Source organism: Triticum aestivum, chromosome 4B, assembly GCF_018294505.1.
Source record: "Triticum aestivum cultivar Chinese Spring chromosome 4B, IWGSC CS RefSeq v2.1, whole genome shotgun sequence".
Taxonomy (NCBI): domain Eukaryota; kingdom Viridiplantae; phylum Streptophyta; class Magnoliopsida; order Poales; family Poaceae; genus Triticum; species Triticum aestivum.
The window spans coordinates 409,121,146-409,193,234 of record NC_057804.1 but is presented as its reverse complement, the minus strand read 5'-3'; positions in this window follow the sequence as shown (position 1 = coordinate 409,193,234).

Here is a 72,089-nt window from a genome sequence, read left to right as displayed (position 1 = left end):
GAAAATATACTGTATCAGACGTAGTACCTATGGTTCGACCTCGGGACCCAGCCAGTCGGTCGAAAACACCCCACTAGCCACACAGCTTCATCATGCAAACGTGGCACGGTTAGCTCCGTCTTGACCAGCTACAATGTCTCTTGTTCTAGGCGATTCTTCTATTTTCCAAGCTCTTTTTTAGTTGTAATAACACCACGGCAAGCTAGTGTCGCTCTTCGTGTGTGCCCGTGCAAAGGTTAGACGATGGAGAGAAGAGAGATTGAGATCGCAGACCTGGGACCCACCAGTAAGTTAGACAACGGTCATGCACGTGTTGACGAACACTTTGCGCGGTTAGACAAGTAACAACACGAGTTACACGTATTTTGCAAGTTTACGAACAAGAATGATAGCGGCATAGAATATCACATCCACCCCGCAGCTTAGATACTATGGTGATACGAGTTTTTACACCGTTGGAAGTGAGATCCAATGGCTTGGGAGTAGTCTTTGTGATTATGCGCAATTTCAAAACTCTCCAAAGGTTTTTTTTGCAAATAAAACATTCAAGCCTCGTGTGTGCCGCTGCATCTTCGATCCAACGGCTCCCCAGTGCTCATATTAGGTGCTCCCCGTAGCTTAATTACCCGCTACGGTGATATGAGCATCTAGGTTGTATGATCAGTGATCAGATGGCACATGCATAGTACTTGTGCTTTCTGTGCATTTCCCAAACTCTATCAGTCGTATATTGCAAAAACATTCAAACCTCCTACTGTGGGCCGTTAGATCTTAGTGAACTCGTATCACCATAGAATCTACGGTGCGGGAGCACCTCATACTCTCTTGTGCGAGAAAACATAAGGTGCTATCGCGGCTTGGATGCTACAGTGATACGAGCTTGGAGGTCGTTTGATCTGAGATCCAATGGCATCTGAGCAGTGTTTGTGCTTGTAAGCAGTGGCCGAACTCTTTTGGGGCTTTTCTGCAAAAAACCATTCGAACCACCGAGGAGGTGTTGGGTCACAAATCCAACGCCTCCGAAGAGCTTGTATCACCAAAGCATCTAAGGAGTGGTAGCACATGATATTCTTACATACAGGAGAATATGATGTCCTCCTTCATCTTAGATGCTACGGTGATACGAGTTTTGAGGTTGTTCGATATGGGATCAAAGGGCATCTAAATAGTTTTTGTACAAATTGTGTGTAATTCTCAAACTCATCAAGGTTTCCTGCAAAAAAATTAAGACACATCATGTGAGCTGCTATATCTCAGATCTACAAGCTCTAAGCAACTCATATCGGCATATAGCATCTAAGGTATGGGGCACATGATATTCTCCCGGGGAGGAGGGGCGGGGCGTGCACAACCAATTGGTGGTTGGGAGGGTGGGGACAAATATAATCTAAACAACCCTAAACAGAGCTCCACAATTTTATCTAAGGTCGAGGGGTTGACCCCCGACAATCATAGCTCCGCCTAAACACAACATTTGCATGTACTATAGTACTAGACTTAATATTCATGTTTCAGTTTCATGTTCATTTTAAATATTGAACTGAGGACCATGGATGTCTTACATTTTACTCCCTTCGTTCCTAAATATTAGTCTTTTAGGGGCTTCAAATGGACTGGCACATACGGATGTATATAGACATATTTTAGAGTCTAGATTCACTCATTTTGCTCCGTATGTAGTCACTTGTTGAACTCTCTAAAAGACTAATATTTAGGAATAGAAGGAGTATTTTTGAATTCGTGTCATATATACATGCATGGGTTGGAAAAATAGATGCACTATTCTTATCGGATTGTTGTTGTGTTCGTGCGTGTGTGTCTCTGTGCGTGCGTGTGTGTGTGTGGTCATATGCTTGATACATACAAAGTTTTCTCACCTCCATATTGTTCATCTTTTAAATTTGAATTTGCATTGGAAAACTTACTAGGGATACCATGAAATGTGAAATCCATGTTGAGATCACTATATCACAAACTCACTCTAATTCAACAACTCATCATAAATCAATTATCACGTTGAGATTAGTATTTGCAAGGAAAATACGGGTATTGTAATACACATAGATTCGTTCGGCAATTTAAAAGGTTCCTTTCATATTCTCGAATGGTAGGACCCAACGGCGTACCAGCCAGACCTTGGCTCGTGTTGATCCTAAAAAAATGGGCTCGTGTCCTTCGGTGGCGTGCGTGGTACGCACATTAGGCAACCCCAACCTGTCGAGCCTTAGCGTTTCATGTCGAAATATCTGGCGGCCAGAATTCTAGCCCTAGGAAATTCCCCTCATGTCCCCGGTCCATAATGACTACCGATGAACAACAAAGGGATGCTGTAGTAACTAGACAACGTTACCTACTGTGCCGAGGACGGTTCATTTCCCTCGGTCGCCGCTCGTCAAGGTCACCCGTCAACTGCATTGCCTAGTACTACTACTACTACACCAGGATGAGCACAGAATTGAGCCCGTTTGTTCGTGCCTAGTACTTGAGTTAATATATCAGGCAATGCACTGGTACGCATGGATTATCCTTTTACGGTTTATAGGGCTTATCTCGAAATTGTAGTTTTCCCATTTTATAAGTCTCAATTTGGTTGTTCCCCATCACATGTTCAGATTTCAAGGTGCAATAAATCATTACATGCAAGAATTAAGTGAAAATTGACCAATGCATGTACTTTATGCATGCATGCATTGCAATTAATGCATTCGTAAACACATTTTTTGAGGAAAACAAGCGCATTAATTGAGTGGTTTTGCAAACTACAACAATTGTTCCACCACTCACCATCTACCTTGGTTGGTGAGATTTTTGAATTGAGCCCTATAAACCGGAAAGGAGGTTTAACTAAGCAAAATGTTTGACCAAATCCATTCTTAAGAAATACAACAGGACATGTATGGCTTGAAAATTTATTGCATGATGCAGGTTATGATATTGTTTCGAATCCTGGATCTTAAATTTCAGAAAATCCAAAAGTGAGCATAAATTCTTGAAACTGAGCATGGTCACGTTATATGGCACAAATATTACTTCGTAAGTTTTTTCTTCAATTCGAGACAAGATGCTTATGACAAGTTGCACAAATGAAGAGCCAAGGTATTTTGGAACAAAGACCTGTCAGGTTAAGGCGAACACTTTCACTATTGAAACCATGGGCGTTTACGTGCTGCCACGAGTCCCCGCTTCTCATCGGTAGGTGTCGTCCCAGCAAGCATGTGAGTCGACGGGAGGCGTGCGAGCAGACCGTTGCATCGGCTGTCAGGGAGGCGTGCGAGCAGACCGCTCTGCAGACTCACCGGGAGGCGAGCCCTTTGACCAGGCTCCGCCACCCACCGTCGTCCCAACTGCTCCCACTTTTAATGTCACCGGCGCCGCAGTTTAAAATCAACCCCGCACTACCCAGTATCACTACAATACTCTCTCTTCCTCTCTGATTCTCCTGTCATCTACCTCCAACTAGCCTGACCTAAACGTACGCCATGCCGCATCATGATGGTCTGCCCTTAGTGTTCCAGTTTCATGAGGAAGACACCCAGCCGGAGTCTCAAGAACATAAGGCGCTTTGGGACGAGCTTGAACTGGCCTTGTCGGAAGACGCCGTGCCTGTCCCCACTCCCGTTCCGGCTCCTGTCGCCCCGACTGCGCCAGCGCCCATCCCCGTGGCATTGATGGGCTGGGAGCCGCACATTGTCGCCGAGCTTGATGCCACGGGGTTCCACGAGGCCCCGCCGAATTTCACGCGCCCGTGCACCTACCAGCGTAGGCGCCTGCACGTGCACTAATGCGCACGCCCGTGCCGGTGCCCGTGCACCTGCCAGCGCATGCGCCTGCGCGTGCACTGACGTGCGCGCCTGTGCCGGTGCCCGTGCACATGAATGTCTCCGCCGCGCCGTTGACAGCGCCTGTCCCCGCGCGGGTGCCAGTGCCCCCTCAGTGGCATGGATGGCCGCCGTCGACCGCTTCCTTGCACCAACGCCAGTCGCCTCCTTCCGCCAGTTGACTCGCTCCGAAGTCCAGAACATTTTGGCCTTCCTTGAAGCTAGGCCAACGTCCAGGAGTACGCCAACAACGGCGCAAGACACGGCTGTCGCCATCGGTCAGTGGCCCGACGACACACAGAGCACGGCAAAGGAGCCGCTTCCCACCGCGAGACGCCCCCGCCGCCGCCGTGTAATCTAAATTTGCCATGAAAAACGTTCAGATTGCCATGCTTAAAATCTGAACGTTTATCATTTCCGTTTATTTTATATCGATCGTCGTATAATTTAAAGTCGGACTCAGACTGAACGAAATGTATGGTTTGATTGATTGAACGTTCTGCTAGAGCCGTATCAAATTAAATATAAAACGTCATGAAGCCACATGTATTCCTTGTCATCCATCGACCTAGACTGCTTCAATGTCGAGTGCTCAACACGTTTAGCGTGCAGTTAATTTCATGCCAAAAATAGTGCTAATCACATGAAATAATATCCTGGTAGTTAATATCTGCATGAACTTAATATACTTGTAAATTAACGTGCATTGCACGTACACACTGACTAGTGCTGCTCGTACGTGAAACTGGTGCCGTGACTTGTGAACGCGTCCAGATATGGTCAACAGCAACATCGCCCGCGAGTTCTTCCTGTTTGCCGTGCGTCTAAACACAGAAGGGGAGGAGAGAGAGAGAGCACACATGGAACCCACCAGTAAGTGAAGGCGAATAGTACTAAAAATAATATTACATGTTATCCATTAATTAGGCTGTGGTAATATAAAAACATTATGTAAACAAAGGGGGTACAACAAACATTGCTATTCTACGTATGTTGCCTATTGACGTGCGCCTTGAAGGCCCGGTCGCATGTTCGATCCTTGTCCTTTATTTTTTAATTTGTATATGGGTCCAAATTTGTTTCATGACATGTGGGCCCCTCGGTGTGTAGTTTCTAGCACTTTAATTTGTGGGTCGAAATTTGTTCCATTCCAAGTGGACTATCGGTGTGTAGTTTTGTAGCTTATTTATAATAATTAAAGAGAACAACATAGTTTTTTCAATAATACCATGGTGCGACGTTGAAGGCAAGAAAGGACGTGCGAGAGAGCGATGACCGAGCCAGATGGAAATCAACTAGGGTAGTTGCGTGGGTTGCGACGGTGTTTGGAGTAGTTGTGGGCCGAATGCTACGAAAATATAATCTAAACCGACCGGAATAAATGCCTACACAAATTAATCCAAGGTTGGAGTGCCCCTCGCAATGTAAATAGCTCCGGCTTTGTGAGGGATGGAGAGGTAGTAGCTTCAACACGTGGAAGATACGGTGTGAGAAAGCGAGGTCAATCGAGAGACATATAGATGGAGAGACAAAGTAAGTGTGGTCCGTCATTCATTGAACAAATATATATGCTCCAGAGAGATATTGTCCGATTGAGCTTTTGGCAAGGGTGAGGGCTGTAAGATAGAGCTTGAGAGATGATCCAGTCACAGACGTGTAGGTATATTTTGTGCGTGGGAGGAAGCAAGGTCAACCGGTCACATAGGGGCCGTGCGATCGAAAGAGTGAGACGGGTTGGAGAGAGTGACCTAGATAGACGATGTGCATGAGAGAGTATACAATGTGAATAGGTCGAATTGGGCTCAAACATGGTGATATATCGTTTTTGTCCAAGAAAGAGCAAGGTCAATCGAGACATACAGATATATATATATATATATATATAGAGAGAGAGAGAGAGAGAGATTGAGTGAGCGTGGCCCACCATGAGGTCGAAAGAGTGGCGGCGGCTTGGATGGACTGACCTAGATAGACAATCTGCGTTAGAGAGTATAGAGTGTGTCGATCGAGGCCCGAACAGGGAGATATATCATTTGTGTGTGGAAGAAAACGAGGTTAAATGAGACTCAGATAAAGAGAGCGAGATTGAGCGAGTGTGGCCCGCCGTGCGGAAGAAAGAGTGAGACAGTCTCGAGGGAGTGACCTAGATATACAACGTGCGTGCGTGCGCACAAGAGGTTGGGGGGCTAGATAGGCAATGCATGTATTTAGCACGAGAGGGTGAGAGGTAGTGGGAGAGAGAGAGAGAGCTCGGCATGGGGTGCAATGGCGGGTGTGTGAGGTAAATACATTTGGTAACAGGAGTGGAAAAAGGGGTTGTGTAGTTGAGAGACTTAGAGATCAAAACATGGAGAGAAAGAATGAACGTGTGTTGGAAACCAATAGCTTGCTAAGGTGGTTAGGAGAGGAAGATTGACCGATACAAGAAGTATGTAGCGTTTGTGCGCAGGGGGGGCTAAAAACAACATTTGAATGTACATAGTACGAGACTTAATATCAATGTTTCAATTCGGTGTACATTGTAATATTTGAACCGAGGACCAGGCATACGGGTAATAATTTCGAATCCGTGCCATACTAAGTTTCGAAAAGTTGACATTGACTCAATTTGTTGTGCTACTTTGTAGGTCATATGTTTGAATCCGTCCAAAAGTTTTCTCACTACCATGGTGTTCATCATATACATATGAATTTGTATTAAAAAAGTAGCATGGATACAGTGAAATGCGAAATCCATGTTAGAATTGGAGATCACTACGTGACCCACACTCTAATTCAAATAACTAACTACATGACACACACTCTAATTCAAATAACTAATTATGTGACACACTCTAATCCACGTTAGCGTGGGTACCGTTTCGATTTTTTTCAAATAACTCCTCATTAATTAATTTGTAGTACTCCCTCTGTTCACTTTTATAAAACCTTGAAGACATTTCAGACACTATGCAAAACAGTTCATTTTATGTTGTCTGAAACGACTTACAAAAGTGAACGGATGGAGTATCTCGTTTCGAATGACTAATTATTCCAAGGAAAACACGGGCATGGTAATACATACAGATTCGTTTGCAAATGAAAGAAGATTCGTTTCGTTTGCATTCTCAAATGTTGGCGCACCACACAGACCAGGGTCGTGTCGGGGTGGACGCTGCTTCGGTGCCTTAAAGGCAACTGCCCTTGGGTGACTGACATATGGGCCAACCACCTGTTGGGCCCACATGTCATGGACACAAAGGTAGGTGCCTTAAGGCACCAAAGCATAGTCCTTTCGGGGTGGTCGCGTGTGTCGGATGGATGCGTAGCACCCAGCCACCCACCCCCCTCCCCCCCAAAAAAAGGACGATGACAATATAAGTTCGCGCTTCCACGTTTCGGCTTGAAATATCTGGCGGCCCAATTCCAGCCCTACAAAATCTCTCTTCTCCACCGTCCCCTTCCGCGCCCAGATTACTCAAATCCCTAATTTGCCGCCATCCCTCGAATCTCCCCTCGTCTCGTCTCTTTCCCCACCGTTCCCCACCTCTGTGCCGGACGACGACGACGAAGACGACAGTCGCGCTTCACCACCGCACCGGAGCTACCTCATCTACGCCCTCGTCCACCACACCGGGTGGTCCACCGACAACGTCGGCCGCTGCAACCGACGTGCCTCACAAACACCGAGTTCCACCGCATCAGGTGTGCTTCACCGACGCCGTCTCCCAGCTCACCGGGGCTATTTCACCGAGCACATCATCGCACCTCCGCCCCACGAGGCCGTTGGGGCTTCACCAACGGTCTCGTCCACAGCATCATAGCGCTCTGCTGCCACTCAAGATCTGCATCCGTGCGCGGCCAGCCAATGCCAACGCATCACCCTCAACGGCTCTGAAGTGACCCGCACTCTAGCTAGGCGAGCATGCCCAAACGTCGGCTCGAAGTAGGTATCCACACATCACTCCCTTGTGCACTGTTCCGACGATGTTTGGATATCCTTTCACTGCTCTCTTAGCTTACACGCCTATGCAACTCTGACTTTAACTCTTATTTCTTCTGGATATATCATCTAAAACAAGCAAATCCATTTTTAGCGAAGCATGACGGTGCTACGGGATCTGGTACACATCCTGCACACCCGTATAACCTTGCAAGTATCTGTCCTCCGGTACAAAATCAAGGTCGATTCCTCTTATTTGATCAACCATTCACCATGTCAAAAATGCAGAGAGGGATGCAAGGAGCACAAGGCCTGCACATCCAAGCAAGTGGTAACATGGACATGTACATGGAACATCCCAAGTGCAAGCAGAGCTGTAGTGAGCCTGTACAACGAGCTAGCATAATTCCCTGCATTTCATTTAATTCGTACTGGCATTCGTGTATGATTTGTGTGCAGTGGCTGATCCACGAATTCAAGTTACCAGGGGAGAACATTTAACTTAAAAAATACGAAGGCACTTGCACTCCGGAAATCAACATAACTTGAGAAATGTGAAGCTACATGCACTTTCAAAACCAGCTAATGGTCCAAAGTAGTTCAGATTATAAACACTAAATGATGCAAGCACCAAAAAACACAAAAAATGCAACATGGTGTACAAGGACTACAAACATGGTCTGTACCTACTTGAATTATTCATACTCTAGATATCAAATGTAATTGCACGTATAACCAGTGCGCAAACTACATATCAATATATCTATCCTGCACAAGTATGCCAATAGTTCCAAACAAGAGATTAGAAAAGTATTTATGCTATGTTGTCATGATACGGGGACTTTCTGGTAGATGGCCTCGACGTTTCCTCAAGCTATGAAAATGCACTATAATTTGCTTGTCATCAGTGCCTGCAAATCTCTGTCTCTGTCTCAACATAGAAGATCATCATTAGACACTAAATCCTTCAATGAGCTTGCAAAATGCTTGCATTAGATCCCTCATTAGACACTATAGGTTCATCACCAGGAGCATGTAAAATGTTTGCATCAAATCCTTCATTAGCAGTCTGTTCATTAGACACTTCAGGCTCAAGAACAACATCAGCTTGTATGTTTGCACCGGAAACTTGATTAGATACATCAAATTCAGTCAGTTTAGTATTGATTGGGGGAGTTATAAAATAAGTAGAAATTGGTTTCATTTTCTCAAAGATTCCCTACATACAAGCAGTTTTACAACACCGTCAGGTTTAACTATTGGCCAGAAATTGAAGAGTTGAATTAGATATAATCAGGGATGTGATGTACCTGCTCATTGCGCATGCTACTCTTGCAAGCTGCGACTGTCCATTTCCGCAAGCTTGATGCCATGCCCGTGTTGTCGCTGATGCCTCCCACGCAGGCTACACCCAGGGTTGGATCTTCATCTTCTTGTCCTTCCGTTCGCTTGAAGCCCGGCGACCGCCCTCCAACGAGGGCGTGAGGAAGTGCTGTGTTGGTCTGTCCAACGGCGGCTAGGTTAGGAGCGAATCAGACTGGAGGCTAGAGCGAATGAATTGGGATTTTCCCTGCTATCGATCGATATGGGAGGCGCTCGTATGGGCCGCGAGCCTGCTATAGGGCCTACCTTGCACTTATGTTATTGGCCCATCCAAATTGAAACATTTTTCTTCATTTTTTACATTGCCTGCTCGTGTGTTGGGACGAACAAAACTAGTGTGGGCCAACCTGGACGACTCAAACTAGGTGCACACTTTCCAGCCACCTGAGGCGGCCGCCCATACCGGCCCCTATGGTGGCGTCGCCCCTTTTTGCGTGTCTGATTGGATAGTGAAAAATATTCTAGTGGCGCTTTTGATTTACCCATAGAATGGTTGAATTGCTTGTTTCTATGAACCGAGTTCGCCAATAATGTGAAGGATGCCAGTCTTTTCATCCTATTGTAGATTGCTTAGATGTCGATATGCCAAAAGTAATCGCATGAAATATACAGTAAAAGCTAGTGTGATGTGTTTGGCTACAACTAGTCTGACTACACGTCCTCATATAACATATCAAGGATGCACCATCTTAACATATTAACCATTCGACTTACCCATGCAGTGTGGGAAGAAAGAAGTATTGGGACTGCGTATCCAAGCAATTGATGCCATGGACTCCTTTGTACAACCTTGTAAGCAAAAAAGAAGTTGCAGTGTGCCTGTACAAAGAACTAGTGTAAGTTCAGTCACCTGCTTCTCGGAATTTTAGTTAGCCACTTATTGCAAAATTGTTCAATTACGTTGCTTGGATTAATTTAGTTTGCTACTGATTACATAATGGCATAGCCTGTTAATCATATTGTAGACTGCGCCAATCTATGTGTTTGATACTTACTGTTAAGAATTACATGTTTGCCTTAACTTAAATATCTACTTGTTTGTTTAACTGCTTTGCTGCTGCAACAGGGGTTACAATGATGTTAATAACTACTGTACTTTTTAGCATCCAATTGAAACTCTTTAATTCCTTATTTGTTTAACTGGTTTGCTGTTATAACTCCCAGTTGAGATGTTTTGCTAACTTTAGCTTTTCTGAATCCAACCGGAACTTTAATGGCAAAACAGGTTAGCCCAAGATCAAAGAGCGAGGTCCCCATGGACGTTGCATCATCCCACAGCAGTGGCACTGGCCCAATCATGCATTATGAATTGCCAACTGCTGATGCTCTAGAGGCTAAACTAGTGGTAGAAAGAGATTCTTCTTCTGCACTTAGAGATGAAGTTGACATGTTGAGGAAGCAAACAGCACAATCACAAGCAGTACTCAAGACAACCATTAAATATTTGGTGGATTTCAAAACGAAGCAAGCTGAGACTGACCAGATTGTTAAGGTCCTGAAGGAAAAAAGGAAATTAAATTCCTACTTGGTAAATCATAGGTGAAATGTTCTTTCCATAGTTGAATAACCTTTGTGATGTCTGTTCATGTAATCAATCAAACCATTTGTTTTATAGATCATGTAATAGTTGTTTTTTTTGTTTTTTGGTTTGTAATTTTATTTGACCACAAGTCTGTATTAATTGATAAGACTTGGAGATATTTCATTTGGATGGTTGTGCCAGACCTACAAATATGCCAATCGGGCTGAATGTGCATTCAACAATAGTAGTAGTATAGATGGACCATAAGTGGCACGCATCGGAAAGGGCCAAGATGCTGGCTAAAAAAAGGATGCTTTTGTAGCCAAAAAAAGTACAGCGGCCTAGCTTATGTATGTTAGTTGATATTATTGATCCATATACTCTATAAGTGTTTATATGTCTGTTAGTTCTGTACATTCTTGGTTGATTGACTCGGTATTTGAATCTTGATACATCACTTGTGTACATATCTAAATGGGAGTACACATTATGCTGCGTGTGACATTTGAGTTGGACATGAATTGTTCCAAATATTCGAATTCACCTTAAATTGGATTCTAGTTTCTGAATTTGAGTATCGGCATTTGTAAACCATATTCATATATGACAGTGGAATACATCTTTGTGGTCCTTTTGAAGATATATAAAAACACATAGAATGATTTATAAAGATTCATATGGGAATACAAAGTGGATTCGAATTTAGTTGCCAGGGTAAACGTGGATGCTTATTGTCCCAAAATTCGAAAGAAGCAGCAAAATTCCACTCCCACGTCGGCTGCCCAAAGCCAAGTGTTTGGGAGATGGAAATTACTGTCTACCCATTACACGGACAATCCATCGGCCCGATTTCCACTGCTGTAATAGGGGTAGGTTAGTAACTTCAATTAGACGTGACACGACCGCCTCTGAGCCCATTCCGACACGGTGGGCGTCAAACATGGGCAGCAAAACACATTTGATTCAAGCTCGTCCGAGAGACCTCTTTTTCTCCCTCCATTCCCCATTCATACACGGTGGGCAGCAAAACAAACTCGACTCGGCCGAAATCGATGTAGGCAAATATTTTCAATAGGGGTAGGTTTGTAACTTCACTCAGACATGACACAACCGCCCTACTTGTCAGCCCCGTTCATACACCGTGGGTGCCAACCATGGGCGCAAACCACCCTCTCCTCACCGAAAATCGCTCTAGGAAAATATTGGCGAGATGCGAGATTACCATCCTATCCCCAACCGACGAGACGTCCAAATTTTAAACGGGGGCTAAGTTCGTAACTTTCCCATATTTCAGACAGGCACGTCCCAAAAACATGGTTCCCCGTACCTCTCCCTCCATTTTCCCATTCATACACCATCCGCGCTAGAACACCCCATCCCCACACCAGCCTCCGTCCGCCACCCCATCCATCGCCACCGTCCTCCACCACATCCATCGCCACCGTCCTCCACCATGTCGGAGCACCTACCAAGACCGCGTCATCCACTGCTAGAGATGGACGTTTCTCATCCATGGCGACGGACCAATAGCCTTGCATCGCGTCCTCTCGCTTCATCGGCGTCGTCATCCTCTTTGTCGGGGCCGCTCACACGACCTTCTCTTCCACCGCAACGGGACTTATCCCCCGATGCACCCGTCTACCGTCGCAGATCTGCTTCAACGCCACCGACAGCCATCGCACCTCCGATGCCTACACGACACCGCAAGAGAGGTGGTACTTCATATCTCCTCAACTTTTTGATCTCAACCAGAAAATAGATCTTAACTTGGTTACTCTACTTTCTTTTCAGCTCTTAGAATTTAGTTCTTAGTTTGAAGCAAACAATGGATGCTAAATATCATTTCTCCGCTTTGCAGCTTCAAATCTGCCATGGCACAACCATAATACGGTTTAATTGATCATGCTTAGGGTTTAATTGATCATGTTGGTTCCGTGGTGGTTTCTTTAATAGAAATCGGACAAAAACCCTCTTTTCCTAAAAAAATATGCTTAGAGTCTCCCCCTTTTATGATCACTATATGATAAGAATACGTGCTTCGTGTCATAATAACACTGCTCCACCCATCAAGCTAAACAAGCTTAGATGTTCAAATACGAATCTGATATTATTAAAACAGAGTTGTTTAATTGGTCAGCAAATGTTCCTAAATTAGTTTCGAAAATGCATGTTCGCCGCTCGGGTGTGTATCTCTACAAGGTGCCCACGGTGGGCTGGCCCACCCTGGGATTTTGGGTCGTCCCAGGCCCCGATTCCCCTCTGTTCTGCTGTGCGCTTCCGATCTCTACTCGCCCCCAGCCACCTGCCTCGTCGGCGACTAGCCGTCCTCGGACGTCATGACTCTAGGAGAAGACGCCGGACTAACAGGAGGCCAGGAGCCGCTTGCCCAACAGCGTCATCGCTGCCCGGGCGCGCCGCCGTGCCTACCTTCCCAGTACGTTCAGGGCTCAGGCGTGCAGCACCCACCAAGCCAACCCGATTTATCCTGAGATACGTCCTCAACACTCAGCAGCCACTCCTCATCACCCATTTTCTAATTGATTCATTACTCATTAGGCAGGACTGTCATTAGGGTTTGTTGTGTGCTCAGTGCTACCTACACTTAATGGTTCAGATGTATTTCGGTAATCTTTAGTACCTCTAAAGTTCACAGGGTTTTCAAAATTCCGGCCCTCGGAACAAAAACTAGTCATTTTGGATTGTTGGTCGTAGTGACATTGACCCAGATAACTACTGCAAGCCAGGTTTGTTGACAATTTTACTTGTCTTTCTTACTCATTCGATATAATATCCAATTATTCACATCGATTAGTTTCAAACAATAAGTGCTAGACAAACTTCTTCATTCAGATTTTGGACGGTCTCTTACTGCAGTTACAATTCTGCATACTTCTCCTAATAAGCTCACAAGTAAATGATTGATTCACTACATCTATGCTTGCCTTGTCATAATTGTTGTCAATATTCTTTTAGGGTGGACCACCCTATTTCTAAATACTGGAACCGTAGACATGAGTGAATAGTATTTCTCTATGTGATCTCTTCCATCATGTGTGGGTAACGAACATTGCATTGAATAGAAAGAAAGTGTCATTTCCAGCTTTTACATAGGTTTCGATCTTTTACATGGAATACAATCTGCCTACTTGCTTTGTGTCGCACTACCAACACTCCACCCTTGAAGCTAAACATTATGCCACTCATAATTGCTTAGTTTATTTGTTCAAATACAAATTTCATATGATTCTAATGTTCCTACTTCAGTTTTGAAATGTGTGCCTGCCTGTTATAGAGACATAAGGGGTTTGTATTTATGTGTGTGGTCTGGTCAGCACGGTTGGGGAGGTGAACTTTGCATATGCACGGGTTTATAGGGAGACACTCTCTGAGTTGAATCTGCAATGCATTCCATAGATAATCTGACTACTTTTTATGTTTTCATGAATCTCAGATTCTGAACAGCATCATAATGATTATGAGCTTGCATGCATGAAAAGAATAAAGCAGAACAACGCCATGGCTGTCAAACTTGGCATTAAGGGACTGAAATCAAGTCTGGATGCAATACAATGCAAACGCTCTCCACCTACAGATTCATGCTCAGAATATGATCCTAATAGTGATTCTGAGCTAGAGGGAGACCTAAGTCAATGTAGCTCCCTAGTGGAGGACTCCGAGGAAGATGCCCTATCTTATTCACCCATCAAGGTACTTGCTCTAACTTTCCAAGGTTACATTGCTCACACATATCTTGCAACTGATGCTTTGCATTGCTTCTACTTTGTTGAACTGCCATTAGCTTAGTTTACACATCGTGTATGTGAATACACCCTGCCTATCTATTTTCAGTACATATTCCATCTGTCATCATACCATATTTATCCATTCAAATGTTGTTCTTGTGTATCAGATGTTCAAAATGAAGAGGGCGATTGCTGATCATGGAGGAGCACAAGCTAAGTATTTGGAAAAGGTAGTGGCACCTGATAAATCAAATAGCCCATTAGGTGTAGTTGCAATATCACCTGACCCACAAAATACCCCAACTCTAGCAGACTCTAGCCCTACTACACTGGTCATTTCTAATGCCCCAACTCAGCAGACCCCAACTGCAGCAAACAGTATGATTATGCCAGTTGACATAGCACCAGTTGTACGATGCAAAACCCCCATTCCAGCAAAGAGTACACCAAATCCAGTTGCCAAATCCCTTTCGAACCAGAGAGAGCCCCAATTTTAGCAAATAGGACCCCTGTTCCATTTCTTCCCAGTTTAGAAGACGAAGCTTATGTTGTTGTCAGGAACTTTGTGCGCATCTTTCCTTCATGGAAAGATTATACCGCAGACACAGAACAATTTCCAGTCTTCCTCCGCAACTTACGCGTAAGTAATGTACTAATGTTATTCATGGTCATTACTGCATATGTTTCTGCTGACAGAAGACACAAGATTTCATTCTTTTAAATAGGCGAGGAGCAAACTGGATTGTGATGACGAGCAAAAGTTGGTTGCGCTTTTCAAGCACTCGTTGATGAAGTATCGTTCCTAGCTGAGGCAAGCACACTTCGATGGCAAGCCTCTGAACAAAATTTTTGTAAAGTCTCCAGTGCTACATTTATCCGACGGTGACTGGAATAATCTTGTTACACATTGGTCTCGGCTGCAGCGTAAGGTACTGTCTATGATATCACATCACAATTTGAACTACATTTCTGCATTTGCCTTAATGTCTTACTTGTACGAAAACTGTTAGCAGAAGAACATTCGTTCTCAAGGGACCACGGAATCTCGCAACTATACTGCACACTGCATTGCTCTTGTGAGTACCTCTTGCCCTGTATGACCATACTTACTTCCATAGTTGTTTGATTATGTAGCATCACTACACATGTTAGCCTCATAATCGTCCATTTGGTGGACATTATAAGATCCGTATGGACTCTTACACAAATTTAGAATCAACCCAATGCTTTTGAAGAGGTTTAGCTCTGCAGTCCTCTTGTAAGGACTGAACATGGTCTATCACTGTACTTACATTAACAGCTACTCCCTCCGTCCCATAATATAAGAACGTTTTGTACAGTACACCAGTGTTCAAAACACTCTTGTATTATGGGAAGAGGGATTGGTTCATTTTGTAGCATTCTGCATCTTATCTCCCTGGCCCACCATTTACTAAAAAAGATCAGGTATATATTTAATCTTACCAACAAGTAGAATACACAAACAATGCCAGTGCAGAAGTGTAGCCCATTGCTCTTGTCAGTACATTTTATCCTGTAACGCTTGTACTTCCAGGGATTGGTAGTTGATTATGTAGCATCAATATGCATCTTATCTTCATTATCCTCTATCCCTTCCAGTATTATCATATCTATAATTACTCTCTACAAAATGTAGAGTACAGGCAATGCTTATGAAGAAGATTTTGTGCTAAAATTCTTGAGTTATCCTTCCCTTGACATGGAGAAGGGCATTATAAAGCCGGTGTTAACTGTTAATGTAAGTCAGTCCTTCTAAAGCCTTTATCCTCAACTGCTGTTTAATTTGCTCATACTCCCTATCGTTTACTTCTGTTTAGTTTGGTGTTTCTACCAAAATGCATGTTCGTAAGAACCGTAAGTTTTAAGTTTTACTTGTAAAACCAAATTTCTTATTCATACCATGCACATTACTTAATACTCCCTATATGTATGCTTGGTTTTGTGGATCTATAATCCAGTGTGTGGTGAAGCAGCCCACGTTTGCACCTTGTCATCTCCTGTTTTATCTTACTAATGTGGCTGATGATATGAACAACATGCCATGCACATTATCCAAAATAGATACAATGATTTTCTTTGCCCTTCATCTATGCTTGTTATGTTGACATGGTAATCCAGTAGTGTGGTGAAGCTCCCCGCATTATGAACAATGCCAAATTATGCTATTGATATTTTGAACTTACTCTTTATTTTCTAATTTGAAATTGGATAGAATTGACAGAATAGTCATCATCTTTGTTTATACACATGCAAAACCTGTCATCTCTCTGCTTTGTTTCAGGGTGATATGCATGATGGCATGCACAAGTCTGCTGAAGGCTGTGAGACAAACCCAACATATATTGCAGCAAAGAAGGCAAAACATCTTGAAGATAGCGAGACAACCCCAAAGTCTTGTCTTGATGCAGTGTTCAAGTTACTTGAGACTAACAGTGAGACAAGCTCACAGAATTCGTTGTCTGAATCAGTTCGACTTCTTCAATCCCAAGTTCTAGCAGAAAGGCATTCTGCAACTCAAGTTCGACTTGAAGTCCTATCTCTAAGAAAGATTGTGGAGAACACCAATGAGAACCTCATCGCTAAACAGCTACACCTGGAAGCTATGACCGACATGCTAGGCCGGTCTCATAGCCTTGCTCAGTAGCTTGCGCAGCAGTTCCCCCGCAAGGCTAACCTTTCTTGAACTGTCTTGGAAGTGGTCTCGGTTCAGTATTATTTTGTTACGCTGCAATGGTGCCCAGTTTTTGTAATCTGCTTCTTCGTTGCGCTTTATGATCACTGGTGGCGAACTTCGATGCCCAGTGGATGTAGTATACCTTAAATCCATTATTGTATAGTGTAGGTTTATTCTTAGTTACTATACCGTAATGTCTTTATTGTATAGTTCTTAATTCCTACTAGTTACTGCCATCATTCGCTATGTGAAAAAAAATCAGGTGTAGTCGACCGGGCCGAAACATTCGACTCTAATGGGCCAGGTTTTTAGCGGGCCACAATTGGGCTGCCTGCGTCTTTCTTGGGCCCGAATGATTGGGGCTTTCACACATTGCGCTAGGCCCAAACTTACACCGGCCTATATTTTAGTTGGGCCTTTTGTCGACCCAGCACTTAGTTTGGCCCAGGTAGCGTTGGGCCATTAACAGGCTGAATATTGTACTGGCCTGTTACGGCCGAGATGAAACAACGGGCCTTCAGCAGGCCAAAATGCATGTTGGGCCTCAATTTTCACTAGTCGTCGACGGGCCTCTAGCAGGCCGAAATGTAGACCGGGCCGTTATGGTCCCAGTTAGCTCATGGACCGTTACCAGGCCGAAACATATCCCGGGCCTTAGTTGGCCCACTGATATCATGGGCCTTTAAGAGGCTGAAAGCTTAGTACAGGCATCAACGGGCCGAATTACGCGACATGCCTTTAACAGGACCAAGGTCACATTGGGCTTAACTGTTGCCACCTTTAGCACGGGCCGTTAGTGGGCCCGATGTCCCGTCGGACCATATATGGCCCATGGGCAGCACGGGCCATTCCCAGGCCGAAAGTCACACCGGGCTGAAATGGGCCCATGTCTACATCAGGCCTCTAACAGGCAGAAAGTCACTGGGCTGTAGTTGGGCCCAAATATTCGGCGAACAATTAACAGGCCAAATCTAACTTCGGGCCGCAAATGGGCCCAAATATTGGGCAAACAATTAACGGGCCAGATCTGGCTTCAGGCCGTAAATGGGCCCAAATATTGGGCGAACAATTAAAGGGCCAAATCTGGTTTCGGGCCGTAAATGGGCCTTTATTAAGCAGGCCGTTATTGGGCTGGCCCACTAGTACCTGATTAAGTTCTATGGGCCTTTAACTGGGCTGGCCTTTTTAACCTATATGGGCCTTTGTTGGGCCCAACCACGTGTCGATGTACCATAGGCATGTCTCCTCCAATGGACGGGCGACATCTGGCCCACTGACAAGTTGACAGGTGTTCCCTTCGGCCAATCAGAATTTTATACGTGGAAATTTCCCATTGGTCGGGGCTGTTAACGGGTTATCGGATCCATAATCTGACCCGATAGCTTAACGGTGTTCCTTTACGGTGGATGCCACGTGTCGGTCACCCTTGACGAAAGCACTTCTGTGATGCGCGATTTATCGTCATCGAAGTGGACACTTCCGTGATGATAATTTTGGTAATGTCATGGAACACTTCTACGACAGCACATGTATGACTATCTTGATTCTGTCATAAATTTGTCATGGATGTACATGCATGACAAAAAACGCGACCTACTGTGACAAACACGTATCATCACGGAAGTATATTTTTTTGTAGTGCGAAGGTCTGTGGTAAACTACTCACAACTCATCGGAAGGGCTATGGTGTTGGTGTAGAAGCCCTCCATGGTCGATTCCCCCTCTGGCGAAGCGCCGGCGAAGGCTCCAAGATGGGATCTCGCGGATACAAAAGGTTATGGCGGTGGAAATTGTGTTTCGGTGGCTCCCTGGATGTTTTCGGGGTACGTAGGTATATATAGGAGGAAGAAGTACGTCAGTGGCAGCTCGAGGGGCCCAGGAGACAGGGGGCGCGCCCAGGAGGGGTGGGCGCGCCCTCCTATCTCCTGGCCGCCTCGATTGCTTCTTGACTTGCACTCCAAGTCCTCTGGATCACGTTCGTTCCAAAAATACGCTCCCGAAGGTTTCATTCCGTTTGGACTCCGTTTGATATTCCTTTTCTTCGAAATACTGAAATAGGCAAAAAAACAGCAATACGTGTTGGGCCTCCGGTTAGTAGGTTAGTCCCAAAAATGATATAAATGTGTAAAATAAAGCCCATAAACATCTAAAATAGGTAATATAATAGCATGGAACAATCAAAAATTATAGATACGTTGGAGACGTATCACTGCTCAAACTCTTTGTACTCCTTCTGTTCCTTTTTACTTTGCACATTGTGAAAGTGCATACTTTTTTCTATAAGATTGGTCAAAGTAGAGATACTTTGACTGCAGACAAAACTTGTATGCAGACTAGAAAGGACCGGAGGTACTACATGTGAAACTGCTGCAAACGAGGTGATCACCCTGGGAATAATGCTAGTACGTATTGTTTTGCATGTTCATCCAATGCCAGTGATACAGGAATTCGAACTAATTGAAAGAAATTCATTCATACACGGTCGGATTTCATATAAACATGCTGGATTTCAATACATTTCATACATTCTTCAACTTAAAAGGGGTGCGTTGGAGGTATAATTAATTAACAGAATCTACCCACCTGTGTCCCGCTGAGCCCAACAGAAGCTTCAGTGACTTAACTCCAGGTGCAGATGCGTAACTGACATGTGGCCTATTGGGCCCGCGTGTCAGTCAGCCAACTGCACTATCAGTTAAGTAGAAGCAGCGTTCTTCTCCAACACAGCTCTCCGACTCCACGTCGCCGCCAAGAAGCTAACCGGTCGTCAATGGTCAACCCGCCTAGCTTGGCTTCAACCGGAGGGTAGCAGCGATGGCCTTACTTGGACCCGAGTGGCGGCGACCTACCGTGTTCTACTCTTCCTCGTTTTCTGTGTGGCACGGCCTTGTTGGCAGCGGGGCAGGGCCTCGGTGGAGCCGGTGATGTCCTCTATCTCGTTGTCGGCGGGCGGCGCCTCGGTGAAGCGGTGGAAATCCACCCCCTCTTTGCCGGCAGGGTGGGGCCTCGGCTGAGCCGGCGATGTCCTCTGCCTCGTTGTTGGCGGGGTGGGTCCTCGGTGGAGCCGGCGGTGTCCTCTACCTCGTTGTTGGCGCCACGGGGCCTCGGCGGAGCAGGGCCTCGTTTACGCCAGCGGAGCGGGCACTCGTCGGAGCCGGCATTGTCCTCTGCCTCGCCCTCTTTGTAGGCAGTCGTAGCCTCCGTCACCCGCATGCGGTACCACCAGCGCTCGAGGCGGCGCTCGCGGGCGGAGCAGTACGAGTCGAGCATCGCCTCCTGCTCCGCCCGCTCCGTGGCGATCTGCTCCTACGCCTGCAGGTGCTCCTGGAGGAGATGGTGGTTGTTGGCGGCGGTGGCCTGCGCCTCCCGGAACTGCTCCTCACGCATCTGCCTCACTGTGTCCATATATTGGGCACGGGCCTCGTCGATGGTCATGGTGCAATGCACCGGCGAGGATGGCACGGAGGAGGGGGTTGGCGCCGGATCGTCAACTACCATGTTCTCCATTGGGATGTCGTCGTCCTCCGGTTGCCTGCCGGCCAGCCGGTCGGCAGCAATGGCTGCCATCTCCTTGTGGTCCGTCGTCCGCCCGTCCCGAAGAGCGCTGGAGCGCGAGGAAGCCATGGTGGGCAGTAGTGGTGTGGACAGGAGAAAGGGAACGGATGTGGATGACTACAGCTATGGCCGGCGCAGCAGTTTATATAGCAATGGTGGGCGGCGGAGGGACGGACGTGTGGCGCCGGAGTAGCCGCCTCGGCAACGGCGTATCATTAATGTGGGTTGCAGACGGATAGACGGATGGCACTTGTGTCATTTGAAGGCGGAGAAATCGCCTGCACCGGGAAGCGGGGCGGGCTGCGCTGACTGTTTCGGGCGGAAAGCACGTGCGGGCGAGGAGATGCCTTTACTTGGAGAGGATGACAATGGGGACCCACCAGGGCCATAGCCTCACGTACGCAAGTGCCTCCTTATTATTTCTCCTGGTTTCCTGACATCACGATCCCACACCATTGTCAACCTATGTAGTCAATAAACGAGACAATTGCACAAGAAGCGGCCGACAGCTGGGACCAAGCAGCTCGAGCACTATTTGTGTTTTTGAGGTGTGAGCACTGCAGAGTTTTTTGATGTTTAGCCCAGATATTAATTTTTCTCCTCTTAACAACAACGAAAACATCACTTCATGTATTAACTGGGTGGGCTGTGGCCCGTCTAGCCCAGGCCAGATATCCAGCCCAGCTACACTTTTTTTGGAATACCCAGACAAGGTCAAGTTGTTATTTTCCACCCCGCTGGGCTGCAAATCTTTCCTAGGAGGGATGCATTAGGCTTAACAAGAAAATGGGCTTTAAGAAATAATAAATGGGATGTAATTATAAAAACTGGACAGTAACTATAAAAAAATGTACCAAACACGTAATTTCTTTATAAATATTATTTTTGGATATTGAAAATTTTAATTTCATTAATTGTTGCGAGCGCAATGTTTCGCTAGATTTTTACATAGTATAAATTTATATTAAAATTGTATTAATTTGACTAGAAATTTCGGGATAAAAATATTTCGGATCCCATCAAAATGTGGGAAGTTTTATTGAATTCCGTTTTGAACGGTTGGTTGAAATAGGATGTACTTTTAACAAAGTGTAAATGGGCAGTAGTAAATTCCATTAGAATTCAAAAATGGGCTGCACATTCTTACAAATCTCAAATGGGCTATAAGTTCTCTCCCACACACTTGTGGCCTTACTAAGTTGACGCGTCCCCTAAAAAAAGAGACTTGACGCATATGCAAGGCTTTGTCAACTTATAGTCAACACACGATTCTAGCAGCAGCGGCCGTTGGATGTCCATCCAACGGCTGTCGTGCTTCTTCTTCAATCTTGGATATTCTAGCTTCACCCGCCCAAAAAATGATTCCTCCCCCTGATATCTGGGGCGCACCATTTCGGAAGCTGACCTGTGGGCCTGATATCTGGGGCGCACCGTTTCGGAAGCTGACCTGTGGGCCTACTAAGTTGACGTACCAAGGGCTTTGTCAACTTAGTCAATCTAAACAATTCTAGATGTAGTGACCGTACGATGTCCATCCAACGACCATCGTGCTTCTTCAACCTCTGGTCTTCTTGCTCCAGCCGCCCAAAGCAGCGCCGGTCGTGCTGCCTGCTCCTGCCTCCCGTGGCCGGCTGTGCTGCCGCGGAGGCCTCACCGGCCCCTACTACTCCCACCGCTGGCCAGGCCATCCCTCCACTCACCCACACCCCCTGTTATTCTACAACGATGACAGCCTCACACCGCAGCCGAACCAGTGAACCCTTGTACTCCTCTCCGAGTGGGCATACACTGCCGCGTCTTCCCCGTCTCCGCATCGTCCCCTTCCTAGGCATCGCCGTCGTCCACCGCCGTGGTGCTCTCGGCACGGTGTGGTCAACGTGGTCAAGGAATGACTTCCATAGGACGTGGACTGTACATGGAGAGGCTGACAGCTGGGTCCACGGCCGCAGCAAGGAAGTGCCTCCTTATTACACGAAAAATAATGATTCCTCCACCTGACGGCTGGGACCCACCGAACGGGCCACTATATTACACAAAAAACGTTTCCCCCTGACTGATGGGACCCACCAGCTACATCTTCGCATGCAAGGAAGTGCATCCGGGCAAGAAAAAATGATTCGCCCCCTGACTGCTGGGACCCACCAGCTACACCTTCGCATGCAAGGAAGTGTGTCTGGGCAAAAAACGATTCGCCCCACTAACTGCTGGGACCCACCAGCTACATCTTCGCACGCAAGGAAGTGCGTCCGAAAAAAAACGGTTTGCCCCCCTAACTGCTGGGACCCACCAGCTACATCTTCGCACGCAAGGAAGTGCTTGACAGTCGGGACCCACCTGGTCGAAGCATACGTAGCGTTGTCATTCTGGTCGCGAACGTGTACGTACATACTGGTCGATGTAGAGGCATGCACGAGTCGTAGTAGAGGCGTGGACGTGTCGTAGTAGAGGCGCGCACGTAGCATGTACACTTACGTACAACGACCAGTGTGCAAGAAAGAAAATACGGCCACGTATGTGTACATATGGGCGGGGTCTCAAACGCCTACTCGCGCATACATACGACCAGGGCTCGTGTACATGGCTGGGTCGGAACAGAGAAACAACATCGTCGTCGTGTTCATAGGGAGCCAACCGGCTGGGTCAGAACGGAATGTGTCGTTGTGTTCATCGGGAGGGCTTGGACGGAACAGGCGATGGAAACAAGGTCTGGCGTACCGCAGAACGGAGGAAACAACCTTGTTTTCAACCGTCCATGTTCGAAACGGGATCATGTTCATCGAGAGGGGTCTGGCGTACCGCAAAATGGAGGAAACGGACCTCCTACGGTCAAAACGGGGGTCATGTTGATCGGGAGGGGTGTGGCGTACCACAAAACGGATGAAAAGGACTTGTGTTGGAGTGCTATGGTCAAAATGGGGGTCCTGTTCATCGGGAAGGGTGTGGCGTACCGCAAAACGGGACTCCACGGGATATTGTTCATCTCCACCGTCGACCTCCTCCAGCCTCCACGGGCTCCTGTTCATCCAGCCTCCACCGCGCGCTACTCCACCGGCTACTATTCAACCACCCCTCCACGGGCACCCCTTCACCGTCTACTGTTCATCCAGCCCTCCACTGGGTCGTCCTATTCATCCAGAGGCAACGCCACGGGGTCCTGCATCCACCCCCACCGCTCACTGTTCATCCACCCCCCGGTAACTCTCACAGTTCATCCAATCGATCAGCTTCAGTTAGCAGCAGTAGCGAAGGAATCGCTCGATCGGTTTCAGTTAACAGCCATCGATCAATCGCTCCGGTTCAGTAACGCGTAGCTTGCAGTGCAATCGCTTTGGTTCAGTTAGAGCCCAACGCCTCGCTCGGGTTCAGTTAGAGCCAACGCCTCACACACACGCGCGTACGTGTACGAGAGAAACGCGCATCGCTTGGCCCCCGACTACCCACCGTAATGGGGAACTCCCTAAAATTTTCCTCGCCCTCGCTTCTACCACAGTTTTTTCTGCCATGGACGGCCCAAAGATTGTCATGCAGTTGCGTCTCCGGCCCGCCCAGGATGAAAAGCCCATTTTCTGTCATGATTTTTTGTCATAGAAATAGGAGCCCACCACCTTTATGATGATACCCGGTTTTGTCACAATTATCATCATAGAAGTGTCATAAGTATGACAGGAAAAAAATTCGTTCGGCCCAAAATGTCATGGATGTTTTTTTTGTAGTGCCTCCTCTTCGGAAGGGGTCGCTAGACCCGTTGGCGATGAACTACACATCCCTTCCGACGACCTCCTCCCCCAAGGCCGTGGACAAAGCCGAGGTGTTGACTCGAAGGATCCCAGGACTAGGACAAGCTCAGGAGGCCGTCCTGGTGGTGCCAGAGGGTGAAGCCCAGGCTTCCGGATACATGGGGGAGCAAACCCCCATGGACACTGACGATGGGGGTTGTATCCAATTCAGGCCCCAGCCGCATACAGCTCCAAAGACCCAAGCAGCTCCGGATTCAGCCAGGCCGCCTCTTTCGAACGAGGGTGGCGAGCCAACTCCACTGGTGACCTCTATCCATCCAGAGACACCAGATAGATTACTGGACGCGCTACAAGGCGCTTCCATTGTGGAAGAACACCGTACTCTTATGAGTACGGTGATTGATAAGGTCCAGCCCGCCAAAAGCGGACTGACCAAAGCCTACACTAGTCTTCTAATAGGCTTTGAGGTAAGTAATTGTAAAAGAATGTCACAATATATACAGTAGCCCCTGATGCTCTTTCGGTGTTCGGAAAGAAAAGCCGAACAGAGGATCAAAATAGTTTTCGCATGAGTCTAACATAAAGTGTCTATGTGAATCAGCAGGCGTCGCTGCTGGCTGTGACTGCTCACACTGCGGAAGTCTCCGGACTGAAGTAGAACCTGGAGCGGGCCGAGGAGGAGCTCGGCCTCATGAAGAAGCACCTTGAGGACAGCCAAGGTACGCTGTAACCTGCGTATATACGGGAAGGATGAATGGATCAGGCTGACTAAAGTGTCATGAACTTTATTAGGGGCCACGACCAAAGTAGCGGCCCTCAAGAAGGTGTTGGCCGAGGCCGAGGACAAAGCGGCCAAGGAACACGCCGCGCGTGAGAAGCAGGAGGCCCGGGTCAGCGAGGTCTAGGAAGAGCTCCAGGACATCGTCAAGAAGTACGAGTCCTTGGAGCGTGATTTTAAGAGTCAAGAGTCTGAACTTGCCAAGGCCCGCCAGAGTGCACTAGACGGCCGAGCCGAAGCACAGGGTACCCTCCAGGAGATCCAGGCGACCAGGAAAATTACAGCGGGTAAGGCTTTCAATATGCAAAGAAGATATGTGAAGGGAACATTCCTGTTACTTACCCGGATTTGGAACTCTCTGGGGGCATTTATAGATCTGCCGCGTAGCATATCAGGTGCTGCACAATTTTACCAAGCCGAAGAAGGGAGCTCTATGGAGAAGCTGTTCTGGTCTCAATACCTTGGACCAGAACTTCCGGCGCCCTTTAGCTACCAGCTGAAGTAGCTGGTCGAGCTACATAGGGCGGCCGAACTAGCCATCAAGGAATTAATAGTCTGGCTATGTCCTGCCGAGCCCATGCCCAGCAGCTACTTTGGACTCGTGAAGCGGCTTGTCAGTGCCTGCCCGCGGCTCGAAGTCATCAAGTGATCGGTCTGCATTGAAGGTGCACGGATGGCCTTTGCCTGCGCCAGGATGCACTGGGCGAAGATGGACGCCATGAAGCTGATGACCGAGGGGCCGCCTAAGGGCAAGGAGCACCGCCGACCTGAGCTATATTTCGATAGTGTCCTGGAGGGATCCCGCCTTGCGGCTGAGCAATGTGCGAAGGATGTTATATTCCCGTGAAAACATTCATGTTATCATGTCCTGTAAGATGAAACAAGATCTTTATGTAATATAATGCTTGTTTGTTTTAAAAAAATTACCTCCTGTGCGCCCGTTTATGAAAATCTGAGAGTTGGCCAGTCGTCGGCTTCTGCCCCCACGTAGAGAGTATGGGGGTGTTCGGGATAAATATAAACACTCTTTACTCCAAATTTTGGCCTTAAAGGAGGTGTTTAACACAATGAACAAGCCAATCGGACTATACGGCTTTATCACCCTCACTTAGCCATAGGAGTTGGACACTGAAAATTTTGGCGAAGCCCCCGGTATTCGGAAGACCGAAGTTAGGGCGCTATACACGCCTAATCGGATGAAAACCGATTCCTCGCATAAACCGGAAAAAATCTCTAAGGATTTGAAAACTTCTCGAACAGCTGACCAGCTCTCGCTGCATCATGACAGTCAGTTTTTGTCGGATATCGGGTTTCGGCAAAACCCTTAAGGTACGAACTCTGGGGTGCACGCGAAGATCTTCCCCCTACCTATCCACGTCCCAACGCCTCTCCGTGAATCTAAGCTACATGATGAACAACACAAGGGACACAAGGTTTATACTAGTGTGGGCCACCGTTGTGGTGTAATACCCTACTCTAGTGTGTGGTGTGGTGGATTGCCTCAGGGGCTGATGATGAACAATACAGAGGAACAACAGCCTCGCGAGGGGTGTTCTTGAGCTGGTGCGGTGTTCTACTTGGGATGTATTCGATCCGCTCTGGATGAGATGAGATCGTCCTTTTCTACTGTGGTGGCTATGTCTATTTATAGGGGCCCTGGTCCTCTTCCCAAATATTAAGCAGGAAGGGAGCCAACAACGGCCATTTTGAAGGGGAAAAGCTAGTACAAGTTATCCTGACTAAAGTTGGTCTTCGACTGCCAAAGGCACTGGCGATGACGCCATCTTGGGCTCCATGGTGACCTCCATCCTGCCGCTCTGCTGGTTTTGGTCTTGTTGCACCGATATGGTAACCTTTGTTGATGCCTCGGTACTCTGCTCCTGCGCTTGCCCCCTTTGCACCAAAGAGGAAATAAGGACATTGCGCTAGCTGGCGCCCGCCTGGTGCCTGCCTGGTCTCGATCGTCATGGCTTGCGTCACGAGCACCTCACGAGGTACTCCTTGCCTTGATCGCTCCGCCTCCTCGCGAGCCTGCCTGGTGAGGCCGCCCCTGAGGAGACCTTGCGTCGTCTACCCCACGAGGCTTGGCCCCTCACGAGGGTCTTGAGCTTGGGTTGATGAAGACGGGCCGTACTGGGCCACTGCTTGAGCCACGCCGCAGGCCGCAGGCAATCAAGTCTGGGGGACCCCCATTCCCAGAACGCCGACAGTTTTTGGCTTTCCCTACTGAGGTGCTCGTCCGAAAGAACCGGGACACAATCGTAGTAGTTCTCCCTTTACCACCCTAGCCGATGTAGCGGAACATAAGGTAGTAAGCATAGGAGCCGGGCAACCCAACTATTGACCAAAGACATGATTCGGAGCCGATGCATATAATGCTATAAGTTCAGGGTGCCGAACTGTACTTTAAAATTGTTCGGACTTGATTGCCGTATTGCTGGGTGTAATGAAGCCCCTGGCGAAGTAATGCATACCAGAGTGTACGGATGTAATTGATAAAAAATACAAAGACAAGGAAAATATCAAGTAATAAGCTGACACTACAAATTATTTTCCATTGTAATTTGATTAATACGTCAAGGCGTACTTGTACAAGTAATGTGATAAGCAAGTAAGGCTATTTAACATGCCATGACCAAGAGCGAGCTGCGTGCGGGTATGTAAAACAGGTATAGCAATCGTTAGCAGAGAGCACCTGGGTATTCCCTTGTACGTCAAAGCTCCTTGCCTCCTTGGTGTATCCGTGATGGGTCTGATGATCAGGTTATCAGAAAAGCCTCAAGAAGAGAAAACCTTGAAAGAAGGAGAAAAATTAAAGATATGTGGATCCAGGGCGGTTGAGCCGCATTGTGGACCGCAGTCTAGCTATGCCTCCGTCCGTGCCCATGGTATTTTAAGTGCGTAGTTATGTACGCGTGGCACAAATGTCGTTGCTTGATCTGGACTGTGACAGAGGCCGGATTGCTAGTCAAGATCTGGACGAGCTGGACCGTTCTACCGCAGAGTAGTTCAGACTCGTTTGACGGTGTTCAGGGGCTTCACTACCGAATTGAGGTTCTGCCTAAAAAGGCTATTTTGTACTTCTGCTGCAAGGGCCGCGGTGTGCTCCTCCATACGGAGGGAGTGCTTCGTATTTCCATTGACTGTAATTACACCGTGTTGTCCGGGCATCTTGAGCTTGAGGTAGGCATAGTGCGGCACCGCATTGAATTTAGCGAATGCGGTTCATCCGAGCAGTGCATGATAACCACTGCAGAAAGGGACGATATCAAAGATTAACTCTTCGCTTCGGAAATTATCCGGGGATCCGAAGACCACTTCCAGTGTGATTGAGCCTGTACAGCACGCCTCTACACCTGGTATGACACCTTTAAAGGTGGTTTTAGTGGGCTTGATCCTTGAGGGATCGATACCCATCTTGCACAATGTATCCTGTGTCGGCATTCTGGGAACGGGGGTCCCCAGACTTGCCTGCCTGCAGCCTGCGACGTGGCTCAAGAAGTGGCCCAATACGGCCCGTCTACATCAACCCAACTTCAAGACCCTCGCAAGGGTCCAAGCCTCGCTGGGCGGACGACGCAAGGCTTCCTCAGGGGCGGCCTCATCAGGCAGGCTCGCGAGGAGGCGGAGAGATCAAGGCAAGGAGTACCTCGCGAGGTGCTCGTGACGCAAGCCATGACGATCGAGACCAGGCGGGCGCCAGCCCGCGCAGTGTCCTCATTTCCTCTTTGGTGCAAAGGGGGCAAGCGCAGGCGTGGAGTACTGAGACATCAGGCAAAGGTTACCATATCGGTGCAACGAGACCAAGACCAGCAGAGCGGCACGACAGAGGTCACCATGGAGCCCAAGACAGCGTCATCGCCAGCGCCTTTGGCAGTCAAAGACCAACTTTAGTCAGGATAGCTTGTATAAGCTGGCCCCCTTCAAAATGGCCGTTGTTCGCTCCCTTCCCGCTCAATATTTGGGAAGAGGACCAGGGCCCCTATAAATAGAGATCACCACCACCGTACAGTGGGGATCTCATCTCGTCTGATCTAGATCTGATCGAGATCTCATCTAGAGTGGATTGAATCCATCCCAAGTAGAACACCATACCAGCTCAAGAACACCCCTTGCGAGGTTGTTCTTCCTCTGTACTATTCATCATCAGCCCCAGAGGCAATCCACCACACCACACACTGGATTAGGGTATTACACCACAACGGTGGCCCAAACTAGTATAATCCTCGTGTCCCTTGTGTTGTTCATCTTGTAGCTTAGATTCGCGACGAGGCTTTGGGGCATGGATCGGTAGGGAGAAGATCTTTGTGCGCACCCAGGAGTTCGAACCTTAAGGGTTTTGTCGGAACCCGATATCTGACATTTGGTATGCCACGTAGGGGTGCGCCGAAATCCTCTTTCCGCGGTTTCGCATTCCATCATTTCATCGCATCCATGGCGGACGATCGCCGAGCTCGAGCCGAGCATCGGGCTGCTCTCGCTGCCCGCATCGCCCAGACGGCTCCCATCGGTGGGCCTCCTCGTCGTTCTCCATCGTCTGCCGCCAACGCCGCCACCGGGCCGGCGGGAAATGAGCAGCAAGCATCTTCGCTGCATCCCTTGGTGCGGCGGGAAGGCTGCACCGCCACTCCGTCGCTAACTCCGGACGGTTCGTTGTCTCACGCTCGTCGCGCTCCCACGGACGCACAGGCCGCGTTGCTCCTGGCATGTGAGCTCCTTCACTACCACCCCGTCGACGACCTCTATGAGGAGGGGCTCGCTCGCATCACCGAGATCATCAGCGCCGCAGGGGGCTCTCCTGCGCCGTCCCTCTCGCTGCCTCGCACTCCGTCCTGCGTGGGCGATGCGGCTCAGGAGGTTCCTCCGCCACCTCCTCCCCAAGAGGGTGCCCTGGCTCCAAGGCGCGCGGCCCCTGGATGAGACCCACCGCGTCCAGCGCCCGTGCGACAAGAAAGGAGCTGCCAAGAAATCCCTCGGCCACAAGAAGGCGCTCGCGTGCTCCCCGCTCTAGCACGTCAAGACCGCATCCCCGCGCCAGCACGTCAAGACCCCGCGCTTCCCCTAGTGGCGGCGCGCGGGAATCTTCAAAAGCAAGCCCCGCATCTGCAAAGGGCTCCGATGGCCACTGCAGGCTGTCGCACCTTCACCACCAAGCTACGCAGTGTCGCCTGACCGGGCAAGTTCAAGCCAGATCTGCCTCCTCGCTATGACGGCACTGCCGAACCTGCGAAGTTCCTGCAGCTATATGAGCTGGGCATCGAGGCGGCCAACGGAGACGAGAAGTTCATGGCGAATCGGTTTCCCATGGCGCTCAAGGATGGTGCCCGCACCTGGCTCCTGAACCTGCCTCCCGGCTCGATCTCCTCTTGGGACGAGATGCACAGCCGCTTCATCGCCAACTTCCAGGGCACTCGCGACTGTCCTCCAGTTGTGGGTGACCTGCGCCGCATCAAGCAGCAGCCGGGAGATATCCAGTAGAAGTACATCCATCGCTTTAATAGCGCTCACCTCAAGATTCCCAAGGTGACCGAGGAGGCCATCATCTCAGCGTTCTCTGACGGCATCCGTGATGTCAAGATGGAGGAGGAGCTCGCCATCCACAAGGATCTGGGCACATTTGGAGTTGTTCAACCTGGCGACCAAGTGCGCAAGAACTAAGGATGGGAACCTCTCCCTCCTCGAGCTTCCAGCTGCTGACCCGGAAGAGAAGAAAGCCAAGGCCAAGGACGTGAAGCGCAAAGGAGCAGCTGTGCTCGCAATAGAACCAGACATGAAGTGCCGCAGGGACCAGCCGGAGTCATCCAAGGGCACTTGATTCTGCGCCTGCCACAACCTCTACACCCACAACACCAACGAGTGCCAGGAGCTCAAAGCCGTTCGAGAAGGACACATCGGTCGACACCCCGAGCGCAACGACCGGGGCTACGGCCGAGGAGGAGGAAGAGGTGGAGGACGATGGGACGACCGAGGCCCTCGCCAAGAGTGGCGCGACCGCCCTCGCGAGGATTGCTGGCAGGACTAGCCTCACTAGGGGACTTGGAGGGATTAGCCCCGTGAGGATCGCCCGCAGGGCAACGCGGGCCTTCCTCCTCTGCCACCACCGCCAAGAAGGAATGACGACCACCACGAGGACAAGGGGGCTGGGGGCTTCCAGGAGCCGCGTGCTATCGCCTGCATCCTGGGCGGAGCCCGGGCCCCAGCCTCTCAGCGCACCTTCAAGCAGTTTGCTCGCGTGGTGAATGCAGTCCTCCCCAAGCTCGAGGCCACACGCCATCTCAGGTGGTCCACGTGCGCCATCAGGTTCAGCTCAGCGGACCAGCTCAAGAGTGCGGCTACAGCTGGCGTCCTCCCAATGCTTTGTTCCCTAGTCATCAGCAATGTGCAAGTTACCAAGACCATCATCGATGGTGGCGCAGGACTCAACGTTTTGTCCGTCGAGACGTTCAACAACCTCCAAGTGCCTTATGACCAACTTCAGCAAACCAAGCCTTTCTCGGGAGTCACTGACGGCTCCACCACTCCGATAGGGCAGGTTCGCCTCCCTGTCACTTTCGTACAGCGCAAGAACTACCGTACCGAGCTCATCGACTTCGATGTTGCCCACATTTGCCTGCCATACAATGCCATCCTCGGGTATCCAGCCCTGGCCAAGTTCATGGCGGTAACTCACCATGGTTACAATGTCCTCAAGATGCCAGCAAGCGGCGGTATCATCGCAATCCCCTGCGAAGAGAAGGATGCGGTGTGCTCTCTCGAGCGCGCCTTCCAAGCTGTATCAGTCGAGGAACAAGACAGCAAGAGTGAGAACCCTCCCGAGGAAGTTCCCAAGAAGAAGAACACATCACCCATCTCAAGGCCTCAGGAGGTTGGCATCTCCGGAGGTGCCACGTCAGGATCTGCGCCCGTGGAAGGGGCGCCTCCCTCCATCGCATAGGATGGCGCGCCCGGTGCCCTCCTCGGGCAATGCTCAGGGGCTCTCTCCTGGAGGGCCTCAGACTTTGCCAAGATCATGAGGGAGGCGCTCGGGCACCACTTGGAGGCATGCTTTGGGGCACGTTTCCCTCAGGAAGGCATGGGGAAAGGAGGTCCCAACCCTCAGGAGTTCATCACCAAGGCCACTCAGTAACTTCGAGAATCGAGAGTCAAACACGTCGATCGCCGCCTACCTGGCGTAGCTCCCCATCCAGGCGAGGATGGCGGGCTGCGCGTCTGCATCGACTACCCAGGGCTCAACCGAGTCGCATCTTAGGAGAGCTTCTGGCCTTCTCACGTGGGACGTTGCGAGGGTCCGCCGCACAACTATGTTCGCATGCCTTTCGTCCTACCGAACGCGGCTGCCGCTCAGCAGCGTCTTTTGCGGAGCATTCTGGCAGCCCAGGAGGCCAAACACCACGCGGTCCTAGCGGAGACGGAGATGGTCCTCGAGGAGCCGCCCGAACCCCCAGAGCCTCCCGAGGCTTAGGGCTCCGGTGGATCATGAGGATCGGCCTCTTCACCGCGCATCGTCAGCTACTCCAACACCCGCTCTATAATGGTATCAGGTGACATCTTTCGAGTTCATTTCAACTAGGAGTGCCCTCAGGGCTGCATTATTCCCAGGTCGTGTGGGTCTCTCCCTGCGGCTTGTATCCTTTTTTGCTTATGTCTTCAGTTTACCTTGCTGGGGGCGCCCCTCGGGCTGCATCATCCCCAAGCCGCTCGGGCCTGACCTAGTGGCATGTATCCTTCCTTCAGTTATCTAAGCTAATTAGCCTTTCATGCTTAACCTGCTTATGATTATCATCTCCCGCCTACCACGGCCCCTTTTTCTCCCTCATGCAAATCGCTTGCACGTTAAAAGGGGGGCACCTGAGCATCACGACTCAGGGGCTCTTATTGGCTCTCCAGCCCTCACCCCCTGGCCTTGTCCACGGCATCGCGACCTGGCATACCAACGGCGGCTGAGCTCGCTCGAGGGCCGGGACCTGAGGACGTAGAGCATTTGTATCTAACCACCCCGCAAGAACACTCAGCCACCCAAGGCTCAAGATCAGGCGCAACCCGCCTTGAGGTAGGGCCTCGTGAGTCCCGCGCTGGCTCACGAGTGACCATATACACCTCGTCTAGCCCTATCGTGCTGGCCACATGTCAGGGCGGGGCTGTACACGCCCCGGGGGCTCCCGAAGGGGGGCCCCTCCCACGTACTAGTGGAAGCACCATGGTCCGCGCTGGCTGACGACACTACCAAAGACCGCCTATGCCCGTACACATACGAAAGCGTTATGCTCCGCGCTGGTGATAAACAACTGAGGGCAGCCCACGGCTGTATTAACCTTAGGGAGCCCAGAGCTTAGTGTCTGGCCTCATCGCAACACCTCCCCTCGGGAGCGCCACGCGAGGGGGCTGGACACGGGGGCTGCGCCCGGGTCACGCCCGAGCGCACGCCACCCAGCCAGGCCCCTCAGACCTAGTCATTGCGCGCCCCTCCCCGAGCGGAGCCAAGGTATGAAGAATGTTTGAGCGTTAAGGCGGACTCCTAAGAATCGCGACTCAGGAGCCTAACTGGTCACGTAGCCCCTCACTCCTTAGTTCCGCAAGGCTAATGGCGGTTGAGGTTTGCTCGGGGTCGGGCCCTGCCGACGTAGAATGACAGATCTACTCCTACGCCCCCTCCCTATTTGTTGTTTGCGCGTCAAGGGGGACTCCTGAGCATCGCGACTCAGGAGCCTAACTTGTCACGTAGCCCCTCACTCCTTGGTCCCGTCCTGGTGATCTGGTCGGGGCTAACGGCGGCTGAGGTATGCGCGGGGCCGGGCCCTACCGACGTAGAACACAAAGCAAATAGGAAGGAAAATGCAAAATCTCGCAAATTCAGAAGCGAATGTTACAAACCATAAATTGTCCTCATGATACCAAACACAAGTTTAAACGCCTCCACGAGGCACGGTGCATGTTGCAGGAGTTGAAATGGGATAGAAGCCGCGAGAAGATCACCCTTGCCTAGCGCCGTCATTCGCCAGGAGCCCTGCCTCCGTGGTGGAGTTGTGCTTGTCAGCTCCACCTCCCTAGGCCGCAGAACCAGCAGTACCTTCCTTGGGCGCAGTGGCGAAGGCGTGGAACTTCGCCAACAGGGCTTCCACTTGGCCCTTCACGGCTTCAGCAGCAGTGGCGGAGCGCTCGGCGTCCACAGGCTCCAGCAGATCTTCAAGGTTGGCGCTGGGGTCGCGAAGGTAGACGTGGCTGAGGACCCGAGTCAGCGCCGTAGAAGAAAGGACGCGAGCTTCAACCTCGGCCATGGGGCCGAGGCCGGGCATGACCTCCTCAAGCGCTTCGACCAAGAAGGGAAGCAGCTTGGCGGGGCCGTCCTTGGCTCCGGCCAGCGGCTTCTCCAGGCCATCATCGTAAAGCGACTTCAGCGCCTTGCTGGATCTCTCCTCAAGATCCGCAAAGGCCACGCGATCCTCGGCCAAGACCTTCACCTTAGGGTCCAGCTCGGCTTTCTCCGCCTTCAACTTCTGCTCCAGTGTCTTCAGTCGGCTGCGAACAGCAGACAGCTCAGCGTCGCGGTCCCCGATGGCGGCCTCCCGAGCCATCATCTCTTCCTCCTTTGCCTGGTGGTCGCGAACCTCTTTTGCGAGCTCGTCGCGCAATCCCTGCAGCTTGTCCTCCAGCGCCTCGGAACGGTTCTGGGCGACCGAATCATCCTTCAATGCCGCGTCACGGGTGGCTATGGCCTGGGTGGCGACTTTCTTTTCCTCCTCGGAAGTCGCCACAGCCTGGCTCAGCGCCGCTCTGATGGAGGTGTGAGAGCGAACCCAGCCAGAGATCAGCTCCAGGCGCCCGGCCACCAGGCGGGGTGCCGCAGTAGAGCGTGTTGCGCGGCACGGCGGCTGTTGACTCGTCTGCCGCCCCGCTACGTCCCCGGCCTTGCGGAGACGCCTTTTTGGTGGAGTTTGGGGCTCTGCTTGCGGCGAGCTGGCTGAAGGTGGGAAGGAGGAGGAGCCGATCTTCAACGAGTCGCTCGCGCCCTCGGCGGGCTCGCTCGACTCAGCTTCAGGCCCGACAAGCTCTTCCTCGCCGGCAAGCTCCTCTCGCTCAACAAGGCTTGCCGCCTCTGCTGCCTCTGCCTCCTCCATGGTGAATCCGAACTCGCCCGCAGCAGCAGCTGCTGCCGCCTCTTCCAGCCTGGTGGCGATGCACTGCATCTCATCATCGGTGGTGTCGCGGGTGAGGCTCTTCTGTTCATCGGGGCGGACCGGCACTTCTACCAGGCCGTCAAAGAACTCCTGCACGACGTCATCTACAGGCTCTTGCCAAGTTGGGACAATTCCATGCGAGTCGCACAGCGGCATCATTGCACGGATGCGGTCGAGCGAGGAGTTGTTGCACAGCGAAACGACACTCCTCGGCAACCTGAACGCTTCGGGATGCTGAGGATCGTGTTTGAACAGTTCCAGGAGCATCGCATCCAGTTCCAGGACAGTGAAGTTGAAATTGAGGCCCGGGCGCAGCCTCATGATATCCGCCGCATTCTGGAACTCCCAGGCGGGTCTCCTCCTCTCCTGCAGGGGGGCGATGCGGCGACGAAGAAAATCTGCGCCAACGGCGCCTACAGTGAGCCCGGCAAGCCTAAGGCGTAGGATCCAGGTGACGGCAATCTTCAGCCTAGCGTCTCCCGGGGCCACGCTGCTCCAATCGTTGCCGCGCACTACTGGGGCTTGGCACTGGGCGGTAAACGGCTGCGGGTTCTCCTCGACAATCCAGCACCAGTCTGCTCTCCATTCATCCCACTTGTTGCGGAGCTCTCCCTCCAGATAAGCGTCCTTCTTGCCGGTTCTCGAAATCCAAGCGATTCCGCCGGAAAGAGGCTCCCCTCTCTCAACTCGGGGCATAAAGAAGTGCCGGAAAAGAGCTACGTTTGGATAGACTCCGACAAAGTTTTCGCAGAGATGTGTGAAAACTGCCATGGTCAGAACAGCATTGGGGGTGAAGTCAAGGAGGCGGAACCCGTAGGTGTTCATGATATCGCAGAAAAATTCAGAGAAAGGCGGGCAGAGCCCGCAGTAGAAGAACAACGCGAAGAAAGGGTATCCATTCGGAGCCAGTTCCGAAGCGGCAGCTAGGAGTACATTCGTACGCGGATGCGCTCGCGTCTCCGTCGACCAGAAGAGGTAGTAGTACTCCCTCAGCTCCTTCGCGGCGAGCTGGGGGGGGGAGATTGTCCGCTCCTTTCGCAGCGCCGCGAGTCGCTGCGCCTCGGCCGACTTCACGACCTTCCCCTTGTCGGCTTTCGGAGCCATGGCGGAGGTGGTGGGGGAGATCGACGGCGTTGGTGATGCTAGTGGCGATGGGGGGCAGAGCGCTGCTCTCTTTCAGCTTTGGGAAGAAGGGGGAGCGGTGGAGATTTCTGAGATTGGAGTAGCAACCGGCGAGATGGGCGAACTGCCCCTATTTCCCCTGCTTATAAAGAGGTAGGGGGCGGGCGTTCCGTCTTTTCGAATAAAGAAACCACCCATGATCTCTCTAACGACGCCGCATTCGACGCGTGCCGTTCGGGGAAGGCGCGGTGGATACGAAGTAAGATACGGCGTAACCCAGGCCGCGCGTGCCCGTGCCCTGTTTTGGGCCTGGCCCAACAGCGCTCGGCGCCATGTGTGACCCAGGCCCGGGGGTTCCTGTGGGTGTACTAGAGTAGGGGTACCCTAGTATCCCGAACTTGTGCACGGGCAGTCGCAGCACCCCGCGGCAAGGCTTGCCGGGTGACCGCCAAGGTCCTCCGTGGTTCCTTTGGAGCCATTCAAGAACAAAGTATTCAAGCCAAGGAGACAAGGCCCCGGTAAGAGGAGCTTGCCGGGAAGGCCAACCAAGGCATCTCAAGGAACTTGCCGCGACGCGCCACGCGTCCCGGCAAGGCCCGGTGAGCGACAAGCTTCCGGACACGACAAGACAACGACCGCGGCAAGCGACCACTCTGTACCCACACTCCAGCACATCCACCAACGTGTCGCCCTCGGGCCTTTCCAGGCGCACGTGGCGAGAGGCCGTGCAGCAGCGGTGCGCGGTGGCAAGCGGTGCTGACAAGATAACCATCATGGCAAGCGGTGGCGTCCCTGACGGTACCTTTATGCACTGTTTGGGCGACGCAGACAGGCATTTAATGCCTTTGTCCCCTGCCGTCAGGGTTAGGTAGGATACACTGTATAGGTAGCTGTACCAACCACAATTCCTTTTCCATTTTTACCCTTGTCTACGTTGCCACCTGTCGGTGACCCCTTGAGCATATAAAAGGAGGCCCATGCGCAACGTTGAAAAGGGGTTTTCGAAGGCAGAAAACACTCACGCTCGGTCTCGTTAGCAGCTCGTGTGTACTGTAGCACTTAGCCCTCCCGAGCAAGAACTCACTACACTCAGACATGCAGCAATAGGAGTGTTATCTCTCCGGAGTGCTCCGAAGCTGGGTAAACTGCTCATGTGCTTCGCCTCGATCCGCTCTTCGTGCGATCTCCGCCCCCCGCCGAACCGAAAGGGCACTGTTGGCGCGGGAGCGCCTCACGCCGCTGCGGCAACTAGAGCGGGGTCTTCCCGGTCCACCGCTACTGCTCCTGCCAAGCGGACAAGGGAACCTACTCCTCCGCCTCATCGCACCGGAGGCGAGCCGGACTTCGATCTCTCCGCGCTCATCTCCGACGAGGAAGAAGAAGAGTAAGATTCTTTGTTGTACTTGTAGTTCTTCAATTTTGTTGCTTTGTCTTGTATCTGATTTGCTTTACTCCGAACCCATTCCTTTTCAGGACTCTGGCCCAGAGAGCGGCGAAGAGAGCCAAGGTCCCGGTGATTGTCATCGAGGACGAACCCACCGCGACAGCAGGGGGCGTGTCCGAGACCACCTTGCCGGACCCGGCAACTATTCCCCAAAGCATCCCCCAGCGCAGCCCCCAGCATAAGTATATGGTTTACTTCCTGCTGTTAGGCGCGCATGGGTGCTCTTTCTTTGCTGATATCTGACTGATGGTTTGTGTAGGAGCAGAGCAGCCTCACCAGGAGTGCCCGGAAGCCGCTCCCGAAATGCCATCTGCTTCGACTACACCGCCAAGGGAGGATTCCCCGGCAAGGGAGCGTTCTCCGGCAAGGGATAATTCTCCGGCAAGGGACAGTTCTCCGGCAAGGGACAGCACCAGCGACCCTCCGGTGGTTGAGACCACGACTGCAAATCCTAGTACAGGTAATCCTCTTGCTTGAAAACTTCCCTTGGGTTCTTCTTCTTCTGATTTTCTTTTTGGATATTTGCTTGACTTTTCTCCTTTTTCCGTTCGTAAGATCCATCTGCCACGGAGCCGATGGAAACCGAGGTCGCCGGCAAGGAGAACGCGCGCAGCAATACCGACGACGCCGTTGCCACCGAAGGAGAAGCCGGTGCTGATGACCCCGCCGGTGAAGAGGCCGCCAAAGCTGCCGCCGCAGAAGCTGGCGAGGGATCCGGCGATCGCACTGACGGCCCCGAGGCTGTAGGAGCGTCAGGCACTACGCCGACCGCCGATCCCTCCGCCGCTGCTGCAACGGCAGGCTCCGAAGAGCCCCAGCCCAGCACCTATTTGAAGGCCGGCGATGGCATCTTCATCAAGCTCCCCTGGGCGTCGAGCTCTAGGGCGCTGATCGAAGGAGAAATCTTTGATGAAGAGTTGCTCACCTCCGCTGGGCTGACGCTGGTCGATGCGCCAAGCAGCAGCAGCGGCGAGCCTGAGGAGGAGCAGCTGCTGCAGAAGCTGTTGTCGCTCTACCACGCCCGATAGGCCAAGCTGGTATCCCGAGAAGCACTTGTCGCGAAGGCGGGAGTGGACATCGAGAAGCGCGCGGAGGAGCTCCGGGGTCTCAGGCAGGAAGCTCTCCGGTCCCTGGTAGAGGAGAAAGAGCAAGTCGCCGAGGAGCGGAAAGCCTTCCTCCTCGAGAAGGCTGAAGTTGAAGAGCAACAGCAGCTTGTTGCCGAGAAGCTATCTGCACAGGAAGGCGAGTTGGCGCAGCGCAAGGTCAACCTTGACAGCCACGAGGAGGAGCTTGCCGCGTGCGAGCAAACATTTGGAGGGGCTCTCAAGGAAGCAGAGGATGCTGCCGCAGCTGCCGAGGCCGCCAAGAAGGAGCTGGAGACGAAGATGACGCAGCTGGAGGCCGATCTCAAGGCCAGCGGCGAGGAGCTTGCTGCGCTCAAGCGTGAGCGCGAGAAGGACGCCGCCGCTCATGGTGAGCTGCAGGGTCGTCTCGCTGAGAGGAGCAAAGAGCTTAGCGCCGCCAAGGACTCCAACGCAGATCTTGAGTTGAAGCTGACTACTTTGACCAAGACGCTGGACGGCGCCAGGGAGCAGGAGGTGGCCTTGACGGAGAAGATCAAGGCCGATGAGGCGCTGCTGGCGAGTACTGCTGCCGCCCAGAACACTTTTAGGGAGAATGTGGAGCACTGGACGGAGGGTCTCGTGGATGTTGCCGCAGCCATCGACAGGGAGCTGGCGCAGCTGGGGATGGAGGATCTCGGGTACTCCTCCGATGAGCACCTCCAACCCAGCGCCAAGCTCAGCTTGTTCTTCAAAGGCGTGGCAACGGCCCTCCAACGACTCCGGGAGAAGATCCCAAAGCAGCTGGCCGACGAGTCGCGCAAGATCTGTGCGGGAGCTCTTCAAAAGGTGCTGGTGAAGGTGGCCTTCCGCAATCCAGGCCTCAACCTCACCAACGTCCTCAGGTCCCTGCCGCCGGATGCTGATCTGGAAGCGCTCAAGGCCCTTGTCGCACCCATTGTGGACAAGGTGAGCGGGATCAAGAGGGTTGAGGGCGATCGCGTAGATTAGGCCGCCCGTTTTCTCTTTTTCTTTGTCGCTGCTGGTCATGTCATGAGAACAATCTGTTAGAGCCGCGACAAGCTATCTTGTAATATAACTCTATTTTGGGTAGAGATTGCTGTGTTATTTCCTTTACTTGATTCCTTCCTTTGTATATTTTTGCCCTACGCTTTTAGGGAACTTGTCGGCGCAGGCACCTGGGCCGCGAGCGCTGAGTGCGGGACGTCAGCAGCCTGCTGGCGGTGCCGCTTCCGACAAGAAACCTTGTCGCAACTAGTCGCAGCTCACTTAAGTTGTTGAGCGGACTCGAAACAAAGTAAGGGCGCAACTAGCTACGAGTTGGTTCCTCCGCGCACAGGTTTTCCATACAAAGCACGGTCGTTCGAGGAAGATAACTTAAAAATTAAAACTGATTGCTCAAACTTTGGCAACTTAGCTTTTCTGTCGTTTGCTTCCCGGTAAGGCGAAACTTCCTTGAACGACGCCTGGTCCACACGATTATCTTCTCCTTTCCCCCTGGCAAACTTGTGGGCGAGGGAACCTTCCTTTCCTTTGAGAAAGAGAAAGAAGAGAAAATAAAGATATGGAGCCTTATGGCTCGTTATTGCTTACCGGGGGTAGGCGCTGCACAAAGTGTCAGATAACGCATGCAAAAGAAGTAGAAAGCATGAAATTGACAAGATGTGCGGAGCACATGAGCTTTACTTATGCACGGGGTCTGCGCCCGGCTTTGTACAAAGGATTACATGGAACATCGGCAAGACTTGTACAAAAGGTGGTTGCCGGAACAGGTTCCGGCAACCGCGCCCTACGGGTAAAACTTACGAAGATGCTCAATGTTCCAGGAGTTGCTCACCGGAATGCCATCTTCGGTCTCAAGGCGGACAGCGCCAGGCCTAGTGACTCGTTTCACCCGGTAAGGGCCTTCCCACTTCGGCGTCAACTTGTTGGAATTCTTGGCGGACTGAACGCGCCGAAGAACAAGGTCGCCTTCCTCGAGACTTCTGGCATTAACTTTGCGGCTATGGTAGCGGCGCAAAGCTTGCTGGTATCGAGCAGCTCGTACAGCAGCCTGAAGACGGTCCTCCTCAAGGAGCAGCGCGTCATCTTGTCGCAGCTGCTCTTGCTCAAGCTCATCATAAGCGAGCACTCGAGGTGACCCGTATACGAGTTCCGTGGGGAGAACTGCCTCTGCTCCATAGACTAGAGCGAAAGGTGTCTGGCCAGTGGCTCGATTTGGCGTCGTCCTGATCGACCAAAGAACCACCGGCAGCTCCTCAATCCAGTTCTTTCCGCACTTGCGCAGCCTGTCGAAAGTCCTGGTCTTGAGCCCGCGCAGCACTTCAGCATTTGCCCTCTCCGCTTGACCGTTGCTTCTCGGATGAGCAACAGAAGCGAAGCAGACCTTGGCGCCAAGATCTTGGACGTACTGCATGAAGGTGCGGCTCGTGAATTGTGTGCCGTTGTCGGTGATGATCCTGTTAGGGATCCCGAAACGGCAAACAATCGACCTGAAGAACTTGACTGCTGACTGTGCTGTCACCTTCCTCACTGGTTCCACTTCCGGCCACTTTGTGAACTTGTCGATTGCAACGTACAAGTACTCAAAGCCCCCGACAGCTCGGGGAAAGGGGCCGAGGATGTCGAGCCCCCAGACCGAAAATGGCCAGGATAAAGGGATCGTCTGGAGAGCTTGAGCTGGCTGGTGTATCTGCTTGGAATGGAACTGGCACGCTTCACACTTGGTTACTTGTGCAGTTGCATCCTGGAGGGCTGTCGGCCAAAAGAAACCTTGCCGGAACGCTTTGCCGGCAAGTGCTCTTGCGCCAATGTGGTGACCACATATGCCTCCATGTATCTCTGCCAACAGCTTTTGTCCGTCTTCCCGGTGAATACACTTCAATTTCACACCGTTGAGTCTTCTTCTGTACAGTGTGTTGTCGACAAACTGGTACATACTTGACTGCCGGGCTACTCTTTCCGCTTCTTCTTGCTCTTCGGGAAGTTCTCCTGTCTGAAGGAAACGGACAATCTGCTGTGCCCATGCTGGAGCTTGCGGCTCGACAACAAGGACTAAAGGCACATCTGCTGCTGCGGGAACATCCGCTTCTACGGCGAGAACCTGCGGCTCAGCCGGAGCTTGACGTTCCCCGGCAAGCTTGCCGGAGCAAAACTTGTCGGGAGCGTCTGCTTCAACGGAACAAACCCTAGGGCTTGCCGGAGCAGACTGCTCCTCAGCACCCTTGGTGTTGATCTTGGAGGACCTTCTTGGCGGCGGCTTCGGGGAGCTCTGCCGGAAAATAGTCACCAGAAATCAACTTCCTCTTCTTGCTCTGTCCAGTTGATGGCGTTACAGACGGTTGAGTCAGTTTGAGCACAAAGATCCCTGGTTCCACAGGTAACTTAAGTGCGGCGCACTTCGACAGGCCATCGGCAATGTCGTTCTGAGCTCTTGGAACATGTTCCATCTGTAGGCCGTCAAAGTGCTCTTCTAGCTTTCTCACTTCATCAACGTAAGCTTCCATCAACGGACTCTGATAATTCTTGTTCACTTGGCGGACGACAAGCTGTGAGTCACCCCTGACAATGAGCTTCTTGATCCCAAGGTCTGCTGCGATCCTGAGACCGGCAAGCAAACCTTCATACTCTGCGGTATTGTTCGTTGCTTGCTCCTTGGGAAAGTGCATCTGGACTACGTACTTGAGGTGCTCTCCGGTGGGTGCAACAAGTAGCACGCCCGCACCGGCGCCTTGCAGCGAGAAGGCACCATCAAAGTACATCAGCCACTCTTTGCTTGCTTCCTTGACGGGGATGCTCGTTTCTGGAATTTCTTCATCTTGTGTTGGCGTCCATTCTGCTATGAACTCCGCCAATGCTCTGCTTTGGATAGTTGAAGTGCTCTCAAACTTGAGGCCAAAGCTTGACAGTTCCAGTGCCCACTCGACAATCCTGCCTGTTGCTTCTGGATTTTGCAGTATCCTCTTCAGCGGAAAACGAGTGACGACTGTGATCTCATGTGCTTGGAAGTAATGGCGCAGCTTTCTCGAGGCCATGAGAAGGCCGAAAAGCAATTTCTGCACACCAGAGTACCTTGACCTAGCCCCCTGCAGAAGGGAACTGACAAAGTAAACTGGGCGCTGCACCATTCTTTTCTGCATCTTCTCACGCGCCTGCGCAGATCCATCTTTGTCGGGACCAGAGCTTGCCGGTGAAGTCCCCTGCTTGTCGCTGGATGCATCTGCCGTGGTTGCTGGCTCATCATCCGCCTCCCTCTCCGCTACTAACGCAGCACTAACCACTTGATTGGTTGCCGCTATATATAGCAGCAACTTCTCTTGTGGCTTAGGTGCGACAAGTGTTGGAGTGGAGGACAGGTATCTCTTTAAGTCCTGCAGTGCAGCCTCCGCTTCCGGAGTCCATTTCATTGGACCTGCCTTTTTCAATATTTTGAAAAATGGCAGGGCGCGCTCAGCAGACCTAGAGATAAACCTGCTGAGAGCAGCTACGCAACCGGCAAGTCTTCGTACATCCTTGACGCGCTTTGGTGCTTCAATCTGCTCAATGGCCTTGATCTTGTCGGGATTGGCTTCAATTCCCCGCTGAGACACGAAGAACCCGAGAAGCTTGCCGGAGGGGACTCCAAACACACACTTCTCGGGGTTAAGCTTGAGGTTGATCTTGCGCAGATTTGCAAAGGTTTCGTCTAAATCTTGAATCAGAGTCGCCTTGTCCTTGCTCTTGACCACTATGTCATCCATGTAGGCTTCCACATTTCTGTGTATTTGCGGCTCAAAAGCGTCATGGACTACCCTTGCAAATGTTGAACCAGCATTCTTTAAACCGAAAGGCATCCGTACGAAACAGTATGTGCCACATGGGGTGATGAATGCGGTCTTCTCCTCATCCTCTTCTGCCATGAAGATCTGATGGTATCCTGAGTATGCATCAAGAAATGAAAGCAAGTCACATCCGGTCGTGGAGTCAACAATCTGGTCGATGCAGGGCAAGGGAAATGGGTCTTTGGGACAAGCTTTATTGACATCGGTAAAGTCGATACAAAGCCTCCATTTCCCATTTGCCTTGCGCACGACTACAGGGTTGGCCAACCACGTAGGATGGAGCACTCCTCTGACAAGGCCTGCTGCTTCCAATTTCTTGATTTCTTCTGCGATGAATTCTTGGCGCTCCACTGCCTGCTTCCTGACTTTCTCCCTGACGGACCGCGCATGAGGACAGACGGCTAGATGGTGCTCAATTACTTTCCTGGGAACACCGGGGATGTCAGACGGTTGCCACGCGAATAAGTCGACGTTCGCCCGCAGGAAAGCAACGAGCGCGCTTTCCTATTTAGGGTCGAGAGTGGCACTGATGGTGAAGGTACCACCAGTGCCGTCCTCCTTGGCGGACACCTTCTCGGTCTCTGGTGGAGCTGCCACTGCCTTCTTATACTTGCCGGTGGAGCTCGATGGTGCGTCCTCGACGGTAGCGCAGCACTCCGAAGAGGTGCGCTTGCTGGAGTGGGCATCAGAACTCTTGCCGGACTTGGTCTTTTTCTTCCCCCCGGGAGCTTCAACGGCAAGTGTTTTGCGATCTGTTGCGGCTGCTTCCCGGTAGATCTTGTCGGCGTAGATAAGAGCATCCTTCTTGTCGCCAGGGACAGAGATGACACTTATCGGGCCTGGCATCTTCAGCATGTTATATGCATAGTGAGAGGCTGCCATGAATTTGGCGAGTGCTGGACGGCCGAGTATCCCATTGTAAGGCAATGGAAAGTCAGCAACGTCAAAAGTGACCCTCTCAGTCTTGAAGTTCAACTCGCTGCCAAATGTTATCGGCAACGTGATCTTTCCCTTCGGCTTGCTCCTTCCCGGATTGATTCCTTGGAATGTGCTGGTCTCTTCGAGCTCGCTGTCAGGGATCTGGAGTTTCTGGAGTACCGCGGAGGAGATCAGGTTCAAGCCGGCCCCGCCATCAACTAGCATCTTAGTGACCTTGAGGTTGCGGATAGTTGGTGAAACCAACATCGGCAAGCACCCGACCGCAGTTATGCGATCAGGGTGGTCCTCAATATCAAAGATGATAGGCGTGCTGGACCATTTCAGAGGCCTGCGTGACTCGATGGGTGGTTCTGCCGCATTGACCTCCCGCACTCGCTGCTTGAGCTGGTGGTGTGAAGTATGCAGAGAAGCACCGCCGTCAACGCACAGGACCTCTGTGGCTTTCTGGAACTCCTGCTCATCGGCCTCGTCATCATCCATATCTTCGTCGTCGTCATCATCTTCATCCTTGTCGCGGCCGCGGGGAGGTCTGTCTCCTTGCCGCTGCTTGGCCTTGCCGCGGCGGCCTCCTCGGCTGGGGCGTTTCTTGCCGGCTCCTCCAGTACCTTCCTGGGCCTTCTCCTTGTCGCGTCGCTCGTATTTAGCTTTTTCCTGCTCGACAAGCTGCTCGACCTTCTTGCAGCTCTGGAGGTCATGGCCCTTGGTGCGGTGGATCTTGCAGTACTGCTTGTTGGTGCCGTCCTGCTTGTCGGCGACCGCCACAGCCTGGTAGTTGGTGCCTGCGGCAATCTCCTCGCCGGAGCTACCAACTTTGGCTTTCTTGGTGCCACTTCCGTTGCTAGACTGCTCAACGACTAGCACATCTTTGCCTTTCTTCTTCCTGTTGTTCCGTCGCCGGTTTTTCTTTGCCGGGGCAGCATCCTCACTATCAGATCCCCCTGCTTCTGTATTCTCTCCGGGGAGTTTCCTCCCTTCCTCAGCACGTGCACACTTGTCGGCCAGGGCATATAGCTCACTGACGTCTCTGATCTTGCACATCGCCATCTCCTCCCGCATCCTGCGGTTTCGCACGTTCTGATGGAACGCGCTGATTACCGCGGCAGGGTGGACATCTGGGATGTTGTGCTGTACGCGGCTGAATCTCTGAATGTACTTGCGTAGGGGCTCTCCTTCCTTCTGGGCGAGCAGATGAAGGTCGCTCTCTTGGCCATGAGGCTTGTGGCCGCCTGTAAAGGCGCCGACAAACTGATGGCATAGGTCTGCCCAGGAGGATATGGAGTTGTCCGGCAAGTGCATGAGCCAGGATCTGACGTTGGGCTTGAGCACCAGCGGGAAGTAGTTGGCAAGGATCTTGTCGTCCCGCCCCCCGGCAGCTTGCACCGCGATGGTGTAGATGCTGAGGAACTCCGACGGATGCGACTTGCCGTCATACTTCTCTGGTACGTCTGGCTTGAAATTCTTCTTGCTGGGCCACTGGACTTGCCGCAGCTCACGAGTGAACGCAGGGCAACCTACCGCGTACGGCAAGTCGCCTGGTTCCCCTGGCGCATGCATGTCGACAGAGGGCCCAGCGCGCTGGTCGGATTGATGCCGCGCTTCTCTTTGGCGCTCGACGCGAGTTCGAGCGTCTTCTTGCTGTCGTTCGCGAAGAACTTGGCGCTGATCGCGACGAGCTCGTGGATCTGATGATGCGGTGGAGTCGCTGTCGAGGTGGATCCGGCGAGTCGGCGATCTTGGCCTTCGGGGTGGAGAGTGCATGGTGGTTGCACCCCCACCGGTTTCATCGCCATCGGCTCGTGCCTGGCAGTCCTGCCGCGGCAGCGATGTACTCGGCTGCCGCGGAGTGTCGCCGTTGGCGAAGCCGATGAGACTCTGAATGGTGGCCCTCCATTCATCGATCTTGTCTGCCATTGGAGGGTAATCCAGGAGCAGTTGAGCTCGCGCCAAAGCTTCTACTGGAGTGGTGGGCGGCAGTGGCGAACAGCGCGAGGAGCAGGATATGCTCGGACTTCTAACTATGTTAGAAGGAGCAGTATCCCGTCCAGGTGACCGTGTCTCGCTCGTGCCAGCATGTTGGCGTGCATGCTGGTCTTCAGCACCCCGAGATCCACCGCTCGATCTTGGTCCAACAAACGTATGGTACTGCGAATACCATGACGCTGTCGGTCCTGTGCCTCCTGAGATGGGCGCGGTGCACGTACGGACGCCGAGGTCTGCGCAGCCTTGTCCTTGGACCTGGCATCACCATGGGCTCCCTCGTCGATGCCCGTTCTTCCGCCGGCGTCTACCCCACCACCCGCTTGCTCCGGTGGCGGTGGGATCGACGCGGACGGAACAGCTGCCTCCGAAGCGTTCTTCTTTAGTGGCATGTCGATGAAGAAGATGAAGATCTAGCTCGTGTGAACGTCGGATCAGGTTCACACAACCTCGACGCCCCCTACCTGGCGCGCCAAAGATGTCGGGGAAACTGATCCATGAACACCTATGGGACCGGTGGACCGAGCCCCTTTCGGTTCGGCGGGGGGAGGAGATCGCACGAAGAACGGATTAAGGCGAAGCACACGAGCAGTTTACCCAGCTTCGGAGCTCTCCGGAGAGATAACACTCCTACTGCTGCATGTCTGAGTGTATTGAGTTCTTGATCGGGAGCGCTGAGTGCTACAGTACACACAAGCTGCTAACGAGACCGAGCGTGAGTGTTTTCTGCCTTCGAAAACCCCTTTTCTAAGTTGCGCATGGGCCTCCTTTTATATGCTCAAGGGGTCACCGACAGGTGGCAACGTAGACAAGGGTAAAAATGGAAAAGGAATTATGGTTGGTACAACTACCTGTACAGTGTATCCTACCTAACCCTGACGGCAGGGGACAAAGGCATTAAATGCCTGTCTGCATCGCCCAAACAGTGCAGAAAGGGACCGTCAGGGACGCCACCGCTTGCCATGATGGCTATCTTGTCAGCACCGCTTGCCACCGCGCACCGCTGGCTGCACGGTCTCTCGCCACGCGCGCCTGGAAAGGCCCCAGGGCGACACATTGGTGGATGTGCTGGAGCGTGGGTACAGAGTGGTCGCTTGCCGCGGCAAGCGCCTTGCCGCGGTCGTTGTCTTGTCGTGTCCGGAAGCTTGTCGCTCATCGGGCCTTGCCGGGACGCGTGGCGCGTCGCGGCAAGTTCCTTGAGATGCCTTGGTTGGCCTTCCCGGCAAGCTCCTCTTGCCGGGGCCTTGTCTCCTTGGCTTGAATACTTTGTTCTTGAATGGCTCCAAAGGAACCACGGAGGACCTTGGCGGTCACCCGGCAAGCCTTGCCGCGGGGTGCTGCGACTACCCGTGCACAAGTTCGGGATACTAGGGTACCCCTACTCTAGTACACCGACACGGGGGTTGGCGCCCTAGAGGTCTTCTTGCAGCTGGCCTAGCTCGGCAGCGGCACGGTCCAAGGCGGCGGAAGAGACAGAGGAGTTAGGGACCAGTGGAGCAGGAGGAGAAGACGGCAGCATGATCACGGCTTGGGAGATTGGGAGCTCCTGAGTCTTGGCAACCTCAGCGACAGCATCAAGCGCCGGTTCCTCCAGAGTCGGCGGGGCCATGGGGGCTGGCACCCCGGTAGGGCGCTCCTCCTGGCCTCGCGAGGACGACTAGGCAGGGGAAGTGCGAGCTCCACTAACTCCCCTTCCCACAGGTGAAGGCGCGGCCACAACGGATGAGATTGCCCCAAGCGGAGCCACCGTGTCCCCCTTCAGCTTCTTCGCCGCAGGAGGCAGCCTACCCAAGTGGTGGAGAACGTCAAGCCACAGCAGCAAAAACGAGAACAAGATGGGGTTCGAGCACTTACTGGTCAATCGCGGAATGTTCTGGCGGTCTCCTGCCAAGCTTAAAGCTTGTGAGCCTCTTTCGGGGCGCATCATCGGGAGGTCCAGAGGTAGAGGAAGGCGCACCAGAGGGGTTGGGGCTGGCTTCGAACAGTGCTTGGGACGGGGTAGCCCCTTGGGAGATCAGCCCCGACCGGTCCTTCCTCGGGATCATGGGCGGATCCTCTCCCCCTCGCCTGGCGTCGGCCTCATCATCGTCTGGCAGGGTGCAGAGGATGTTGGCCCTACACCGGGGGGAAGTCTCCCCCGACCCCTCATCGGTCGCCTCCAAGTCGTGCTCCTCTTCCTCTTCGTCTTCTTCTCCTCCCCCGCGGGAATCATCAGAAGACAATTCCACCGGCGCCGCCGCCTCCTGGCCCTTAGGAGCCACCTCCGGCACCAGGCCGCTCCTATTGAAGGTGGGCATGGATTCCACCACTTGCTGCCAGTTTTCACGAAGTAACAAGGGGACAGGAGCTCCCTCCAGGCCTTCCATGTCCTCTCCAACCAGGAGGTGGAGAGCTGCGACCAGATCCTCATCAGCCAGGGCCTCCGAGTTTAGGTGGAGATCGTCGTCCACACCTCCAAGCCTCCACAACGGGTGCGAGTGCACCTAAAGTGGAACCACCAGCTGCGCCAGGAACTCCCTCAGGAGTGTGGCCCTGGTCAGCTTTGCCGCCTTCATGTTGCCCGGCCTCAGGTCGGCGTTCATCCTCTCCAGCTCCAACTTCGCCCGTCGGTCGTCAAGCTTTGCACGAGACCATGCCTCGTCTGCCTGGGGCTACTCCGTGGGCAACGCCAACCGAGAGTGGGTGCATCTGGCGTCCATCATGACCCACTTTCTCCGAAAGCCGTCAACCCTCTTCCCTGTCTTCGAAATCGCGTTGGCCTTGGAGTACGTGATGAAGCCAGCACACGCCAAGGTATGGCTGCTAGAGATTCGGAGGGAAAAGAAGTGGCGTAGCAAGGCCATGTATGGCATCACCCCAACGTGCGCCTCGCAATAGTAGGCGAAAATCGACAGAAGGAGGACAGAGTTGGGATGGAGGTGTAGAGCCTACAACTTGTAATGGCGGAGGACGGCGTAGAAGAACTCGGAGAAAGGAGGCACCAGGCCGACAATGACGGTGCTCATGAAGAAGTGGTAGAAGGTACTCCCCTTGGCCTCCGGCTGGGCGGAGCCAACCCGAAGCCCGATCTCCCCCATCTTGTTGCCCTGCACCACCGTCATCAGGCGCATGGCGATGAGATTCTTCTTCGTCAAGTTGGGGGGATCCAGGGCCGGCGAGTACCAAGCCTGTGGAGCCTCGGTCGTGGCCTTGCGGGGCGCCAACGCTCGCTGGAGGAGGAAGAATGAGGCAGATCTGGATATTTCGGAAGGAAGAGAGCAAGAGCAAGAAAGGGGATCTGAAGCAAGGCGAATGAGAACAATGAAGGTAAGCCTAACCCAGGCCAGCCTTTTGTCAGTAGGGCAGTTGCCGAGGTAGCGTGGGGAAGCGGAGACGCTCACGTCCAATCAACCGCCACGCGGCGACCAAGGCCACAGGCTGTTGGGGCCCGCGGCGCTCCGTGGTACGTCTCCAATGTATATATAATTTATGAAGCATTCATGTTATTATATTATCTGTTTTGAATGATTATGGGCTTTATTATCCACTTTTATATTATTTTTGGGACTAACCTATTAACTGGAGGCCCAGCCCAGATTTGTTGTTTTATGCCTATTTCAGTGTTTCGAGGAAAAGGAATATCGGACGGAGTCGAAACGGAACGAAATCAACTGGAGAAGTTAATTTTGGAAGGAAACCCACCTGATGGACTTGGAGTGCATGTCAGGGGAGTCCCGGGCTGCCCACAAGGGTGCCCCCCCTGGGCGCGCCCCCTGCCTCGTGAGCACCCCGGAGGTCCACCGACGTACCCCTTGCACCCATATATACCTACATACCCTAAAACTTCCAGAACAGAAGATAGATCGGGAGTTCCGCCGCCGCAAGCCTCTGTATCCACCAAAAACCAATCGGGACCCTGTTCCGGCACCCTGCCAGAGGGGGATCCCATCACCGGTGGCCATCTTCATCATCCCGGCGCTATCCATGACGAGGAGGGAGTAGTTCACCCTCGGGGCTGAGGGTATGTACCAGTAGCTATGTGTTTGATCTCTCTCTCTCGTGTTCTCTCTCGTGTTCCCTCTATGGCATGATTTTGATGTATCCCGAGCTTTGCTATTGTAGTTGGATCTTATGATGTTTCTCCCCCTCTACTCTCTTGTGATGAATTGTGTTTCCCCCTTGAAGTTATCTTATCGGATTGAGTCTTTATGAGAACACTTGATGTATGTCTTGTCGTGATTATCTGTGGTGACAATGGGATATCATGTGCCACTTGATGTATGTTTTGGTGATCAACTTGCGGGTTTCGTGACATTGGGAACCTATGCATAGGGGTTGGCACACGTTCTTGACTCTCCGGTAGTAGCTTTGGGGCACTCTTTGAAGTACTTTTATGTTGGTTGGATGAATCTGAGATTGTGTGATGCATATCGCATAATCATGCCCACGGATACTTGAGGTGACAATGGAGTATCTAGGTGACATTAGGGTTTTGGTTGATTTGTGTCTTAAGGTGTTATTCTAGTACGAACTCTTTTATAGATCGATCCGAAAGAATAGCTTTGAGGTGGTTTCGTACCCTACTATAATCTCTACGTTTGTTCTCCGCTATTAGTGGCTTTGGAGTGACTCTTTGTTGCATGTTGAGGGCTTGTTATATGATCTATCTATGTTATTATTATTGAGAGAACTTGCACTAGTGAAAGTATGAACCCTAGGCCTTGTTACCTATCATTGCAATACCATTTACACTCACTTTTACCACTTGTTACCTTGCTGTTTTTATAATTTCAGATTACAAAAACCTTTATCTACTATCTATTTTGCACTTGTATCACCATCTCTTCGCCGAACTAGTGCACCTATACAATTTGTCATTGTATTGGGTGTGTTGGGGACACAAGAGACTCTTTGTTATTTGGTTGCAGGGTTGTTTGAGAGAGACCATCTTCATCCTACGCCTCCTACAGATTGATAAACCTTAGGTCATCCACTTGAGGGAAATTTGCTACTGTCCTACAAACCTGTGCACTTGCAGGCCCAACAACGTCTACAAGAAGAAGGTTGTGTAGTAGACATCAAGCTCTTTTCTGGCGCCATTGCCGGGGAGGTTAGCGCTTGAAGGTATATCTTTAGATCTTGCAATCGAATCTTTTTGTTTCTTGTTTTATCACTAGTTTATTTTATAAAGAAAACTAAAAAATGGAATTGAGTTTGTCTCATACGCTTCATGTTTTTAATATCTTTCGTGAGTCTGATGGAAAGGAAAATTGTGCCAAAGTATTAGAAGAAGAATGCATTAAAATGTTTGGCACTAAATCTTTGAATGATGAGCATGATTGCAATGTTGTTAGTACGAATTCTTTGAATATCCATGATGCTAATGATAATTGCACTAGTTATGATGAAAATGCCTCCTATAAGCATGTCAATTTTTGTGGAGTGCATTGGGCTTGCAAGGACACACCAAATAGGGAAGATAGACATTGCAAGAGGCATAAGTACTTAGAAACTAAATGGTTGCAAGAAAGGCTAGATGCATGTGCTGAAAATTTATTTTTTCTTAGCCATACTTGTGAACTTTGCAATGAACGTGATCATTTTAGTACCCAATGCAAATTGTTTCATGATTGTGTCGTATCCAAAAATTGTGATGACTTGATTTCCCTTGCACATCATAATGAGCTTAGTTTGCTCTTGGGTTATGAAGAAATAAAATGTATAACTAAGGTTATTCTAGAATTTGCCCTTGATAGAATTCTTCATTTTCATCTAGAAGAAATTTATATGTATTGTGCGGTGAATTGCATTGAAAATCCTTATATTGCCAATTACATAAAGAAAAGAAAGAAAATGGAATATGATGAGAATACTAATGAAAGGGAAGAGGCTTCCCAATCTCCTCCTATTATTTCTTATGATGAATCAGGTAACGAGGAGGAGCTTTCTATTCAGCCAATCTCATCAATAAGGAGCTCAAAGAGGAAGGTTGAACCTACACATAATGTGAAGAAGAAAAAGAAAAGAAGGAGAAACAAAGGTAAAAAGGTATCCCTCCAAAATGATGTTGCTCCTACTACTACTTGTGATGATGACAATTGCTATACTATTGGTGATATCCATATTTTTAATGATGATAGTGATTATGCTTATGATATGAAAGGGCCCAAGCTTGGGGAAGCTATGTTTGATGAGGATGAAATATTCGACAATATATTTGCTGAAATTAATGATTGTCCCAGGCTTGGGGATGCTACGTTTAATGAAGATGATATTTTTAGCATCCCAAGTTTTGATATGCAAATTTGTTATGATGATAGCATGCCTCCTACCTATGATGATTATATTGGTGAAAGTGGGTTTGGAAGAGTGTCAACTTTAGGTAGTATTGATCCCACTATTTTGGAGGATGTTGAATTTTATTGTGATGAATATGAAAGTGGATTTGGAAGAGTGTCAACTTTATTTAGTGATTCCACTATCTTGGGAGAGGTTTCAATCGATTATGATGAGAATGAAGTTGCTACTTATGATGATTATCGTGATGAAACTTATGCTATAAAAAGTAGTGAGGATTATATTTACAAATCTTGTCAAGATTATGATTACCCTTTTTCTGAACATTACTCTTTTAATGTGGAAACAATTTTTAGTGAGTCTCTTATGATACTCCCACTTTTCCGAATGAGAAGAATTTTGCTTATGTGGAGAGTAGTAAATTTTCTATGCTTGTAGATCATGAAAATAATGTTTTAGGTTCTGGTTATATTATTGAATTCATTCATGATGCTAATGAAAATTATTATGCGGGAGGAACATATGCTTGTAGGAGTTGCAATAATGTCAAGCTTCCTCTCTATGTGCTTCAAGTTTTGAAGCTATGCTTGTTTTACCTTCCTTTGCTAGTTGATTATTGTTCCCATAAGTTGTTTGCTCACAAAATCCCTATGCATAGGAAGTGGGTTAGACTTAAATTTTCTAGTCATATTCTTCATGATGCTCCCGTTGTGTTTCAATTCTTATCTTTATGTGAGCATCATTGTCATCATCATGCCTAGCTAGAAAGGCATTAAAGAAAAGTGCTTGTTGGGAGACAACCCAATATTTATCCTTACTGTTTTTGTGTGTACACTTGATTATGCTACTGTAGTAATCATGTTTTATAGCTTTTGTTTCAATAAAGTGACAAGTAGAACCTTTGGGAAGACTTGGGTGAAGTTTATATGATCTTGCTGTAGAAAACAGAAACTTTTGCTCTCACGAGAATGGCTGCCATTTTTTACTGGAGAGTTATTTTAGGTTGATTCTTTTTGCAGATGATTTATAGACAAATTACTCAGGTCGAGAAATTTATTACAGAATTTTGGGGGTTCCAGAAGTGTAAATTTGATACAGATTACTACAGACTGTTCTGTTTTTGACAGATTCTGTTTTCACTGTGTGGTTTGCTTATTTTGATGCATCTATGGCTAGTATTAAGTAGTATGAACCATAGAGATGTTAGAATACAGTATATATTAAACCAATATGAATTTAGAATGAGTTCATTACAGTACCTAAGTGGTGGTTTTATTTTCTTATACTAACGGAGCTTACGAGTTTTGTTTTAAGTTTTGTGTTGTGAAGTTTTCAAGTTTTGGGTAAAGATTCGATGGACTACGGAATAAGGAGTGGAAAGAGCCTAAGATTGGGGATGCCCAAGGCACCCCAAGGTAATATTCAAGGACAACCAAGAGCCTAAGCTTGGGGATGCCCCGGATGGCATTCCCTCTTTCGTCTTCGTTCATCGGTAACTTTACTTGGAGCTATATTTTTATTCGCCACATGATATGTGTTTTGCTTGGAGAGTCATTTTATTTTGCTATTTTTTGCTTTCTTTTAGTTAGAATAATGTTTTGCATCTTTAGTTTCAATAAAAAAGTCAAGGATAGCATTTGCCATGCTTATTTTGCTAGTATACATGTTGCTGTTTGAAAACAGAAAGTTTACCGCTGTTGCAAAAATTCCCTAGAAAAGTCAGAGAATGGTATAACGTTGAATATTTTTGCATATTAAGATCTGATAAATTTATTACACTGGGAATTTTAGTTCATAATTTTTGGATTCAGGTAAGTATTGTTACTCTTGCATTCTTTACAGACTGTACTGTTTTGGCAGATTGCTGTTATGTTTGCATTGTTTGCGTATGTTTGCTTATTTAATGATTCTATTTGAGGATAGGAGTATTAAATATGCAGAGGCATTTAGTATGCAATGTTGAATAATAATTTTAGTGATTTTTTACAGTAGAAAGTGATAAGGTTTTGCATTGGTTTATACTAACCTATCTCACGAGTTCTTGTTGAGTTTGTTGTGAATGAAGCTTTTGATAAAAAGAGAAACCATGATATGAGAGGAATTAAGGAGACACAAAATTTCAAGATTGGGGATGCCCAAGGCACCCCAAGATAATATTTCAAGAAGTCTCAAGCATCTAAGCTTGGGGATGCCCCGGTAGGCATCCCACCTTTCTTCTTCAACAATCATCGGTTAGTATCGGTTGAGCCTAAGTTTTTGCTTCTTCACATGAGTTGTGCTATCCTTGCAATGACATTTTATTTTGTTTTTCTTGCTGCTTGAATACAATACCAAGTTCTGAAATTCTTTTATGAGAGAGTCTTCACATAGTTACATAATTATTTAGCTACTCATTGGTCTTCACTTATATCTTTTTGGAGTAGCTTTTCATTTACTCGTGTGCTTCACTTATATCCTATGAGTAAATTGTTGAATGAGTTGATTGTCATAAATCTAAAATTACATATGCCTCATTTGCTTATTCCATGGGGAGTAATGACTTCACATCTAAGAAGTAGCGGTTGTAAATTTATTGACGGTTGGCAAGCATTGTATTAGTCATTTGAACAATTCATGAAAGAATATTGAAGGAAGGGAGGTATCACATATAAATATATTATCATAGACATCTTTTATAATTGTGAGCACTCATTATGTATGACATGCTAAAGAGTTGATGTTGGACAAGGAAGACAACGTAATGGGTTATGTTTTCTCACATCTCAGTTAAAGTATATTGTCATGGATCATTCAAACATGTTGAGCTTGCCTTTCCCCCCTTGCTAGCCAAAATATCTGTACTAAGCGGGAATACTGCTTGTGCATCCAAATTCCTTGAACCAAGTTTTTGCCATGAGTGTCCACCATACCTACCTATATGCGGTATTTACCTGCCGTTCCAAGTAAATTTGCATGTGCCAAACTGTAAACCTTCAAATTGTAATCTGTTTTGTATGCCTGAATTGCTCATGTAGCAACTAGGGGCTGTCAGTGTCTTCCATGCTAGGTGGGTTATTCTCAAGAGGAGTGGACTCTGCTCCTCATTCACGAGAAAGTGGCGGTAACCGGGATGCCCAGTCCCATGATCAAAAAGATCAAAATCAAATCAAAATAATTAAACAAAACTCCCCCAGGATTGTTGTTAGTTGGAGGCACTCGTTGTTTCGAGCAAGCCATGGATTGATGCTTGTTAGTGGTTGGGGGAGTATAAACTATTACCATTCTGTTTGGGAACCGCCTATAATGTATGTAGTATGGAAGATATTGGGAACTCTTGGCTGTTATGTTGACAATGAGATCATACCTCTCAAAATTATTTATCTCTATTTCAAAACTGAGCTCTGGCACCTCTGCAAATCCCTGCTTCCCTCTGCGAAGGGCCTATCTTTTACTTTATGTCTTTTACTTTATGCAAGAGTCAAGGTGGTCTTCACCTTTCCCTTTTTCATTTTATCCTTTGGTAAGCACTTTGTGGTGGGGTGATCCTGATATATATATATATATATATCCAATTGGATGTACGTTAGCATGAACTATTATTATTGACATCACCCAAAGGTGAATACGTTTGGAGGCAACATTATAAGCCCCAATCTTCCTCTGTGTTTGATTAAAACTTCATAACCACAAGTATTGCGTGAGTGTTAGCAATTGTAGAAGACTATATGATAGTTGAGTATGTGGAGTTTGCTATTCCTGAAAATAAGATGAATTGCAATTGTTTTGATGACTAAGAATGAAGTTTGCTAGTTTTCAAGAAAGTTTATGGCCTATGCTTTAACATGTGAATTGCTTGTTACTTGATTATAAAAAGTTTTCTGAGATAACTACTGTTATAACATATTATCATGCTAGAAAAGGTGATTGAAATTATCATTAATCAAACTTGTGCACCTTCTAGCATTCACACTTTACATATTCTTTCTTTATCATTTACCTACTCGAGGACGAGTAGGAATTAAGCTTGGGGATGCTGATACGTCTCCAACGTATCTATAATTTATGAAGCATTCATGCTATTATATTATCTGTTTTGAACGATTATGGGCTTTATTATCCACTTTTATATTATTTTTGGGACTAACCTATTAACCGGAGGCCCAGCCCAGATTTGTTGTTTTATGCCTATTTCAGTGTTTCGGGGAAAAGGAATATCACACGGAGTCGAAATGGAACGAAATCAACTGGAGAAGCTAATTTTGGAAGGAAACCCACCTGATGGACTTGGAGTGCATGTCGGGGGAGTCCCGGTCTGCCCACGAGGGTGGGGGGTGCCCCCCCCCGGGCACGCCCCCCTGCCTCGTGAGCCCCCCGGAGGTTCACCGACGTACCCCTTGCACCCATATATACCTACGTACCCTAAAACTTCCAGAACAGAAGATAGATCGGGAGTTCCGCCGCCGCAAGCCTCTGTAGCCACCAAAAACCAATCGGGACCCTGTTTCGGCAACCTACCGGAGGGGGATCCCATCACCGATGGCCATCTTCATCATCCCGGCGCTATCCATGACGAGGAGGGACTAGTTCACCCTCGGGGCTGGGGGTATGTACCAGTAGCTATGTGTTTGATCTCTCTCTCTCGTGTTCTCTCTCGTGTTCCCTCTATAGCACGATCTTGATGTATCCCGAGCTTTGCTATTGTAGTTGGATCTTATGATGTTTCTCCCCCTCTACTCTCTTGTGATGAATTGAGTTTCCCCTTTGAAGTTATCTTATCGGATTGAGTCTTTATGAGAACACTTGATGTATGTCTTGTCGTGATTATCTGTGGTGACAATGGGATATCATGTGCCACTTGATGTATGTTTTGGTGATCAACTTGCGGGTTTCGTGACATTGGGAACCTATGCATAGGGGTTGGCACACGTTCTTGACTCTCCGGTAGTAGCTTTGGGGCACTCTTTGAAGTACTTTTATGTTGGTTGGATGAATCTGAGATTGTGTGATGCATATCGTATAATCATGCCCACGGATACTTGAGGTGACAATGGAGTATCTAGGTGACATTAGGGTTTTGGTTGATTTGTGTCTTAAGGTGTTATTCTAGTACGAACTCTTTTATAGATTGATCCTAAAGAATAGCTTTGAGGTGGTTTCATACCCTACTATAATCTCTATGTTTGTTCTCCGCTATTAGTGGCTTTGGAGTGACTCTTTGTTGCATGTTGAGGGCTTGTTATATGATCTATCTATGTTATTATTGTTGAGAGAACTTGCACTAGTGAAAGTATGAACCCTAGGCCTTGTTTCCTATCATTGCAATACCATTTATGCTCACATTTACCACTTGTTACCTTGCTGTTTTTATAATTTCAGATTACAAAAACCTTTATCTACTATCTATTTTGCACATGTATCACCATCTCTTCGCTGAACTAGTGCACTTATACAATTTGCCATTGTATTGGGTGTGTTGGGGACACAAGAGACTCTTTGTTATTTGGTTGCAGGGTTGTTTGAGAGAGACCATCTTCATCCTACGCCTCCTACGGATTGATAAAACTTAGGTCATCCACTTGAGAGAAATTTGCTACTGTCCTACAAACCTGTGCACTTGCAGGCCCAACAACGTCTACAAGAAGAAGGTTGTGTAGTAGACATCACTCCGCACTTGCCCTTTGGCTTCGTTGCTAAGCCAAGTCCGAGCGCGCCTTAGGCCCGGGGCTACTGTCGGCATTCTGGGAACGGGGGTCCCCAGACTTGCCTACCTGCAGCCTGCAACATGGCTCAAGCAGTGGCCCAATACGGCCCGTCTACATCAACCCAAGTTCAAGACCCTCGCGAGGGGCCAAGCCTCACGGGGCGGACGACACAAGGCTTCCTCAGGGGCGGCCTCATCAGGCACCCTCGCGAGGAGGCGAAGAGATCAAGGCAAGGAGTACCTCGCGAGGTGCTCGTGACGCAAGCCATGATGATTGAGACCAGGCGGGCGCCAGCCCGCGCAGTGTCCTCATTTCCTCTTTGGTGCAAAGGGGGCAAGCGCAGGCACGGAGTACCGATACATCAGACAAAGGTTACCATATCGGTGAAACGAGACCAAGACCAGCAGAGCGGCAGGACCGAGGTCACCGTGGAGCCCAAGATGGCGTCATCGCCAGCGCCTTTGGCAGTCGAAGACCAACTTTAGTCAAGATAGCTTGTACTAGCTGTCCCCCTTCAAAATGGTCGTTGTTGGCTCCCTTCCCGCTCAATATTTGGGAACAGGACCAGGGCTCCTATAAATAGAGATAGCCACCACCGTAGAGTGGGGATCTCATCTCGTCTAATCTAGATCTGACCAAGATCTCATCTAGAGTGGATCGAATCCATCCCAAGTAGAACATCGCACCAGCTCAAGAACACCCCTTGCGAGGCTGTTCTTCCTCTGTACTGTTCATCATCAGCCCCAGAGGCAATCCACCACACCACACACTGGATTAGGGTATTACACCACAATAGTGGCCCGAACCAGTATAAACCTTGTGTCCCTTGTGTTGTTCATCGTGTAGCTTAGATTCGTGACAAGGCTTTGGGGCATGGATCGGTAGGGAGAAGATCTTCGTGCGCACCCCAGAGTTCGAACCTTAAGGGTTTTTCCGGAACTCGATATCTGACATCCTGATAGAGCAGGTTCAGGCTGCTGCCACCATCCATGAGGACTCACGTGAGATGAAATCCATCAATAATTGGGTCAAGGACTAGTGCGGCTGAACCGCCATGACGGATACTTGTTGGGTGATCCCTGCTATCGAAGGTGATTGGACAAGAGGACCATGGGTTGAACTTTGGGGCGACTGGCTCCATCGCGTAGACGTCCCTAAGTGCATGCTTGCGCTCCTTCTTGGGGATATGGGTGGCATATATCATATTCACCGCTTTGACTTGGGGGGAATTTCTTCTGTCCCCCTGTGTTCGGTGGTCGGGGTTCCTCATCATCGTCATCGCTTTGCGACCCTTTATCCTTATTCTCGGCATTCAACTTGTCGGCCTATTTGAAAACCCAGCATTCTTTGTTGGTATGATTGGCTGGTTTATCAGGAGTGCCATGGATTTGGCATGGTTGATCGAGTATGCGGTCCAGACTGGACGGGCCCGGATTATTCCCCTTGAATCGCTTCTTCCGCTGACCGGACTTAGAGCCACTGAATCTGGCGTTGACCGCCATGTCTTCGGTGCTATCACCGTTGTTTCGACGCTTATGTCTATTGTGTCGGGGCTTGCCATTGCTGTTTCTAGCTTCAGAAGTGCCAGGTTTGCTTGTATTGTTGTTTCTACGGGCTAACCAGCTATCTTCGCCCGCACACAAGGAGGTCATGAGTGCCATGAGTGCTGACATGGACTTCAGCTTTTCCTGGCCGAGGTGTCTGGCCAGCCATTCGTCGCGGATGATGTGCTTACAGGCCGCTAGGGCTTCGGCGTCCGGACAGTCGACGATCTGGTTCTTTCTAGTTAGGAACCGAGTCCAAAATTTCCTGACTGACTCTCTTGGTTGTTGGATTATATGACTTAGGTCATCGGCATCCGAAGGTCGGACATATGTGCCTTAGAAGTTGTCGAGAAAGGCGCCCTCCAATTCCTCCCAGCTTCCAATGGAGTTTTTGGGCAGACTATTTAACCAGTATCAAGCTGGTCCCTTGAGTTTAAGAGGGAGGTATTTGATGGCATGAAGATCATCGCCGTGGGCCATATGAATGTGGAGAAGAAAATCCTCAATCCACACTGCGGGGTCTGTTGTGTTGTTGTATGATTCGATATTTACGGGTTTAAACCCTTTTGGGAAATCATGTCCCATTACTTCGTCGGTGAACCAAAGGGGGTGTGCGGCACCTCTATATCGGGCCAAGACGTGATGTAGCTCGGATGGGGCTCGTCTGCGGTTTTCGGCCCGGACGTGGTTATGTTTGTCACGTTCAGCCAGATGGCCATCGTCACGCGTAGAGGCACGCCCCCGTGATCCATAGATTGATCTTGTCTGGCCTGCTCTCTTTTCCAAATCGCGTCGCGGGTCATGTGTATATCCCGAGCTATTGTATTTTTTTCGTTCGGCGAGGTAGTGGGGGCTGGTATTCGGCTTGAGGTGCCTCTTTGTCCCAGCCACGTGGTGGTCGGTCAGCCATACTGTACCTTGGTAGGACAGGTTCCAGCACCTCGTCATCGAACTGTGGAAACAGTTTGCGCTTCGGGTAGCTTTTGGTTAGGCGCTTGAGGCCATATTCCTCGGCTGCCAGGACATCAATCCATCTTTCATTAAGCAGATCCTGATCAGCTTGAAGTTGCTGCTGCTTCTTTTTCAGGCTTCTTGCAGTGGCAATTAGCTAACGCTTAAAGCGTTCCTGCTCGACGGGCTCTTCAGGCACAATGAAATCTTCATCACCGAGGCTAACCTCGTCCCCGGAGAGCGGAAGGTAGTTGCTATCCTACGAGTCTTCGTTCGCAGCCTGTTCGCCAGGGCTGGCTCGCCCATCCTCCCGTTCCTCCTGTTCGGAGGTCGGCTCAACGGGGTCTTCATTGTTTTTGGCACCGTTCGAAGTGTTATCCTCTTCTATGATGGTATTGTTGTTTTTACTACGGCGGGGCTTAGAGCGGCGCCGCTGACGTCGGTGCTTCGGCTGTATCTCAGGAGGTTTATCCTCAACTGGATTTTCATCATCGCTGTTGTTTTCTTTGGGTGTATCCACCATGTATATGTCGTACGAGGAGGTGGCTGTCCAATGCCCTATAGGCAGTGGTTCTTGCTCCTTTTTGGCATCGTCGTCCATACTGTCGATGTCTTTGGATTCGTAATTGAGAATTTCGGTTAAGTCATCGACATTGGCTACAAAGTGGGTGGTGGATGGGAAATGAAGTTCTTCGTCATACGCTTCCCATTTGAGCCGGACATAGTTCCCGAGAGTCCCCTGACAAGGAGAGGGATCTCAATGAGCTTAATACATCGCCAAAAGGCGAGTGCTGGAAAATGTCCGCGGAGCTGAACTCTAAGACCGGCACCCAATCAGGTTCGATGGACGCGGATGCACCCGGTCCGGAGTCCATGGCCGGAGATGAGTCCGAGGTTTTGGAAACACAAGACCAGCTCGATGTTGGGTCTGTGTGCGGCTCGAGCGCCACTAAGTCTGCGGCCTCCGTGGTGGGGCTGAGCTTCCATCTTTGGATGACGCAGTCCGCTCCGGCTCCAGGGCCAGGGGTGGTCACAGGCGCTAGCTCTGTGTAGCCAGATGACGGATCTAGGTCATGTTCATCATGGTGTCCGAGGACAGCCATCATGGGCTCGAATCCGTCGAAGATCAAGTCTCAACGGATATCAGCCACAAAATTCAGGCTTCCAAATCTGACCTGATGTCCAGGGGCGTAGCTATCGATCTGCTCTAGATGGCCAAGCAAGTTGGCCCTCAGTGCGAAGCCGCCGAATACGAAGATCTGTCCGGGGAGGAAGGTCTCCCCTGGACTGCATTGTTGTAGATGATTGATGGAGCCATCAAACCTATCTTTGACGACACAGAGGAACTCTCAATGAAAGCACCAATGTCGGTGTCAAAACCGGCGGATCTCGGGTAGGGGGTCCCGAACTGTGCGTCTAAGGCTAATGGTAACAGGATGCGGGGGACACGATGTTTACCCAGGTTCGGGCCCTCTCTATGGAGGTAATACCTTAGTTCCTGCTTGATTGATCTGGATGTATGAGTATTACAAGAGTTGATCTACCACGAGATCATAATGGCTAAACCCTAGAAGTCTAGCCTATGAGATTATGACTGTTGTGACTAAACCCTAGAAGTCTAAACCCTCCGGTTTATATAGACATCGGGGGAGCTAGAGTTGTACAAAGTCAATTTATAGAGAAAGGAATCTTCATGTCCAAATCGCCAAGCTTGCCTTCCACGCCAAGGAGAGTCCCATCCAGACATGGTACGAAGTCTTCTATCTTGTATCTGCATAGTCAAACAGTCCGGCCAAAGATATAGTCCGGCTGTCCAAGGACCCCTTAGTCCAGGACTCCCTCAGTGGGTCCCAGCTAGCAGGGGAGTATTCATCTTTTGTGTGTTGACCGCGCCGCGCCGAGCGCATCCATGGTGGTGGACAACGGCGAGGCCCCGGACAGCAACGAGCGGGAGATGGGAATACGCAAGAGTGTCACAGACGGAGAGGTGTATGAGGGTTAACTGGTTCTAGTGAAGCATGGTTCGGTAGTCTATGGGGAAGAACATGAGGTGTGGAGGGGTGGAGGGATGGCCTGGCCGACGGTGGGGTAGCGCTTCACAGTGAAGCGTGCTAAGCAGAGCTACTAGCAGCAGGAGGCGGGAGCAGGTGGTCCCAGTGACGCTGGAGGAAGAAGATGAGAGATTGAAGATGGATGTCGGTCATTGGATGTAAATCCAACGGCTATCTTTGTCAGAATCATTTGTTGACTAAGTTGACAACGACTTGCGTTGGCTTGGACCTATTGGCCCACATTTCAGCCTCGCACCAACCCATTTTTCATAATTTACGCTCCATTTGATCTTTTTTTAAGAATTACAGTCCATTTGCTGGGCTGGGTGAACCAATAATGTAGCGTCCATGTGGCCCATTTTTTTGAAACTACAACCCATTTTCACTTTCTCGAAATATGTGAATTTGCTGGGCTAGCTGAACAAATAATGTAGCATCCATGCGGCCAATTTATTTTTTTCGAAAAAATTACAGCCCATTTGCACTTTCTCGAAATACACAATTTTGCTGGGCCGGTTCTAATTATAATGTTGGGTTGGGCGCATCAATGTTATCAAAAAATAAATAGGGGTTGAGCATTTTGTTATAAATATATTTAAATAACAAGTGCTTTATTATTACATTGGTCCTTAATCTTACCAAGCTTTTGTACACAATTACCAGGATTTTCATTGCCTTAATGTACAAAAATCTAGGATTTTATTGTTAAAAAACTATTTTTATAAGTTAATAAGATGTGGGATATTGTTTTCTTATATATGTAAGTATCTGTTAAATATATGATGACAATAACAATAATATATAATAACCTATAAAATAATATAAATATATATAATATAGCTAGAAGGAAAACATAAGTTGGACCTGGCGTTCCTATTCTTATATAGAAAAATAGAACACACCTCTGCGTTTTCTTCAAAAAAAAACATAAGTTGGGCTATGGATGTTTCATGAAAAATAAAACCTAGGATAGATCCATAAGCTGGTCGATACATGACGGCCCTCAAGAAAATACAAACCGGCATGTCGTGGGCTGCGCATCTTAAAAAAGAAAGCCTAGACGGGGCAGCCCACAACCTAGCTGATATTTGCTGGACCACTGATAATAAATGGTACCTGCCAGCTCCCCGGCTTCATTGTAAATTTATCTCCTTTAGTAACTACGTTGAAGCACTTCAAAAAAATGTAACTATTTGACAAATCCGCTGGCCCCAACATCAGTATAGCATTAGGAGGAAGTATTTTTTCAATGAGTCACTTGATTGCGTATGGCCATAGACCTGGTGGGTCCTGACTGTCCGCCTATCCACGTACAGTCCTCTTCAGATTCCTCTCGTTTGCTCAGCATGTTCACAATGGCAGACAGTGGCTCCGCAGCGAGCGCACAAAGGCGGAGGACGAGAATGAACCACCGGTGCCGAGGAAGGCATGCTACAGTAATGGTAGATGTTGTGCCATATTTCTACCGAAACAACTGAACTAGCCTAGTGGCCAAGTTACACTACCCGACCGATGTTCCGCCCGGGTTCGATTCCACCTGATGCAGTGAAAATATCTCCAAATTTTTGGCCTCTGCCATTCTTGACATGTGGGTCCCCATTGTCATCTACGCACACCACGTCCAACACTTGCCAAAACTTCGTCCCTCATTTTCTCTATTTTTAGCACACTCGACATTGTGTGGGCATTTTGAAAATAGCATATCTTTTTGACTGTGCATCATATGAAGATGTGCTATGCATGAATGCTGATCAGTATGATGTTAACTGGCTGGCAGTACCATTTTCAACCATGAATAAAACTTCCAACATGACGTTATCCCTTTTTGAAAAAGGCGTGTTAATATAAATGCTCTGCCTCTGAAACTTGCAGTTCCTTATCTGAAACTGAAACTTGCAGTTTCTTCTCTGAGAATCACATTGTCTGCACTTTTATATGAAACTACATTTTTAAGTGCTAAAAATAGATCTCTGGAATTCATAAAATACATCATATGCTCAATACTGCAAATCTGAAATTCAAAAGACATTCATATCTGAAAGTACTCTCAAAATACACAACACAAAACAGAATTCACAACCTGCAAATACTGACAACCCTAAGCTCCTCCTGACAATTCACAACCTGTATACATGTCAGATTTGGTGAATCTGTTTCGGTGAATCTGTTTGCTCCATGGCCAGAGGAGTAGCTCTATGTACTCCGGCACGACTCCCTCGCTCTGTTGCAGATATTTGGTCATGGATGTCGCCGTCGCCGCTAGTTGGTCCTTGTTGTCAAACCAAGACTGTATCTCCAACATCCTAGATAGATTCACAGGGTCGCCGTCTGCGATCCTCACGTATCGGTTGTACTCTTCCATCGATCTACTTCTCCATGGCACCTTCACTCGTCAGCGGTGGTTTTTGAATGGAAGAGGAGAGGAGCGGCGCTGGTTTTGGATTAGAACGGGAGAGGAGCAACGCTGGTTTTGGATTGGAACATGAGTGGAGGGGCAGTGGTTTTGAAATGGAAGAGGAGAGGAGCGGCGCTGGATTTTGGAACAGAAGATGAGCGGCGGTGGTTTAAGAGGAGAGGAGTGGCACTGCTCTTGGAAGTATTTTTTGTTTTGCATATTTTGGGTCAAAGTTTGACCACGTACTGTATTTGAAGCAAAATGTGAATGCATGTCACCAAAAATTGTATCGCTTGATTCGTATCTGAATGTTCTTTCAAATTGTATTATTTTTGCAACATATAGCATGGTGTACAAATAAAGAAAAATAGATTGGTGCTTCTTTCAGAAAAGAGTACTCCTTAGAAAAGTGCCAATATAAGCTACTAGTATTTGGTTAGAGGATTTGCTACCGAGAAAGATCCGTCCACAGAGAGCGCCACACATCCCACTGGTGGTGGTGGATGCCAATGCTTACATGGAGCATGGTTGGTGTCAGTGATTTTTACTTAGCACACCTCGCACTCTGCATATATGTCGGTTCCATCCGTACATTTGTGTAGTTCCACCAAAATGCAGCTGAATAACCCTATTTGCACAGATAATGAAAAAGTGTGATTAAATTATAGTGGCACTAGTTGATAAAACATACACTAATAAATAGAAGAAAATATTGCGATAGTATCATAGTATGACATGCTCGAGGGCGGGATGGGCCCTGCGACGCCGCATACGGTAGGCATCATACAGGAAATCGACCCAATTCTCCTTGATACACCTTGTCGGATATCGGGTTCCGGCAAAACCCTTAAGGTCCGAACACTGGGGTGCGCACGAAGATCTCTCCCTACCGAAACACGCCCTCAGCCTCGCCGCGATCCCTATACTAGATCGATGAAAAACCATTGTGGTGTAATACCCTACTCCTGTGTGTGGTGTGTGGATTGCCTCTTGGGCTGATGATGAACAGTACAGAGGAAGAAGAGCCTCGCGAGGAGAGGTGTTCTTGGGGTGCTGTGGTGTTCTACTTGGCAAGGATTCGATCCGTCTCTACTATGGTGGCTAGCCCTATTTATAGAGGCCCTGGTCCTCTTCCCAAATGATGAGCGGGAAGGGATCCAACAACGGCCATTTTGAAAGGGGACAGCTAGTACAAGCTATCCTGACTAAAGGTGGCCTTCGCCTGCCAAAGGCACTGGTGGTGACGCCGCCTTGGGCTCCAGGGTGACCTCCGTCCTGCCGTCCTGCTAGTCTTGGTCTTGTTGCACTGATATGGAAACCTTTGCCTGATGCCTCGGTACTCCGTGTCTGCGCTTGCCCCCTTTGCACCAAAGGGGAAACAAGGACACTGCAGGGTTGGCGCCCGCCTGGGGCCAGCCTGGCTTTGATCGTCATGGCTTGCGTCATGGGCACCTCGCGAGGTACACCTTGCCTTGATCTCTCCGCCTCCTCACGAGCCTGCCTGGTGAGTCCACTCCTGAGGAGGCCTTGTGTCGTCCTCCCCATGAGGCTCGGCCCCTCGCAAGGGTCTTGAGCGTTGGTTGATGAAGATGGGACGTACTGGGCCACCGATTGAGCCACGCCGCAGGCCACAGGCAGGCAAGTCTGGGGACCCCCGTTCCCAGAACACCGATAGTAGCCCCCGGGCCCAAGGCGCGCTCGGACTTGGCTTACCAGCGAAGCCAAAGGGCAAGTGCGGAGCACCGCGGGCCCCCACAGCCTGCGGCCTTTTTCACCGCGTGGTGACTGATTGGATGGGCGTCTCCACTTACCAATGCTACCTCGGCAACTGTCTGATTTGACGAGTCCCTGCTACATGCAAAAAGAGTCATCATCGACGGTTGGCCTCCCTTGGGCTATAAATGAGGGGGAGCGATAGCCCCTGTTGTCCATCTCTTCTTGCTCCGCCTGCTTCTTCTCCCTTGCTCCATCTCCATCCTTGTCGCTAATCTTCACGAGCTGCTGCAGCCCGTGGACAGCGAGCACTTCGCCGCTGCTGCTGAAGCTGTGAAGAGCCAGGTGGAAGCCTTGCTGGGGAAGTTCTGCGCCTTTGCTACTGCGCCCACGGCAGGTGAGGGAGTCCTGGATTAGGGGTTCCTTAAACAGTCGGACTATATGCTTATGCCGGACTGATGGACTATGAATGTACAAGATTGAAGACTTCCTCCCGTCTCCGGGTGGGACTCTCCTTTGCGTGGAAGGCAAGCTTGGCAATTCGGATATGTAGATTCCCTTCTCTGTAACCGACTCTGTGTAACCCTAGCCCCTACGGTGTCTATATAAACCAGAGAGTTTAGTCCATAGGACGACAACAATCAAAATCATAGGCTAGCTTCTAAGGTTTAGCCTCTACGATCTCGTGGTAGATCAACTCTTGTAATACTCATATCATCAAGATCAATCAAGTAGGAAGTAGGGTATTACCTCCATAGAGAGGGCCTGAACCTGGGTAAACATCGTGTCCCCGCCTCCTGTTACCATTAGCCTTAGACGCACAGTTCGGGACCCCCTACCCGAGGTCCGCCGGTTTTCACACCGACATTGGTGCTTTCTTGAGAGTTCCACTGTGTCGTCACCATAAGGCTTGATGGCTTCTTCAATCATCTACAATGATGCGGTCCAGGGTGAGGTTTTCCTCCCCGGACAAATCTTCGTATTCGGCGGCTTTGCACTGCGGGTCAACTAGCTTGGCCATCTGGAGCAGATCGATAGCTACGCCCATGGCCATTAGGCCAGGTTTGGAAGCCTGAACTATACTGCCGACATCCGCGGAGACTTGATCTTTGACCGATTTGAGCACATGACAGATACGCCCTACAGCCACAATGAGCATGACCTAGATCTGCCATCGGACGGTGTTCAGCAGATCGCACCTGCAGCTGCCCTGGCTTTAGATCCAGCGCAGATCATGCAATCTGAAGACGGGAGGATGGACCCCACCATGGAGGCCGCACACTCAACAGCGATAGAGCCGAAAACAGATTTCACTTCCAATGAGATGTGTGTCATCGGACCCTCGGACTCATTTCCAGCCATAGGCTCCTAACCACGCGTATCTGCCCCTATCGGATCCAACTGGGCACTGATCTCGGAGTTCAGCTCCGCGGACATCTTTCAACACTCGCCCTTGGGCGAAATGTTAAACTCATTAAAATCACTCTCCTTGTGAGGAGACTCTTGGCCGAACTATGTCCGGCTTGAGTGGGAAGCGGACGACAAAGGAATTCGTTACCCACCCACCACCCACTTAATAGCCACTGTCGATGACTTAACCGACATGCTTGATTTCGACTCCGAAGACATCGAAGGTATGGACGACGCTGCCGGAGAAGAACAGGAACCACCGCCCACAGGGCGCTGGACAGCCACCTCATCATATGACATATATATGGTGGACACGCCCAAAGAAAACAATGGCGAGGATCAAAATGATGCAACGGAGGATTATCTGGAGAAACAGCCGAAGCACCGACGTCAGCGGCGCCGCTCTAAACCACGCCAGGGCAGAAACGGTGATACCAGCACAAGAGACAATAGCACTCCGGATGATGCCGAAGACGAAAACAATCCCTCCCAGCCAAGCTTTGAACACGCCGGATGGGAGGACGGGCAAGCTAGCCCCGATGAACAGGCAATGAATGAGGACTCGGAGGATGACAATTACATGCCCCTCTCCGAAGACGAGGTGAGCCTTGGCGATGAAGAATTTACCGTGCCTGAGGATCCCATCTAGCAGGAGCACTTCAAGCGCCAGCTTATAGCCACTGCAAAGAGTCTGAAGAAAAAACAGCAGCAGCTTCAAGCTGATCAAGATCTGCTCACTGATAGATGGACTGAGGTCCTGGCGGCCGAGGAATACGGACTCGAGCACCAACCAAAAGTTACCGAGGCGCAAGTTGTTACCTCAATTGGAGGACGAGGCACTAGAGCCTATACTACCAACGCAGGATGCGGCTGACCGACCACCTTATGGCCGAGACAAAGTGGCGTATCAATCCGAACATCAGCCTGCACCCCGTCGCCGAACAAATAGAAACACGAAGGCCCGGGTCTACACGCATGACCTGCGAGATGAATTGGAAAACAAAGCAGGATAGTCAAGATTGATCTACGGATCATGGGGGCACGCCCCAACACGTGACGATGACCGCCACGCCAGATATACTAAGTACAAATCCCTTCGGGCCAAATACAGCAGACCAGATTCATCCGAACTGCTTCGCGGTGTAGCCCGGCATAGAGGCGCCGCACACCCTCTATGCTTCACTAAAGAAGTAATGGAGCATGAATTCCCAGAAGGGTTTAAACCCGTAAACATCGAACCATATGATGGGACAACAGACCCTGCGGTATGGATTGAAGATTTCCTTCTCCACATTCACATGGCCTGCGGCGATGATCTCCATGCCATCAAGTACCTCCCACTAAAACTCAAGGGACCAGCTCGGCACTAGCTGAATAGTCTGTCAGGAAACTCCATTGGAAGTTGGGAGAACCTGGAAGATGCATTCCTTAACAACTTTCAGGGCACTTATGTGCGACCACTGGACGCTGATGACTTAAGTCACATAACCCAACAGCCCGGAGAGTCAGCCAGGAAATTCTGGACTCGGTTCTTAACTAAAAAGAACCAAATCATCGATTGTTCGGATCCCGAAGCCCTAGCGGCCTTTAAGCACAACATCTATGACGAGTGGCTCGCCCGACACCTCGGCCAAGAGAAGCCGAAGTCCATGGCAGCCCTTACGACACTCATGACCCGCTTTTGTGAGGGCGAGGATAGCTGGTTGACTCGTAGCAACAGCACGTCAAGAAATCCTGGCACTTCAGACGCCAGAGATAGCAAAGGCAAGCCCCGACGCAACAGACACAAGCATCGCAATAATGGCGATAACACCGAAGACACGACCGTCAATGCCGGATTCAGTGGCTCCAAGTTCGGTCAACGGAAAAAGCCATTTAAAAGAAACAATCCGGGCCCGTCCAGTCTGGACCGCATACTCGATCGTCCATGTCAAATTCACGGCACCCTCGATAAACCATCCAACCACACCAACAGAGAATGTTGGGTATTTAAACAGGTCGGCAAACTAAATGCCGAAAACAAGGAAAAGGGGTCGCATAGTGATGACGACAAGGAGCCCCGGCCACCGAACACAGGGGGACAGAAGAAATCCACACCCCCCAAGTCAAAACGGTAAATATGATATACGCCACCCATATTCCCAAGCGGGAGCGGAAGCGCGCACTAAGGGACATCTACGCAATGGAGCCAGTCGCCCCAAAGTTCAACCCATGGTCTTCCTGTCCGATCACCTTTGATTGCAGGGACCATCTGACCAGTATTCGTCACGGCGGCTCAGCCGCACTGGTCCTTGAACCTATTATTGATGGATTCCACCTCACACGAGTCCTCATGGATGGTGGCAGCAGCCTGAACCTGCTTTATCAGGATACAGTGCGCAAAATGGGCATCGATCCCTCAAGGATCAAACCCACCAAAACCGCCTTCAAAGGTGTCATACCATGTGTAGAGGCCTGTTGTACAGGCTCAATCACACTAGAAGTGGCCTTTGGATCCCCGAAAAACTTCCGAAGCGAGGAGTTAATCTTTGATATCATCCCCTTCCGCAGTGGTTATCATGCACTGCTTGGACGAACCGCATTCACTCGATTCAATGTGGTGCCACCCTATGCCTACCTCAAGCTCAAGAAGCCCGGACCTCGCGGTGTTATAACAGTCAATGGAAATACAGAGCGCTCCCTCCGTATGAAGGAGCACACCACGGCCCTTGCAACAGAAGTACAGAGCAGCCTCCTTAGGCAGACCCTCAATTCGGCAATAAAGCCCCCGGACACCGTCAAGCGAGTCTGAACTACTCTGCAATAGGATCGTCCGGCCCTTCTAGAGCTCACCTAGCAATTCGGCCTCCGTCCTAGTCCCAATCAAGTGGTGAAATTCATGATGCGCGTACATAATTACGCACTTAAAATACCATGGGCATAGACGGAGGCACAGCTAGACCGCGGTCCACAATGCGGCTCAACCGCCCCGAGATCTGCATACCTTCACTTTTTTCTTTCTTTTAGGTTCCTCTCTTCTTGAGGCTCTTCCGATAGCCTGATCATCAGACCCAACACGGGAGGGATACACCAAGGAAGCAAGGAGCTTTGACGTACAAGGGAACCCCGAAGTGCTCTTTGCTAACGATCGCTATACCTGTTTTACATACCCACACGCAGCTCGCTCTTGGTTAGGGCATGTCAAATAGCCCTATTTTCTTACCGCACTACTTGTATACATATGCCTTGATGTATTACTCAAATAACAACGGAAAATAATTTGCAGCGTCAGCTTATTACTTCATTTTGTTTTTTTCCTGATTGTTTATTTATTACAAATCGCACCCGTACATTCTGGTACGATCAGTTCGCCAGCG